General features: G+C 37.9%; 1 protein-coding gene across 1 annotated transcript; it reads left to right on the top strand.

Moving 5' to 3' along the window:
* Positions 1-3,944: 3,944 nt before the first annotated feature.
* Positions 3,945-20,837, top strand: FANCB (FA complementation group B; the record flags this gene model as incomplete). The annotated part of the gene is made up of 8 exons (XM_072956702.1): positions 3,945-4,901; positions 9,478-9,630; positions 10,392-10,484; positions 15,577-15,705; positions 17,980-18,146; positions 18,788-19,218; positions 19,339-19,576; positions 20,240-20,837. Coding segments are annotated over 8 exons (2,577 nt in total), but the record flags the coding sequence as incomplete, so codon positions are not given.
* Between the last annotated feature and the right edge of the window lie 41,336 nt (positions 20,838-62,173).

The raw sequence follows: 62,173 nt of genomic DNA, 5'->3' as shown, positions 1-62,173 counted from the left end.
TTAAGATATTAATAGCTTCTAATTTTAAACTCTGATGATGGTCCATTTAGAATAACTTATATTGAAAATGTGCCTATTTTTACAATGGTATTTAAAAATAAAAAGCAGTGACCTTTCATATAACAATGTTTTTCAGTCTCTTTGAGTCTAAGTCCATGAGAATAAGTTTTCTTTTTGCCTAGAGCTCATGCTAAAAGTATGTTGAATTAAGATTATAATAGGCCTTTGGATGCCATGCCCTACTTTATAGCAGTGGTTTGCAACCTTTTATCTCTCCATCATTTATATGTTCAATGTGCAATATTTAGTGTCTATGTTTCCAGGTGGTAACTAGTTCATGGATCATAGATCTGTTGGGGGCTGGTGGAGGGGGACGTGGGTGCATGCAAATCTTTTGAATGAGGGGACAGTTACCTGATCAAGCTTGTGTTTTAGAACAATAACTGAGGTAGCATAAATAGATGGATATATTAGAGGGGAGAGAGACTAGAGTAAGGAAGGCTGATTAAAGGGCTTTTTACCACGATCTAAGTGAGAGATGAAAGCCTGAACTGGTGGCAATTGGGACAGAGAGTTGGGAGAAAGAAGTTTTTTTTTTTTTTTACTTTTAATTTTTTTTTTAGAAGGGGATGGATAGTGAGGTTTTTATATATATATACACACACATACATGTGTGTGTGTGTGTGTGTGTGTGTGTGTGTGTGTATTTTTTTTTAACAGAGGTACTGGGGATTGAGCCTGGGACCTCATGCGTGCTAAGCATGCGCTCTACCACTGAGCTATACCCTCCCCCTGAAAGAAACTTCTAACGTAAGGAACTTGGTGATAGCGTTAGAAGAGCAGCATGTAAGAGGCCTGATTTTCCAAACTCATAACTTTATCAAGGTGCAGCAGTACATACTCTAAAGTTTAATAAGGGAGTGATTCTACTGATCTTTTAGCAATCAGATCCTCCTTAGTCCTGTCACACTTGGTGTGACATTGTGTTGATTACACATTAGTTGTGACGTTTCGTGTTAAAATCCCAAAACCCTTTTCTGGACACAAGTTATTTTTGGTTGGTTTTAGTATTAAGAAATCTGAAAACCTTTAAGTGAGTAGGTAGTGAAAGACAATGAGTTCTTAGATCTTTACCTGAGGGTGTGTAATTTTAACGCTAAGAAAAGAATATATCATTTAATGCTAAAAAGGGACAGTTTTTAGAAGTCTTCTAAGAGGTCTGAGATGTCTGTGGGAAATTTGAAATAAAGAAAATATTATTCATACGTTTTGATGTAGTATAACCAATACGTTTATTTCCTTTAAAGTAAAAGGTCATTTTATGAGTGAAAGCCACATGTTTGATTTCCCTATTTTCTTTACTGGTGAAGTTGAAACTAGGTTGGGATACCTGTTGTCCCAGATCTTTGCATGCATTGTCTACCAATATACTACTAAGCCAGTTGACTTCTGTTGGTTCATATTAGGATAGAATATCTCCAGTTACTTCAGTCCTACTTCTTGAAATTCTCAAAAACAGGATCATCAGTTTAATTAAAAAAAAACAAATTCCATAGAGGAATGTATTTATCTGTTGCTCCATAACAAATTACTCCCAAATTCAGCAGCATAGAACAACAAACATTTATCATCTTAAAATTTCTGAGGACCGGGAATTTGGGAGCAGCTTAGCTGGGTGGTTCTGGCTCAGGAAGGCTGGACTGGAGCTGGAAGATGTGATCCCAAGAAGGCCCACTCACGTGGCTCTTGGCAAAAGGCCTCAGTCCCTTGCTGGCTGTTGGCAGGAAGCCACAGTTCCTTGCCGTGTGTACATCTCCATGGGGCTGCCTGTGTGTCTTAATGATACGGTGGGTGGTTTTTTTTCCAGTGCAAGTGATCCAAGGAAGAAGTCAACAAGGAAGCCACCATACTCTGTGACCCAATCTTCTGCTGTAATCTCTTGGCTAGAAGTGAGTCATAATGACCAGGCCTCACTCAGGAAGAGAATTAAGTGCCACTTCTTGATGGAAGGAGTTTCAAAGGATTAGTGAGCGTATTTTAAACCTACAAGTGATGTATTTGGAGGTTAGACAATAAGGTACAGCATCTCCCATTTCCACGTAGATGCTGAATAGTCTGTTTTTAAGTAGAATTGCCTCTAACTCAAGTTATTTCAATAAAATGCAAGCTACATTAAGTTAAATTTATAGATTATGGTTCAGTGATACTTTTCTCTAGTTGGACAATTGGTAGATTTTTATAATAAAAGAATAAACCCTAAGCCTTTTGAGTTTGCTTCTCATTCAAAAAAGAAAAACAGTATATCTTACTTGCAAATGACCTAGTTTTCACTTGTTTCTGAAATGGTTGAGTTCCTGGTGTAAATGAGCCACAAATAGGAGAAAAGAGAGAATATGAGAGTTACACATAGTGACGAGAGACCTTTTAGCCTTCACAAACTAAGTATGTGCCTATTCCGACGTTTCTACGGTTAGATGCTGTGTAAGCCAGAGCTGGCCGTGCTGCTGCTCTTGATGGTAACAGTCTGAGCCAGCCTGTATTAGCACTGTGTGTGTGCCAGGTTCTACTTCAAGTGGGTTATAGTAGTTAATTCCAATACCTTGTAAGGTAGATACTGTTACTGCACCCCATGACAGAGATGTGAGTGTGAGGGGTTAAGTACCTTGCTGTAAAGCACACATCTAGTAAAAGGCAGGCCCGACATTCGGGAGGTGCTCTGAGCGTGCACAGTTCTCAGCACCTGCTAAGCAGTCAGTAACTGGTAAAGGAGTGACTGAGCGTATATAGCCACTGAGTAAAGCGAGGGCCACATCTTTGTCTTACATGTTGAGGGGGCATTCCTTTGCTCTGTATTCTACTTTACTAATTCTCTCAAGTTGCCTTTCTTATAACCAGTGTTCAAAGGGAGCGCACACCAGGACAGTGTGCTGGTTCAGAGTGTAGACTGAGGAGTCAGAGGGCCCCTCTTCCAAATCTAGTGCCATTGCTGATTAGCTTTGTAACCTTGGAAATTTTTCTGACCCTAGTTTAAAATATGGTTTTTTCGTTTAAAAGATGGGATGGTAAGAATGCACACTTTAAAAGAATAGCTGTGAGCATCAAATGAGATAATGCATGTTTTGTTCCTGGGATATAATAAGCATGAATAATTGACAGCTATTATTTAATTCTTGTGCTCATTGTAATATTACTAATCCTCTATTTTTGTTCCTATTTTGAATACGGATAGTGACTTTCTTAGGATGTAAACCTGCTTTGTTTTTGCAAAGGAAGATTTGAGATTTATTTCTGTTATTCCTGTGGAGATTTTTTAAAGCCATGTTACAGCAGCTCCTGTTTTTCTTTCTGGGCTTTCATTTTTGCTATAGAGTCTGTACGAACTCCTTTCTCAGGGAAGTGGAACCCACATGCCTGGGCTGTGGGACCATCTATTTGGAATCCTTGACTGGCTGAGTTGTCGTTGTAAAGGGGTTAAGGCTGAGAGGGGGACAGCCAGTTGGAGGCAACAGGTTAGAAAAGGGGAAAACCAGATTAGGTCGGTAGATTTGGCAGACAGAATTGGAACCTTTAAGCCAGAAAGAACACCTGCAGTCACTTTTCGTAGAGCACCTCCAGCTTATCATAGATGCCATTGATACAGTCACTTATCTTTTGTGGTATGGTTATTTGCATTCTTTGCAAACTGTGTTTTTTTAAGAGTTGTACAGAAATAATATTTGGGACACCGTTTGCGATAGTGTGACATTGTTAAGCTAGCGTAAAAAGCTTAAGAATGTTAATACAAGTTTATCGTTACCTGTGTGATAGTTCTCCAACAAAAACACGTGTTTTCTTTTCCGCCCTGCCTATTTGATTGCAGTTTCTCTCATTTCATTTTTAGGTTTAAAAGCATCAACTGGAATTGATTGGCACTCGAAAATTGGACCCATACAAATCAGACTTAATACTGTGGATTGGCTAGCAAACAAGCGATGTCGTTTAACGAACAGGAAAGGCTCTTATGCTACAATGGGGAAGTGCTTATTTTTCGTTTGTCTGAAGGAAATTCTGTAGATAAAGGGCCTGCGAAAATACCCATGTTACATGTCAGAAGAATGGTATTTGACAGAGAAACAGGAGTATTTGTTCAGAAGTCCACTGGATTCTTCAGCATAAAGGAGGAATACTCTCACTTAAAAATGATGTGTTGCGATTGTGTTTCAGATTTCAGAACCGGAATTAATCTACCTTATATCATGATACAGTGCAATAAAGAAAATAACATTTTCAAGTATTTCCTACTATTTCTTCACAGTACCAATAAATTTGAAAAGTGTTTGAGTTTTAGACTAGGCTATGAGTTGAAGGACAGCGTAAGGGTCCTTAATGGCCCTTTAGTTTTATGGAGACATGTCCAGACATTCTTTTATATCTCTTCCCAAACTGGCAGAGTTATTACTGTGTCTATGAACTTTTCCTCTATTGAGTGGGCGGGGGAGATTGAAAATGTAGGCATGGTTTTATTAGGACAAAAGAGATGTTATTTATCTGAGGAAGGATGCACCCAAAAGCCTTCAACATCAGATTATGCAACTTGGAATACCCACTTTTGCGTATACTCCCTCGAAAGGGAAGAAGTAATAAGTGATACGTACATTATCCCTCCTGTTTATAGAAGTGTGATAACTTGCGTGCACGCCTGTGCAACTGAGATTGTCAACAACCAATTAAGAATGTCTCTGATTGCCCTTACTCGAAAGAATCAACTAATTTCATTCCAAAATGGGACTCCTCAAGGTGTGTGCCAGCTTCCATTTGGAGAACCTTGTGCAGTTCACCTGATGGATTCAGGTGGAGACCTCTTTTTCGTCGTATCCTTTCGGTCCGATGATGCTTGTGCTGTTTGGGAAAAGAACTTTCAGGTATCGTACTGATTGTCATAATCGTTCAATTGGTGTAGTCTTAGACCTGCTAAGCATCCCTGTGCTTCATAGGATTCGTCGTGGAGCCTTATTATCCAAATCGATTTTTAGTGCTGCGTTTAAAAGAAAATCATACGTTACATCATTCTTTTTTCTCAAAATTATCTGAATACTATTTGATGAAGGTTTTGCCTTACCATTTTGAGTCATAAAACCCTTGAGTTTTTTTGAAATACATAAATATATAACTACAGTTATTATATATTTACTTGTCTTTTACTGTAACTATTTCTAATTTTTATTAGCGTGATGGTAGTTAGATGTGTATTTTTACTTAGAATAAGATAAGCCTTCCGAGAAAACTCAAATGAGTTTTTCAACTTTTTAAAAGTAGGTAATTTTCTTTTTAAACTTAAAATGAAATCTAGAGGAATTCTTGAAAACTGTCATTGTCCCTTTAGAGACAAATAATTGTTCTCTTGAGAAAAGTGATGTGTTAATTTTTCTGAAAACTGTTGCTTAGAGAATTTCATTACGTTGTATTTTGAAACTCAAGAGTTGTCCTTTAAGCAGGCATTCACATTTTATCTACATATAGTCGTATCTTTTAATGTAAGGTTTGGAACCAAAATAGTCACTGGTGATAAGCGTTCAGTAACACATAAAAAGGTACAGAAAATGAAAAGGAAATTGGAAGACTGTAACTGAGTGTCTCCAATAATATTTCCCCAACCCTGATGGTTTGTTAACATTGCGTCCTCCTGGCTTAAGATGTCTATCAGTACCATCAGTTATGTGATGTGAAGTGTTGATAATTCATGATCTTCCAAAAGTAGTTTTTTAGTACATTATATAACTTTTTAAGTTCTTGTATTACTTTGGGAAAAAAACAGATACTGCTTTACTTTGTGTGTTCCCTGGCCATTTAGCTCACTTAGAAGCTCAATTCAGATTTCTATCACTATATTATCACCTTGACGTGGAGTATTGATAAATGTTTTAGAAAGCTCGAAAGGCAGGCATTTTTTTATGTGAATTATGTTTGTGTGTGGAAATGTTAGGTTGAAATTGTGTTTTATCAGTCTTTGCCTTGTAAATTACCTTTATGTTACCAGGGATTATGTAACCATATTTGATCTCTATAACTCATAGAGGACTTAAATTCTCAAAAGGAAAATAATTTGAAAACTATCCTATTTTTTTTAGCAAGTAATCTTTTAAAAAGCACGTTACACTTTTACTTCAAGGTTTTTTGGGAAAGCAATATTTTCTGTCTTTTTCTCCTCCTTTCTTTTGAAGAAATGGTGGAGGGGGAAGCATCTCATAGAGCCTGTAATCCTTATTGGGGTCAGGGTAATGGAAAGGACACACTTAACCTGGGTTTCAAATCCCAACTGAGCAACATGCTAGTGTTACCTTAAGGAATGAATTTACTTTTGGTGAACTCATTTTCTGTGTGTATGAAATTGGGGTCATCCTGCTGAGAAGGGAGAATTAAATAAAGTGACACTGTGAAGTGACTAGCCCAGTGCCTGGCACACAGGAGAAGCTAAGTAAGCGGTAGCTATTATTGTACTGGACCAGGGCTAAGGCCATCATCAGTGAGTGGTGCCCATCCAAGATCCCCTCAGAACAGTAATTTCATGCCTCATTCATTCAGTGGAATGTAGTCCTCACTCACTTGAAATGGGTCCGCTACTTGGACCCTGTAGAGCTCTGCCACTAACACATCCCCCAGAGCAGGAGACCATGTCACTCCCTGTAAATGGGCCTGTAGCTGGTGGCCTCCCTGCCTTGAAATTGTGTTCCAGGGTTCTTTCTCTACAGTGGACCACCGTCCTTTGCATAAGTTACTTACCTGAGTTTCTACTGACATACACCTTAAGCTACCTCTTTGGGGATTCTGTACTTCTAAGCTGTCCTCAGTGCCTGGTATTGAATGCTCTGGAATTGCACCCTGCTACCTACAAGTTAAGTGCTTCTGAATTGTCTTAGTAACCTTGCCACTCTGGGAGTTCTACAGCTCCTGCCCCTGACTTGGTGTTGCATTTATACACACGTACTTTAAAGACATTAGATACAGCTTAGGGTGAAATATTCAATTGCTTTAGAAACAGGAATAAAGGCTAAGAATCTACAAATAAAAGGGGAGAGGGAAATAACCATGTCAGAATACCTGGATAAAGGGAAATAACTGCATTCGAGCAAATATACTGTATTTTTAGCAGTTAAGATAAAGAAATAAATACAGGAGGTTTTACAAGTGAATGGAACACACTATCAAAGGGGAAAATTACTTCTAACATCGTGCAGTGAGAGGAATTTACTGTTTGTGGTACTTTAAGAGGTTTTGAATAATTAATAAAATGAATATATTATTGAATAATAAAATGGTGCCTTTGAGCAGTTTTGCCCCAGAATGGGAGAAAACCACAGAAGCCCTCTTCCTTCGGGTTAGCTATGAACTCATCCCTCCATCCTTCTACGACGTCATTCCAAACAGGAGTGAAGGCAGCTAACAATAGTAGGCGAAATCCAAACAAGCACAGATTAGAATAAATAATGAAAATCAAGGTTAGTGGGTTCTCAGATCAGCCCTTCATCAAGGCCCTCCGTGTACTGTTTAACCCAGTGATAGGACTTGAAACATAGCTGAGTATAAGGAAACACACAATTAGCTTTTCTCTTAGGCTTTCGCTTTTGAGTAGAAGTTGTCTCTGCAAGTTTTGACAAGAATCTGTGCAGCATGGATTTCAAAATCAAGATCATTGTCAGGTATATCTGAAATAGATACTGGTGTGTTGTAGATAGAAAGAGGCTCACATGTTCTAAATGTGTGATGTCTGAGACAGTCACTAGCCCCATGCAGTTATTCGACATTTGAAATGTGTGTGGCTAGTCTGCTTTTGTTTTTTTATTGAAGTATAGTTGATTTACAATGTTGTGTTAATTTCTGGTGTACAACATAGTAACTCAGTGTTTTATATATATATATATACACACACACACATATACATATATATATTCCTTTTCATATTCTTTTCATTATAGGCTATTATAGGATATTGAATATAGTTCCCTGTGCTATACAGTAGGACCTTGTTGTTTATTTTATATATCGTAGTTTTTATCTACAAATCCTAAACCCCCAATTTATCCTTCCCCACCCCCTTTCCCCTCTGGTGACCATAAGTGTGTGTAGCTAGTCTGAATTAGAATGTGCTAGCCATGTCAAATACACACCAGATTTCAAAGGCTTAGTAAAAGATGGGAGTGAAATATCTTATTAATTTTTGTTGGTTATATTGAGTTGAAATGATAATATTTTATATAGATTAACTAGCATAAAATCAGTTTCACTTTTTTTTTAATGCTACTAGAGAATCTTCTTGTTATTGGCTACTGGAAAGTTTAACATTATATATGTGCCTTGCACTTGTGGCTCACCTCTAATTTCTTTTGGACAGTGCTATTCTAGAGCTATATGTTGTGAGTGTGTGTGTGTGCCTCAGTGCATAGCCCTATGGTGTTTGTGTGCTGAGCACATTCCTACCAATATTTCTTCACAAAGTTTATCATACTCAGCAATACTCAGGGGTGAGTGGTGAGAGGAAGGGAGGATATGGATTTACAAATAAGCTTTCTTCCTGCATAAGTCACTGCTTTGGAATTAACCTTATAGGGGAATGTCTGGCATTTGATCACATAGACTTGAAGAGTCTCACATTCGTGCTTTAATGCAGGCTGCCGTCTATCATCTAGAGGATGGTATACCTGTGCTCCTAGGGGTCTGAGTGGGAGTTTCAGCTTTTCTGCCTGATGGAGAAAGGGTATCTGCTCCCCATGGTGTTAGTTTTCTAGGGGACTAGTCTGGAAGCTTTCAGCTTTATGGACCTTTAAGAAGTTGTCTCCTGTTTTAAACGTGGGGTCTTGCGTTCTGATATAAGCTTATCAAGTCATTCCATTAGGTAGGACGGTTCTGGGTGCCCCACTGTTTTAAAATCGCTCCCCTTCTGTGCCCTTGATAATGGCTATGTTCTCTCCTATAAGAGTTTAGGGTATAACTTAATTTCCTATGGACTCTTAAAGGTTATTCTGCTTTAAGAGCTCTTAAAGTGTTTGCCAGTACCTTCTGACTATCTAAAGTAACTGAATACCTTGTGTAATTGGTTTGATCATAAACATACATCCACTAAGGATTATGGGAATGAGGGTCATCCTTAAATTAACACGTTAGAGAAAGAATCTTCACTAGAGCTAGTCATAAGAAGTGTTAGAATTTATAAATTACAATAAAATTTTAATAAAGGAATCAGGAACATGACAATCCCTGGACAAATGTTGATAAAATATTAAACTTAATTACCTTGCTATTTATAAATTTATGACTCCTTATGTTTTCTGATCCCCTAATATCTGTATTTTATTTTAGTTTTTAGTGTTTGCAGTAGCATTTTCATTACTTGTTTGTAAGACTGAAGATGACAAATTAGAACTACATGCAACAAAAGGATTTAGCTTATTTTACATCTGACTTTTTTTCTTTCTTTATTCCTTCTTTACCACTCTCTTTCAGGTTGCTGCTAAGTGGGAGAAAATTAGCTCAGTACTGATAGATGACTTTCTTGGAGTTGGAACTGAACAAGTACTGCTACTTTTCAAGGACTCCTTGAATTCGGATTGCCTGAGTTCTTTTAAAATAACGAACCTTGACAACTTAAACTATTCAGTAAGTTCTGTGTACTTTTTATACATTACTTTAAGAACATTTTAGAAAATTTGAGCACTTCAAAGCTTTTGACCTACCCTTTAAATATTTTTGATTTCATACTTAAAAGTAAACTTGTTGAACTTTGAAAATACATACAGTGAATCTTCTAAATAATACAACTCTCCTTCCAACAAATGTTTTACAAATTGACTCCTTTTGATATAAATTTGGAACATAACATATCTGGTGTTCACTCAAGTGACAATAATACTGTAAATTATCTTTGCTTCCAAAAGGCAAATTTTATACAAGTACACATAATATTAGATTAATTAAGGAATAAAATGAAGTGAAACTGCTTTATTAAAAAAAGTAACAGTTCATGATATTTTAAGATCTTGAGCATAAGGGAAATACTACCCTGTAAGTTTCATATCTATATAAAATATCTCTGAGCCTCAGGGCTTTTCTTTCGTTATTAAAATGAGTATAATTCTTATTTTCTCTAGTTACGGAATTTTATAAAAACCTAGTAAGCTGATACTTTTTGAATCAGTATGCACACTTTAGGTGGGTGGTAATAGTGGTAATAATAGTTTCTATTTTCCTGTTTACAAGAAGATGATGGGGAAAATATGTATCTTTTATATAACAGTGTGTATTGTGGCACACCGCCTTTTGGATAAACTTGTATTGTTTTTTGTATTATATTTTCTTAATCTTAAGAAATTTCAGTTTATTTCTAAATTTCAGTTATAATGTATTGTTTTATTTATTAGAGTGAAACTTTGGATCGGAATGAAGATGATTTACTTGACGACAAGCAAGCGAATTGTTATTTGGTGATTCCACCTCTGGAAAGAAGATTGGAAGTATGTGTCTATGTTTGCTTTTTGCTTTTGCCTTTTTGGATTAGTGCTATTCTAAATGAAGGATTGAACATTTAAAGAGCTTAAAGTATAAACAACTCACTGATTGAGGGGGAGAAAAGTGGTACAGGTATCCCCCGCTTTTTGGAAGTTTGCTTTACTGCCACTTTGCTTTCTGCCACTTAGCTTTTACGAAAGATCTGCATTAGTACCTGTTCTTGCTAACCGAAAGAAACCGGAGGAGGAGTTTTGCTTTTAGGAAAAAAGGCAAAAAGTGATTTGCTTTGCAAGGAGCTGTTAGAGAGGCAGCGCGCATCCCGAGCAGCGAGAGTGGTCCCACCCAGCTCCTTCCTGGGAACTACACTCAGCATCTCAGCATCCAGCCGCCATAGCTTTGACTTGTGTCTGTGAGCACCTGTGCCTTATCTCCATTTATTCTGTGCATCCCTTAGCACGAGTGTCCTAAGGTAATTGCTTTTTCGCTTTACATCATTTCATAATGGCTTACAAAAGGTTTCATAGGCGTTTTCTACTTTCAGATAGTGGGGGAACTTGTATTTCAAAGGATCTATTAAATTTTTTGGTACCTCTGTAAAAACTATTATGACATTTCTTATAAATATACCATCTGAAAATGATTCCTTTTTGTAGTAAGATTGTATAAATTTAGTAAGCCTCATAAGATAGCATATAAGAAGCTGACTTTTGACTCCTAGTTTTTAAGATCAGTATACCATTACTCTTGTAAAGGAGCAGCAAATATGATGAAGTGTGACATGTTCCAAAGATTAACAGTTTACTTTCAAGTTTTCCATGCAAAGCTCTCTTTTAAAGTTTTTGATTTTTTCCAAATGTATGAAGGTAATGAGCATTCCCTGTCAAATACTCAGACTGTGCAAAGAAATATTAAAAAGAAACTAATAATTACCTGTGATTCCACTACTGAGATATAACCTGTTTTAACACTTTGCCTTACATATTCTTGTAGATGTTTTTAATGAATATATGCACGTTTACATGGAAATGTGATTATAAGATGCATGTTCTCATGTAACCTGCCTTTTTTCATTCATAAACATTTTCGCATATATTGAAAAGTTCAGAGAATAGTGCAGTGCTTATCTCTAGTCCCCGCATAGATTCAGCTGTTCTTACTTTTTGAAAAATCGTATTTGCTGCATCTGTTTGTGCTGTTGTGTGTGTGTGTGTATTTGCATGTATATGTACATTTCTGCAGAACCGTTTGAAAGTTGCGAATATTGTAATACTTCACTCCTCAGTATTTTAGCAGGAGTCTCCTAAAAAATAGGGACATTCTCTTGTGTAACCCTGACACCATTATTGTACTTGGAAATTTAGTGTAATAATCTCTTAATCTTATTTACTATTCAGTCCATATTCAGATGGCTTCAATTGCCACAGAATGTTTTATATAGCTACCTTTTTAAGGATCCAATCAGAGTTTACACTTACACTTGATTATTATATGTTTCATTGTTTTTTAAATCTAAAATAATGCCTTCTCTCCCTTTTTAAAAAAGTGACGCTAATGGATTTGTCAGTTTCCTTGTGTTGTCATTCATCTTTTTCCTCTATCCCTGGCAAACATTTTTTGTAAAGGGCCAAATAGTAAATATTTATGATTTGCAGGCCCTTTAGAAGTTTTTTTTGCAAGTATTTTAATATTAAAGTGAATTCACTAAATGCTTATTGAAGGCATAGTAGATGTGAATGTGAACAATAGGTAAATAAAACATCGTAATGGATATAGAACTATAATGGATAAGGTTGATTACATTAAAACTGTGGTGCTCTGAACAAAGTAAAATAAATAAAAAATAAATTATGTAAAAAGAAATTGTAACATGTGACAAAGGATTAATTTTCTTAATATAAATATGCATTCTAAAACAGTATTGTTGAATATGTAAAGTGAGCCGACCACCTCAGAAGGGAACTTGTTATAACTATTAAAATATGAATTGCACGTATCTTTTTACTCTTGCAATTTCACTTCTAGAAATCTGTTCTAAGGATATATTCATACATGTAAGCAAAACTAATTTTACAGGAATGTTTATGTAGTATTTATAAATAAAGTTCAGTCAAAATCTTAATTTCCATCATTAGGAGCATGGTAAATAAATTATGATATAAATGAGCCACAGAATAATATGCAGCTGTCAAAAAGAATAAGGCAACTCTTTATACTGATTTTTAAATGATGCTAAAACGAATTTATGAAAGCATGACTTTCAGAAATTCCACTTCTGGTAATATGTCACTTAATGTATTTGAATCAACTCTCCTGATAAAAGCAACTTAAAATAAGGGTTGAAATAGGTTTCAAAAATCTTCAAAGCTTCAAAAAGCTGAGAATATAAGAATAAATTAGCAGGCCAAACCCTAAAGGCCGGAACCCAGAGAGAGCAGCACAACACGATGCTGCTCTTGCCCTAGGAGCATTTGTACTTAACCCGAAGCAGGAGTGCCCTAACCTGGCAGAAACTACATCAAGTCCTCTTTCAAAACACAGGCTTATCCTAGGCCTCTTCTAGATCTCAGAAGTAATTTTTTAAAAAAATGAGCCACCCACAGAATAAGCACATAAAGAAACAAAGCATCATGATTAATTTTTCACACACAAAAAAATAACCAAATATCATAAAACTAGAAGCACATTGAAATTAAAAGGAAAAACTCAACAGATGAGTTTAACAGTTGATTTAAAGAGATGTGAAACAAATAAGCGAACCAGACTGTTAGAAAAATCATCCAGAAGGTAGCACAGAGACAAAGAAGGAAAACATGAAAGAAACTGAGGGCAGGCACGGAATAAGGGATAGTGGAGTGTCCATTTTGTTTCAAATATCCACGTTACCACTAGCTCTCAGTGTGGATACAAACGTTTCTAAGCATTGAAAGGCCTTTTAGAGCTGAACAAATCTACCCTCTCCCCGATTTTGCAAATACGGAAACAAATGGAGAGCCAGAAATGTTAGGTGACTTGCAGAGCTAAAACTAGAGTTCGGCTCACTGGTCTTTCCCCTGTGAAGTTTATTCTCCAGCTGCTTATTGGAGGGGATGAGGAGAAACTGGGACCCTGGAGAAACTCGGGCCTAGGTACAGGGATGTTCACAGCAGCATTGTTTGTAATACTCCCCAACTGGGCGTAACCCAGATGTGTAGCAATGAGATACTGGACAGGGCAACTGGTCGAGTGAGCTGATGAAATATTATAGAGCAATGAAACAAGCGAGCTGTAGCTACTCACAACAGATGGATGACTTGAAACCCAAGTCCATACGGAACAGTTCCATTCATGAAAGGTTCAGAAGCAACATGTACACACACAAACTGAACATATTCTTTAGGAGTTGATATAATGATGGTAACATTATGAGGACAAGCAAGGAAGTCATCTTAAAAGGCCAGGGTGGCATTGCCTGCAGTGGGGACAAGTTGGTGATTGGGGAGGACCCACATGCCCCCCTGAGGGGCTGCTTTTTTGACCCGAATGTGGTTACATGGGTGTGGACTTCACTGTTCGTCTGTACACTTGTTTTTTTTGTCTTGTGCATTCTTCTGCATGTATGCGAGAGATCACAGTAAGAACTAGAAAGCAAGTTTCGGTGACAGGCAGTGCAGTATGCGCCTATATTTGATTTGGGGTGGGTTTTATTTGTTTATGGGGAGGAGAATGAAAGCATTCCTTAACATATACATGGAAAAGTTCTGGAAAGGTAAATAATCTTATGGCTGTGCAAATGGGATTGAGGGTCTAGGAAGGGAAGGTGAGATGTCCTTTTATGTTGTTTAAATGGTTTATCATGGGCATATTTTCATAGTTTTATAACGAAACTTATAATAGCATAAAATATTGAAGTAGTCTAGTGACTCGGCGTTTATTCCTGGAGTTGAAGGAAGCAAGGAAGAGAGAACACGGGTAATTTCATGGCCTCGTTGTCAGTCTGTCCACAGCCCTGTCTTCCACTCCCTGCCCCTCCAGCAGCCTCAGGTTTGGCCCTCCTCCTCAGACAGGTCCATCTCCCATCCCCTCAGTCCTGAATCACTCAGCCAGTGAGTGATGAAGTGTGAATGATGTGGTGCCCACAGAACTAGGTCAAATGTGAAGTTTTAAAGTATTAGCTAGATGCTTTACATACCTTGTGCAACGAGGTAAGATTGAACTCAGTCTTCACTCTCCAACTGATAATTAATTGATAAAAAGAAAAAGAATGTACCTGCCTTAAAATGTAATTTAAAAGAAAGACAAAATACAGGATGCATTTTGTTTATTCAGTCTCAAAAAACATGTTATATTAAAAGCTGAATTAATACTTAAACAGTCTCAGATATCCATGTGAAGTGAAATGGCTTCTAGTAGCTCAATGATGCAACTCCTTTTAAATTTTCAGGAGCAAAATATATTTCATGAATGTTTCATCCTTTGTACTGAAATTTGTTTACCTGGTACAATAAAAGGAGCCATTTGCCCTTTGCCCAGTTCAGAGCCAGTTCCCCCCCACCCCAGTAATTAAGAGTTGACCCCAGCCCTGAGTTTATTAGCACAAAATAAACTTGTGACAATTTTGGATCTGTTATGTGTTATCTTTAAAATTTTACTATAAAGGTTATATGAACAAAGGATTTCAAGGAGTATCAAATCAAAAGTGAGCATTTCTATTCATAATGGTACCTTCTGCTTTTTGAAGCAGAGATTATTTCAACAAGAAAATCAGTTTTCTTGTTGGGGCAGGAGTGCTGATAGGCCTTGATTTTTATTCATATTGATTAGTCATTCATATTCATATTGATTCATTACTTAACTCAGTAGGGAAACAGATGCAAATACATTGGCATTCTCTCAATTTGATCCATAAACTATTGTAATTATTTGCTGTGTTATTTTCCTTTGTACTTAGAGACTTAAAATTTATAATTAAAATAGTTTTGCTCTGAGGAGTAGTCTTTGCTTTTCTACAGAAAATGAATTAATGAGCAAATTTGGAGAAAATACTTAGTGAATTAATGGTATATTGGTTTTCATTTGAAATTTATGTCTCTGGTGGTGATTCTTCTTTATCCTTTACAGGTTGGTTTCATTTCTATTCACGAATTTCAGCAGCATCTCTTGCTTAAGGAAAAAATTATTTCAAAATCTTACAAAGCTTTAATGAACCTGTTTCAAGGGAAAGATGATAGTGCGTCAAGTGCAGACGAGGTAAAATTAATCATGTGACCATTTCATCATTTTATGAATTGGAAATCTACAAGATACTGAAGTGATACTTAAATTGGAATGTTGGAATATATTAGACAATCCTGCTCAATGGAGCAAGAAGCAGAGTGGCAGGGATTATAATGGTGGGCTTCTATGACATTGAAAACTATTTGGTTAAAAAGCCAGTGTTTTACCAGTTTGCAGTTATTCTTATTCTGTGGGATATTAAAATCTCAGTTATCAGTAACCTTGGGGAACAAGTCCTTTTTGTTTAAAAAAGATTTAACTATTAAACTTTTTTATTTGTGTGGTTTAGATAGAAATTACTCATGGGTGGATTCCAGTTAATCCATGGACAACATGGGGGTGAGGGGTGCCAACCCTCCATGCAGTTGAAAATCCATGAATAACTTTATACTTAGCCCTCTGTATCTCCAGTTCCCCATCCGCAGATTCAACGAACTGTGGATCGTGTAGTACTGAAATATTTACTCTTGAAAAAATCCACATATAAGTGGACCATACAATTTAAAGTTGTGTTGTTCAAGGGGTGACTATGTTTTCTGACTTCTTAAACAGAATATGTTGAATATTATTTAACCTTGTTTTAATGGTGCCATAATTTCATCACTAATATAATAATTGTTCTTTTAGTCTGCTGCATGGTTCATTTCTAAGGATATTTATTACTCTAGTTAATGTCCCTAAGTTGCTGTGCTTTTTTAGTACTTATATATGCTTTTTATAATTTTACTCTTGTTTTGTTTGGTGGTTTACCATCATAAGAACCTCTTCAGGTACCTTGCAGTTCCTTATGCCAGTAAGGTAATGTAGAAAGTTAGCAAAAACATCTTTGACTTCATAACAAACAGTATTTATGCATGTTAGTTCCATATAGAAAAAGACAGCATACCAAAATTCAAATAAATCAGGAAAAGCTGGACATAGAGAAATTTGATGTTGTATTTTATTCCCTCAAGTCACTGACTTTAAGATTTACCATTCTTGTAATAGTCTATGCCTTGTGTCTGTATTTCAGTCTTAGCAATATGAGGATTTCACCCCAAAGTATGATTTCGTTAATGTAAGACAAGAGCACATCATGTTGCATTCCTGTATTACTGTTCTAATCTCCTGGGAAACGTCATGCAAGTCATTGTTGAAAGTCATTATTTAAAGTCTTCCCATTTCTCTTCCCTACTTGACCCCAGCGATTTTACCAGTATTAGAAAAGGGGAAGAAATGTTAGAACTTACTGCATTGAAACCACTATGTGCAAGGCACCATTTTAGGCCCTTTACATTCTTAACTTTAAAAGCAATTCTGGCAGCTAATAAAAATTTCTGCAGGTTTTAGGTGAATAGCTGGCCTCAAATCTCACAGCTACTGGCAGAAGCATCAGATTCCTAGGAACTTGTTGAGTTCACTATAATACAAGTACTCATATTTTTTTTCAGTAATTACCACGTAGAGGAGGAGTATAGACAAATGGTTAATATAGATCATGGGCTCTGGAACCAATTGGCTTTGGTTCAGATCCCAGGTCTGCCTGTTGCTCACTGGGCGTCTGAGGTTGAGGTACTTAACCTCCCTGTGCCTCAGTTTTCCTTACCTGGAAAATGTAGAAAATAATACTACTGACCTAGGGTATTAGGGTTATTGAGATGGTTAAACAAATGGATATGTGAATGGCATTTAGAACAATGCCTGACATATAGTAAACATTTAATAAGTGTCGTGTATTATTAATATCACTATTTCTCCTATTTTCATTTGTATTATAAATCCATGTGTGTGGAAATGAATGAGTATGGCCTGGACTTAAAGAAAAAAAATTTAGCTGTAATCAGCAGTCCAAAGATAGTTTAATCAATGTTATTCATACAAAAATTTACAGTTATTAAGTTTAGTTTAAGTCACTGACAAAGACTGGATTGTTTTCAGCACGCCTTGGGCAGATATTGTCAGATTATTTCTCAAAGTGGACTTGACTTCAGGTTTCCATCCCCGCTGGCTCTGTGTTGGATACTCAGAGCCTTCTTTACAATCAGGTGGTGCTTCATGATCTGAGTCGTAGTTAATTATATGTTTTATAAATTTTATCTTAGTGAATTATGTATAATCTATTGTATATATTGTAGATGTTAATGTATTTTAAAATATGTCTGCCATAATGCCTAGCCTAAAGCTGCTTTACGTTATGTTTTTAGTCTTGCTACATTTGGAAGGTTTTTTTTTTTTGTAATCAGTTATTTAAACATATTTTTCTATAAGGAATGTCTTGTTACTCTTTGTGGTAAAGAAGAACATCCTGCCAATACCTTTGATGAAGAGTTATCAGGCAATTTTCAAGATCCAGAACAGCTAGTAGAGAAGATATGGTATCGTGTAATAGAAGATAGCTTGGTTGTTGGAGTGAAAACCACATCTTCTTTGAAGCTGTAAGTAAATTCTAACATGCTAACGTCATCTTGATGCCCTGGAATAGCACTGGCCAACAGAAATATAATGCATGCCCCATAAGTAACCTTCACTGTTCTGCTAGCCATATTAGATATAAACAGAAACACATGAAATTAGTTTAAATAATATATCCAAGACAATATTATTGTTGATGGGTAAATGATACTCTGTATTAAAATGCAGATTTCATTCACATCATTTGGAGGAGTATAAAATACAATTTTTTCTTTAGAGGTATTTCATTCTAAATGATTACCCAAGTAACTCTTTTAAAAAATGAGTACTTTTTCCCTTGTTTAAGAGGAAAAGAGAAAAATCTACCTCAAAAATAAAATACAAGCATTATTTTTTACCTTTCCTTTTTCTTACAAATTACTTTCCTAAAGTCCAGCATATTTGCAATGTTTTTGCTTTCCTGTTTCAAGAGAAGTGCTATTACAGGATCTTTAAAAATGTGTTTGGTTTTTACACTTAATTTTCTGATATACTATACATTTGAAATGATAATTCCTAGGAAAGGAGAGAATAAAAATTTTGTGTTGTGTTTGTATGACCTTTAATCATCTGTTTGATTTTAAGGAATGAGCTTGTAAACTAAACTGAGCTGTATTTTTTACAGGTCCTCAAGTCTTGTGACTTTATCGCTGTCAATGGATCAAGCCCATAACTCCAGCTTTCCGCTTATTAAGTGTCAAAATAGGGTGATCACATTGAGTAGGAGTTCTTCCCCAGTGCCATATGAAATAGGATCAGAGGTAAAAAGAATCAAGTTGAGTGTTGGTAGTGAGGAAGAGGAAGGGAAAGAGGAAAGCGTTGTTTGTGAACAACCCTTGGAGAAAGAGTGTATACAAATGATTACTGCTGTAACATCTCTGTCACCACTTTTAGCGTTCAGTAATTTCTGTTGCATTGTGCTGCTACAAATTAAAGAGAGAGAGAATGGTAATTATTCTGAAGCTCGTTGCGTTCAGTGTGGCAGAATTTGTTTCAGTCTAGAAGATCTTTCAAGTGGGAAATACCTGCTGACGTTTCCAAAGAAGAAACTTCTAGGTAATTTTTGTAGGTCCTTTTTAATCATATACCTAATTGAATCAGAAAATTTTAAGAACTCCCTTGAAGTGGTAATGGCCAGGGTTTGATGACAGTGCTTGTGACGTGTTTTTGTTGTAGAACACACGGAAGATCTCTTCGCACTTCTCGCTGCATCGCGCGAAACTTGTTTTCAAATCACATCACCCAGCTATGCTCTGACTTCAGTGAAGGTGTGGCTCTTAGAACACATGGAATGTGAAGTAATCAAAGAATTTCCAGAAATTTACTTTTGTAAAAGGCCAGGAAGTTTCTATGGGACACTTTTCAACTGGAAACAAAGAACACCATTTGAAGGGACTTTAGTAGTCTATTCCAGGTAATGCATATCAAGCTGGAATTGGTCCACGGAAGTGTGTGTGTATAGGGGGGTGGTCCAACAGGGATCCCTGCAGTAGTGTTGTGTACCATTGTGGGACATGTCTAGGTCATCACCTGGTACAGCACGAGTGGACAGGTGGTCTCATTTAGGAGCTGAAGCTGTTTTAATTTTCTGTTTGTTTTTGGCCTAATAATTATTTTAAGTTTTCCTCTCACCTCTCCCCCACAATGAAATTTTAAAAATACAGTTTTGATCTTACTACTCTGAGAAAATGTAATCAGGAAGCAACCTGATGAATATTAACTGAGTTGATTGAGCATATGTATATAGTTGTTCCTCTGTATCTACAGAGGACTGATTCCAGGATCCTGGTGGACGCCAAAATCCACAGATGCTCAAGTCCCTTCTATAAAATGGCATAGTACAGTCTGCCCTCCATATCTGTGGATTCCACATCTGCAGATCCACCCAAACATGGGGCCGACTGTATTTAGTTGCTACAGTCTGAATTGTATTGGTGCCCACATGCATGCATTACTGGTTCTGTTCATCACTGGAGGGTTTATAAATGAATATTGATTGATTTCTATGGTATGTTGTATATGACTGTTTTGTGCTCTTCTGAGTTTTCTAATAGTGTGTTTGATTTTTTCATTCCAGGAATCAAACAGTTTTGTTCCAGTGCCTTCATAATCTCAGCAGAGTTCTACCTATAAACAGTTTCTTCAAAAATCTAAAATTAGGAAGTGAGGATTTTCTAATTGATCATTTGGCATTAGCTTTGGAGAAGGAATTGGTTACCCTTGGTTCTCTTTCTTCTGCCATAGTTAAGGTTGAAAGCAGCTCGGTGCAGAGGTGTGAAGCAAGCCAAGAAAAGAGTAGTGGTGATGTGGCTGCTTTATCAGAGGAAAGCATCCATCTCTACAGAAAAGAACTTCAGAGAGAAAAGAAGGAAACGTTGGGGACGAACCTAAAAGTGAGTGGTGCCCTTTATAGAGAAATAACTTTGAAATTAGCTGAGGTTCAGCTGAAATCAGACCTTGCTGCCCAGAAACTGACTGATGTATAATTACAATCTCAATTTGATTACATTTTAGAATATTTTTCCCTGTCAGAAGGTTTTGGTTCTACTTGTTTTCATTTTACATTATATGCCTCCTCTGTAAAAATAAAGATTGAGGCTTATTGTAGAATATTTGGTTTTGAAGATGCACACAATAGCATGCCTTAGAGCAGCACTTCTCAACTGGACTTATTTTGCCTCCCAGGGGCTTATGGCTATGTCCAGGGATATTTTTGGTTGTCAGAAGTAGTGGAGAGTGGGGAGGGCGGGAGAGGGGTGCTATTCCAATCTCGTGGGTGAGACAAGGATGCTGCCGAACTTCCTGCCTTGCACAGGACAGCTCTACAGCAAAGAATGATCCAGCCTCAAATGTGAGTAATGCTGAGGTGGAGAAATCCTGCCTCCAAGTTACCACTTAAGTGAAGAGACAAGTGATGTAACAGTATTTTGTTCTAAATCTTCAAAAAAGTTAAATAGCCCTTTTATTATATTCTGCTTAATAAAACCTAGCATATAAAAATCAGCTTCAAACAGACAAACAAGGTTGTCAGGATTCAGAAGTTTCTGTAAACATCAGGCCCCTATGGACATTTAAATGGCTGAGTCTCTAGGTGAGACCATTAAGATGAAAATGTTGGAAACCCTTGTTAAAGTAAATTTTATTAGAAAGCTTCTCTGAAATTGTGTAAGTTGATAGGAATGTGAAAATTTTAGGGCATTTCTCTGAAAAGCATCTCTTTCAAAAGGCTAAGCATACTTCATAGACCACTATATTTAAAAAATTGAAAACGCCTTTAAGCCATCTGAAATTCCAATGCTAGGCAAAGCTAAAATATTAAATTATAACTAAAATAACTTAAAGAATATGGTACTCCTTAGGGACTGAGAAATTGAAAAATAAATGAAAATTCATTTCAGTTAGGTGATTTTTAAGGGGTCCAATGAGGCATTTCAAAGGGATAAAAATTCAGTCTATTCTCTTTCCTTTTTGGAGAAATAAGAATCTGGAGTAATAAGAGAATGTCAGGAGAAAGGAAAAGACACAAAAAGATATGAGCCAAAAGGAATGTTACCGATCCTTTTTGCTCTAAAATGCTTAAGTACTTGAGATGAAAGTTTCTATCTCAGTTGAAAGAAGTAAAGATGATTATAGGAAGTGGCATTTTATGCTTGCAGTAATGAAGTACTAATCCCCCCTCTGTGCCTTAGAAGTCCTTGTCCCTAATGATCTGGGGATGCAAATGGGTTTTAGAGAATATCCGTTATTATTGCCTCGTCTTGGTTTTTATGGTTGTCGTATAATATGCTACCTCCTTTTTTAGTAATCCATTGCAAATTGAGAGAGAACGCTATAGCTCTATTTCTATGAAATGTCATTGGAAAATATTTCAGACTTTCTGGAAATGGAAATGTGATAAAGTCAGTATTAATTGTGGAAATCTGGATCCAGTATGTGTCAGTAGATATAGTGCAACTGCCCATGACATGTTCTGAAAGAACAACCAACTCAAAAATATAGGAACTAAATTGTAAAATGGAGGCAGTCAAAAGACTAAACAGAATTTAATTGTAATAGTCTATCTGTATGAAAGCTAGGATAGTTTTTAAAAAATGCATGTTGCTTATTTTTTATTTATAAGAGCACTAAAGGGTATTAATCTATACGTACCAAATGCCCGCTTTACAAGTGAGCTTTGTACTCCAGCAAAACTTTCCTACTGAACTACAGGCTAGAAAAGCCAGAGTTTAAGGAAGTGATGTAGTTGCCGTGCCTTCCTGATTCAGTTGCGTTTCCCTCTGAAATCCCATTCCTCTGACCGCTTCATCGCGAATCTGGCGCTCCCGTCAAGAACCTGTCCTCCCAAATCCACATGGCTGAAGTGGAAATCAATTTTGTTTTGGAGCAGAGCCCTCCACAGTTTTCAGACACGAAACTCTGCGTTGGCCTCCTGATCCCTTAATTTAGGAATATGTGCAAGCCAGCTTCGGCTGCACGTTATTCAGTTTGGTGACCAGGTTGAGGAAAGGGGGAAGAAATGTAACATGTATTGACTATCAACTCCATACCAGTGAGTAGGCTTGAAAGTAGGCGTGCGCGCGTGTGCACGCACACACACACACACACACATCCGTATCTACACAGATGTATGGTTTAATCCTTCATAGCAGCCCATTAGTGTTGTCCCCAGTATGAAAAAAAGATGCTAAACCAAATTAAGCGAGTACATGCAAGCAACTGGATCCTATACACTTGTTACAGATTTTTTCAAAATCAGCAGACCCGTTAAGAATTCTAATAATATATTAGTGAATCTTTTACTGTCCTAGTAACTTCTCTTTATACCACATAGCATTGACTGCTCAGTTTTTTATCAGTCTCAGAAAGGAAAAGATCAAATTAACTTACTTCTTTGCCTGCCCTTCCCAATAAAAGCAAAGCTTTCTTACCTTTTATTCCCCCCTAAAACTTGGCAATGCCAGATATTGAAAGGTATCCTTTCTCTTGCATTCAAATTATGAAAAAATTACTTTCCATCCTCAGAATTGAGTGAAAGCTTGTTCTTGGGCAATCCCGTCTGGGGAACTATAGGCTTTTACTGCTAAAGAAGAGAATATGATGTCATAGAAAGAATGCTGATCCATAAACCATGTGTTTAATTCAGTCCTTCAAAGATTTGTCCTGTTTTCACTTTCTGAGTTTCCTGGATCTGTTACATGAAGTGCTTACTGCCTCAGCAAGCCTGTCAAACTCTGTCCTATCAAATCTTGCTATGTTGAGTATCTTCACAGTGCTCACAGTGTGGCCACTTTCTAGAACCTTATTTCAGTAATCCTGTCTTGCCTTTCTGTTCAGTAGGGTAGCCGGCACTGTTCAGGTAGTGAATGTTCATAAGGGCAGAAGGTCAGACACCTCTCTGGCCCTCCCTATGCAGGTTTTTCCTGGGCTACACTTGGGAGCATCTGCACGGGACAGAAGTACCCGTATGCCTCGCTACAGGGCAACACAACACTCCTCAGTTCAGCTAGGAAAATAATTCTTCAGCATCTTTAACTTCATCTTGAATTATCCATTTCCCCACAGCAGCAGTCCCTTTCCCAGGTAGAAGTCATGTTATGGCCAGTAAAGCATAGTCTTAGTGGCCAGCTGAAGAAAGCACTTCACTCTAGATACCAAGTCCGTCAGGAGTGGGAGAGAAGTGTGATGCACTCTGTTGATTACCTGTTCTGCATCACTTTCCTCCTTTTCTCATACCAGAACTCTCATTTTGCTCAAGAAACTTCCTTTCCACCGTTCACGTGATTGCGCAAGTGGACTCTGTCTCCAGTTGCAGAGGTGAGTCCTGACTAGTCTAAGCCAGTTAGTACGAGACATTTCTATGGCAGCTGGTACTCTGGGATGGGTACAAACTTAAACTGGGCCTAGTTGGGCCGAGTCCTTCCCTTTAGTCTGACTAGGAGGAGGCTCTTCCTATCCTGCTAGAAGTAGGTGGCCATAACTTAAAAAGTTGAGAGTTATAATCACAGGAAGTTCGGCTTTAGAATGAATTTGCCACTGTAGACTGCAAAATTGTTTTATTGTGCTGCTGACTCAAACCTGAATTTCACCCCTTCCTGGGACTGCCTCTTATTTCAAAAAAAATTCCTTGTAACAGAAATCAAGGTTTCTATTACTTGCAGCTGAAATAATTTCTCACTGTTAGAAATGGAATATAGAATCCCAGAGAACAAAACTGCTCAGACGTGCAGTCCCAGGACAGGAGCAGTTTACTATAGAAACAGAGTGCTTGTACCTGCTAAAAGAAGATGAGGGGAACTGACTCACTCTGCTGTACACCTGAAACTAACACAACATTGTAAATCAACTATATTCAATAGAAAGCTGTTAGTTTTGGGGGGGGAAAAAAAGGAAGAGCCTCCCCCCAACCCCGATTCATTTCTGGACAGTGGCTCATTAGGCCACTTTCCTGTGTTTTTTATTCTTTTAAGTTTACAACTCAAATTAGTTCATACCTGATAGTGGTTTATATCTGAGATAAGATATATTTTTAAAAAGTCTTCATCTTTTCTTTATTCCTTAGCTTTCCTCTGGTATTACACTTGGTTAATTATGCCTTCCTCATTCGCTTAGTGGTACATGTCAGATTATTTAACCTATTTCTTCATATTTCCTGTTTTAGAATATAGAATTATAAATGTAAGGGCCATATCTATTGTATTTCTTAGCGGAAGAATTCAGACTTGCAGTTCTCTTCTGACAACTTTTCTCATATTCTCAACTATATCTTCTCCAATAGGAAGAGAGAAAGAAATCTTTACCAATTTTGATTGCTCTAGGAGTCTTTGTGCTAAGAAAAATGAATTTGATATTATGGGACTGTTTTGGAAATAGGGCAGTATTGCTATATCAAAAGAGATGCAGGGCCTTATCAATTAAAAGTTTGTATCCTTTTCAAACACAACAAATATGTGCCAGAACTTGAGTGGTTACCTTTTAATATATACTAGGGAGCAAAAGCTAAGCTGTCCAGACTTCACTCTAACTTCATAAAAAAAAATCAAGATGATGGAAATACTCAGTGTAGTCTTTGTAAGCCTGATGAGATATTTTAAGGTGTAGAATGACTAAGTTATTTGGTTATGTCAGGTGTGATAATAAAATCCTCTTAATAAGTTATCCAAACAGGAAATGGATATACACTAACACTTGAAAGATGCTGGTAAAAGGAGTAAAAACATTGGGAGTGGGAGTAGCACTTAGCATCTGAAGGGAGACAGGACCAAGTATGTTCTTGATAGTCTGCAAAATCTTCAGAGCAAGTGTACGTGTGGTGCATGTGCTGGGCCCACCAAGACAAGGTGGGGCTGTGTGTGCAGACTGGTCTGGTGTTTCCTGAAGCCAGTGCCACCTGGAAGGGGAAAGAAGGAGCCTAGAATTATAAATAGTAGGAAGAATAATTAGACAAAATTTAGGAAAAGCGTTGAAGAAAACGGTAATCCACACTCGCATACCAGTTTTCTGTAATGTGACATGGTGGGAAATAGCAATAGTGAACATTTATGGATTATTTTGTGCCAGACATTGATATGAATGCTTAGCCTGTAAGATGCTTACAACCCTATAAAACTCTGTTTTCCAAGACATTGCCACTAGTCATGTTTGGCTATTTAAATTTACATTTAAGTGAATTAAAATTAAATTAAAACTTCAGTTAGCTGCACTAGCCACATTTCAGATGCTCAGTAGCCACATATGGCTAGTGGCTACGATTTGGGCAGTACAAAATAGGACATTTTCAAAATCTCAGCAAGTTCTGTTACACAGTGCTGCTGTAAGATATGTACTTTTAATGATCTCTTATTTACAGACCAAGAAACTGAGAGCCACACATGTTAAATCATATTCCCAAGGTCATATAGTTAGTAAGGAACAGAGCCAAGATTCAAATCCAGTGTAGCTCCAGGACCTTTGCTCTTCCACTGCTATGCCATTTGACTTAAAAAGTCAGTTTGATAAAACAGTGCTGTGTCTTCTGATAATTTAATATTAACAAAATACACTTATTTTAAAAATTTGCAAAAAATGTACAATTGAATAGAAGTATAAATTTATTAATATTGAGATATCAGAGGAAATGTGGGCCATCATCTTTTTTCAATATTATTTATTGAAGTACAGTTGACATACAATATTATATGTTACTGGTGTACAATATAGTGATTCACAGTTTTTAAAGATTATACTCCATTTATAGTTATAAAATACTGGCTATATTCCCTGTGTTGTACAATATATCCTTATAGCTTATTTTATACTTAATAATTTGTACTTCTTAATCCCCTACCCCTATATTGCCCCTCACCCTTTCCCTCTCCCTACTGATAGCCACTAGTTCTCTGTTGTCTCTGAGTCTGCTTCTTTTGTGTTATATACTAGTTTGTTGCATTTTTCAGATTCCACGTTATAAGTAAAATATAGTATTTGTCTTTCTCTGACTTATTTCACTTAGCATAATACCCTCCAAGTCCACCATGTTGCTGCAAATGGCAAAATTTCATTCTTTTTACGGCTGAGTAATATTCCATGGTACACACACACACACACACACACACACACACACACCCCATGTCTTCTTTATCCATTCAGCTGTTGATGGACAGTTAGATTGTTTCCATGTCTTGGCAATGGTAAATATTGCTACTATGAAAATTGGGGTGCATGTATCCTTTTGAATTAGTGGTTTTGGTTGTTTCAGATACATACCCAAGAGTGGAATTGCTGGGTCATATAGTAGTTCTATTTTTAGTTTTTTTAGAAACCTCCATACTGTCTTCCATAGTGGCTGCACCAACTTACATTCCCACCAAGTGTACAATGGTTCCTTTTTCTCCATATCCTCACCAACATTTGTTATTTGTAGATTTTTTTGATTATAGCCATCTGGCAGGTGTGAGGGAATATCTCGTGGTTTTGATTTGCATTTCTCTGATAATTAGCTATATTGAGCATCTTTTCATGAGCCTGTTAGCCATCTGCATGTCCTCTTTGGAGAAATGTCTATTCAGGTCTTCTGCTCATTTTTTATGAACTTTCTTTTTAATGATTTGTATCAGCTGTTTATATATTTTGGTTATTAACCTCTTTTCATTCATATTATTTGCAGATATTTTATCCTATTCAGTAGATTGTCTTTTCATTTTGTCAATGTTTCCTTTGCTGTGAGCCATGTTATGTTAAATCCTGTAATGGGCAAGTCCTTAGAGTTGACTGATGGCCCCACCTGACTTTTATCTCTTGACTACTGCTTCTAACTGTATCTAGATAACCTGAGTCTCTCTTCCCTGTCTCCTTTCAGTTGTCTTTGTTAGAACCATCACTGTCCAGAATTATTGCATTTACCATTGATCATTCATATTTTGGGATTTCTTAAAAGAAAGTGTCATTTCTTTAAATAACCATTGAGTAACTTCTCTTTGAGACATCTCTAGGAGGTCTTGAAATTCTCTGAAGTATTTGTCATTGACCGGGAATCACTGCAGTAGAGCTTACAATTCCAGGAAACATTAGACTAGAAAACTTGCATCTTTATTCCAGATGAGTACATCACTTGAGAAGAAAAGGGGTGGAATTCAGTTTTCTTTTTTTACCCTGTGTGTGTGTGAATCCTTCCAAATGATGTGCCTGTAGAAAACATTTCATCTGTTTGAAAATTCAGCGGTGTATGAAGTGGACGTGAATACAGAGATCTTTCATCCAGTCGTGTGTTTGCTGACATTTCATTGAATACACTGTCATGCCCAGGCTTATAAGTAGGTGCTAGGGATATAAAGATAAATATGACTTTTTGCAGCTTTCAGAGAGCTTGCAGCCTTAATGGGAGAGACAGTAGCACAGAGTTATATGCTACACTGAGATAATTCATAGAAGTATTCCTGGGATTTCATGGGAATACCCTTATGGGGCACTATACCCGTTAGGGACACCGTCTGAGAGCAGGAGTTGGTGATTTTGCATAACAGGACTCTTTAAGGATCTGATAGATTTTAAGGGTATTCATGTTGGGGTGGTTGTGGATTACAGTGGTATTATAACATACTGGAATTTTGCCTGATGATTCAGGGATCATCCACCAGACCTGTTGCTGCCCCATGAAGAAAGGCCTAGAGAGATATGTATACACAAAGAAAGATGTTCAAACCAGATCACTTGGGACAGTAAAAAGGGGTCTAAAATGTTTAAATCATGCAATTTTGAAATATTCATTGATCGAAAAATTGGTTTTACTATATTGGTGGACCCATAAAATAATTATATTCAGAACCCTTTTAGAAATAACATTTGTTCTCAGAATTAAAATACCATATCTGTGTATGTTAAAGCAAAGAATTTTAAATTGATTTTCTGAATTATTTTACCTATTGTGGTAAATGTATAATATTAAGTTTACCATCTTAATCATTTTTAAGTGTACAGTTCAGTAGTGGTAAGTATATTCACACTGTTGTGCAATAGACCTCTAGAACTTTTCATCTTGTGAAAGTGAAACTCTTTACACATTAGACATGAATACGCCCTCTACCTCTGCCTAGCTCTTGCTTTACACTAATAATTCTCAGCCATGTTTGTTGATAAGAATCAACTGAGGACTTGTTAAAGGGGTTTGCTTATCTTAAGCTGCACCCCAAAGATTCTGATCCAGTTGGTCTGGTTTCTGCCTTGGGCCTTGGCATCAGTTTAAAAATTACCCAGAGGATTTTGATGTACAAGCCAGAGCCAGTGCTTTACAACAAGCAGCAAATCAACTTGACCATTTCAGGGGGCACAGCTTCACAGATTCTTCTTTGTAAAGGAAATCTCCCCTCATGTTTTTCTACCCATATTCAGTCTTAATATGGCCTATGGTCATTTGAATATCGTGTGTTGATTGGCTTAGATTATGAGAGGGAGACTTCACTGCTTACTACTACTGAAATGTTTTCCTGTAGGCATTTGTTATGGGTTGAATTGTGCTCCCCTCCACCCACACCCCCACCAAAGATATGCTGAGGTCCTAAACTTTAGTATCTCAGAATGTGACTTTGTTTGGAAATAGGGCTGTTACAGATGTGATTAGTTAGGTTGAGATGAGGTCATACTGGAGTGGGGTAGGCTCCTAATCCAGTGTGACTGGTGTCCTTATAAGAAGCTGTGAAGATAGCAACAGGGAGAAAGCAGTGTGACAATGTAGGCAGAGATTGGACTTACATAGCTGCAAGCCAAGGGATGCCAAAGATTGCCAGCAAGTCACCAGAAGCTAGGAAGAGGCAAGGAAGGATTCCCCTACAGATTCCAGAGGGAGGATGCCCTTTGCGTACATCTCGATTTCAGACTTGTCACCTCCAGAGCTATGAACCAGATTTCTGTAGTTTTAAACCACTCAGTTTGTGGCCTTTTATTTCAGTGGCCCTAGGAAACTAATATAACACTTATTACCCAGTTATCCGTTACGTTAGTTTTAAAAGTTATAAAATCAAGGATCTTTAGGAAGAAGAAGAGTAGGTCATTATGAAGGAAAATGGAAAAAAAAACCCAGCATGATGTTTGCTTAGGACTGTAAGCAGATGGTTCTTAGTGTTAAAGTATAAGATTCCATCATTATAAGATTCTGTCATTATCTTTCCATTGTTTCAGTGTTCATTCAGTGGCTTCCCTTTACTTTTAGAGTAAAGATCAAAATCCATGTGTGATGTGTTAAGATACAGTGTCATCTGATCTACCTAGTGATCTACCTAGTGAGTCTACGTGTCCTTGTGGGCACTAGTCACTGACATCCCATCAGTTCTTCAAGCATAGCCTTTTGCTTCCCGTATCAAATTCTGCATGTACTGTTCCTATTATCTGTGCTGCTGTCTCTTCATTCCTAGTCTCCCATTCATGCAGTTTCATGCTCATTCATCCTTCAAATCTCATTTCTTAATTCAATTCCTCATGGAAACCTCTGACCCTCGAAGACCAGGTCAAGTTCCCCTGGTACATACTTTAGTAGTACTCTATACTTCTTTTCAGTGGCTGTAATTATAATTTAATAGCTAACTAATTATAGGCAGGTACTATAGTTAACTCCAATTTGAAATCAGGGCTGTTGAGTCCAAAATGTAACCCCCTCCCCCCCAGTACTCTTAACTTCTTTATGGGCAGGGCCCATTTTCTGTCTTGATCACCTTTGTATCCCATCAGGCATAGTACTTTGCACATAATTTGTGCTTAACTGATATTAGTGTACATTTTTTTTAAAAAGAAAAAAATGAATGAAATGTAGTTTTAAGAAATTTAAGTAAAGAGCCAACCTCAGTGTGTTTGTGTGTTTGAGGTAGGGGAGGTTTTCCATATCATGTATCATATTAGGTTGCTTGTACTTAATTCTTCTATCACTGGTTCCCAGCCTTTGATCATGTGAGTGGGTGTAGTTTTCACAACTGGGGAGACCAGCATAGATTTGATAACTTTTTGTCATGTAAGGATGTTAAACAATGGCACCCATGCCACCATCATTTCATAAAACAGAATATATGGATGCTAAATGTGTAATCATAGAATACAAATAATTTAAACTGAATAAATTTGGTCTCATTAATAAATCACTACGTTGTCTTTATTTTTCTCAGTCTTATTGTACAACACAGCAATGGAAACTTATGGACTGACACTAGTCAGTGGATCAATGTTTAGGAATCATAGATGGGAAGTTTTGTTGGAATTTATGTTGGCAGGTGGCCACCCTGATACTGAAACCAGACAAGGATATTACAAAAAAAGAAAATTATAAGCCAGTATCACTTATGAATATAGATTCAAAAATCCTCAACAAATTACTAGCAAATTGACTCTGACAATGCATTAAAAGGATCATACACTGTGATCAAGTTGTATTTATCCCAGGCATGCAGGGAATTTTCAATATATGCAAATCAATCAATGTGATACACCACATTAACAAATTGAAGAATAAAAACCATATGATACTCTCAATAGACACAGAAAAAGCTTTTGATAAAATTCAACACCCATTCATGATCAAAGCTCTCCAGAAAGTGGGCAGAGAGAGAACATACCTCAACATAACAAAGGCCAAATATGACAAACCCGCAGCTAACATCATACTCAATGGTGAAAAGCTGAAAGCATTTCCTCTAAAATTGAGGACAAGGATGCCCACCCTTACCACTTTTCTTCAACATGGTATTGGAAGTCCTAGCCAGAGCAGACAGGAAAAAGAAGTAAAAGGAATCCACATTCGAAAGGAAGAAGTAAAACTGTCACTGTTTGCAGATGACCTGATACTATACATAGAAAACCCTGAAGAAGCAACCAGAAAATTACTAGAACTCATCAATGAATATGGTAAAGTAGTGGGATCCAAAATTAATATACAGAAGTCAGTTGCATTTCTATACGCTAACAATGAAATAGCAGAAAGGGAAATTAAGGAAATGATACCATCTACCATCATGCCAAAAAGAATAAAATACCTGGGAATAAACCTGCCCAAGGAGGCAAAATACCTGTATGCCAAAAACTATAAGACACTGATGAGGGAAATTGAAGATGACAAACAAATGGAAAGATATATTGTGTTCTTGGATTGGAAGAATCAGTATTGTTAAAATGGCCATACTGCCCAAGGCAATTTACAGATTCAATGCAGTCTCTATCAAGATACCAATGACATTCTTCACAGAGCTGGAATAAAAAAAGTTAAAATTTGTATGGAAACACAAAAGACCTCAAATAGACAAAACAATCCTAAAAAAGAAGGATGGAGCTGTGGGAATCATGCTCCCTGACTTCAGGCTATGCTACAAAGCTACAGTAATGAAAACAATATGGTACTGGCACAGAAACAGACACATAGATCAATGGAACAGGATAGAAAGTCCAGAAATAAACCCACATGCATATGGTCAATTAATCTATGACAAAGGAGGCAAGAATATACAATGGAGAAAAGACAATCTCTTCAATAAGTGGTGCTGGGAAAACTGGACAGCTACCTGTAAAAGACTGAAATTAGAACATTCTCTAAAACCCTGTATAAAAATAAACTCAAAAATGGATTAAAGACCTAAATGTAAGACCAGATACTATAAAACTAGAGGAAAACATAGGCAAAACATTTGTGGATATATATTACAGCAATATATTTTTTGAACCAGCTCCTGGAGTATTGGAATTAAAAGCAAAAATAAACAAATGGGATCTAACTAAACTTAAAAGCTTTTTCACAGCTACGGATACCATCAACAAAACGAAAAGACAACTTACAGAATGGGAGAAAATATTTGCAAATGATGTGACTGATAAGGGACTAATTTCCAAAATATATGAACAGCTCCTACACCTTAATATAAAAGAAACAAGCAACCGAATCCAAAAATGGACAGAAGACCTAAACAAGCAATTCTCCAATGAAGAAATACAAGTGGCCAATAAGCACATGAAAAAGTGCTCAGCATCGCTAATTGTCAGAGAAATGCAGATCAAAACTACAGTGAGATATCACTTCACACCAGCCAGAATGGCCATCATTGAAAAGTCCACAAACAATGTATCCTGGACAGGGTATGGAGAAAAGGGAAACCTCCTACACCATTTGTGGGAATGTAGAATGGTGCAGCCACTATGGAGGACAGTATAGAGGTTCCTTAAAAAACTGAAAATAGACTTACCACATGATCCAGCAATCCCACTCCTGGGCATATATCCAGAGAAAAATAAAATTCAAAAAGACACATGCACCCCAATGTTCATATCAGCACTATTTACGATAGCCAAGACATGGAAACAGCCTAAGTGTCCATCAACAGATGACTGGACAAAGGAGCTGTGGTGTAGTTATACAATGGAACACTGCTCAGCCATAAAAAGGAAGAAAATAACGCCATTTGCAGCAATATGGATGAACCTGAAGACTGTCATTCAAAGTGAAGTGGGCTGGAAAGAGAAAGAACAATGCTATATGGCATCATTTATATAAAGAATCTAAAAAAAATAATAATGACACAAATGAACTAATTATTATGTTGATTTCTTGAATATGTGTAAGCACATTTGACTGTCCTTTATGATTGGATTACTACATTCTGTTGTTTCTTATTTTGTAGTTGGCTTTATTCCTTTGATAACTATGTAAGTTTAAAAAGCTGAAGATCTAATCCATTCTTAGATACAAAAATTGGTACATATATGAAAACTAAAAAAAGTGCAGTATACTGTTTATATGTATTTATGTGCAATATAATGTGTATGTGCAGTCAAAGTAATAATTCTACATAATAAAACGAAGGAAAAAAAGGAAACAAAAATTAGATGAAAACAAGGGATAAATTCCATGTTAACTTAGAGTTGAAAAGACTTATCAATCTATTTCACAAAATCCAGAAGCCATAAAATTCAGTTACATAAGAAGAACAAAAATTTATTAAAAAAGAAGTCAAAAGATAACACTGGAAAAACATTATTTGTGGTATAACTCAAAATAAGTTCTAATTTCTACTATGCAGAAAAAATATCTTGAAAATGGTAAATGGAAAGTATCAATAGAAAGAAGGACAAAGAAACAAACAAAATTAATGGAAAAAATGCAAATAAACATTTAACAACGTGCAACTTCACACAATAAGCAAAAAAAGAAAAGAAAAAGCCCACCAAAGAAACAAAAACCTGCATTGATAAAACTGGACTTTCATGTAATAGTGAAATGAAATATGTTGCCACTGGCCCTCTCTCCCACCGAAGAAAACTGAATACACTACGAAAATCACATTTTAAAGGATTCAGAGAGCTGTGGAAACAAGGACTGGATGGTCTAAAATTACAGAAAAGGGGAAACTGTTCCCAGGTAACTTGATAATTGCCAGCCCTTTGTTTATCTGAGGACAGGCTGTAGATTAGGCTTGTTTCAGACAAAGGGCTTCTGCTGAGGGCAGAGACTTCAGCAGCCTTTTAGCAGTTGCTTGGTGCTGTAGTGACAAATGTAATAGTAAGGGGCTGTAAAAGCACACAGTTTTCACCTTGGGATATTTTCATAGTTCTATGGCTACACAAGAAATGGAGGAGCTAGCACAAAATCTTCTAAAACACAGACTGAAATATCTTTCTATTGTGCAGTGCTGCCAGGGAGGAGCTCTATGTCAAACACAGCGAGTTTCCTCTTAAAGACATTTGCCAAGTTTTGAGGCTGAATGAAGTAGGAGGCTAAAGAAAGCTGAAAGCTTCTGAAGGTCAGAACTGTCTGTTAGCTTCTAGGGCTGAAGAGATTGTATTTCCAGAATCTAGGAGCAAGAACATACCAGAAGGAGACTGGGTCTTACTAAACATGCAGCAGATCCCAGATCAAGCTCAGTTTCTGATTGGATTGAGTTCATTAGCTACTCACCTTAGTTACTTAATGAAATTAAAGGGAAACCTTCTTTTCCATTGAACTTCTGTGGTTCTTCTAGACACACTATAGAGCACTGCAACTGAATAATTTCTAGATATGCAAAAAGGCAAGACTGTATGATATTTAAGAGGAAAAGAATAGGTGTAGATCCATAGATGTTGCCCATATTGAAGTTAGCTGATAAGAACTCTAAAAAATATATATTTAAAATAGAGGAAAATAACAAAATAGATGAAGGATAGAAAGTTTAAAACAACTGGAATCTTTAAACAATAATCAAGTGGAAAGTTTAGAACTGAAAAATGCAGTATGTGAAATATAAAGCCCAACCTATGAGTTTGACAGGAGAGGGGATATAGCAGAATGTAGGATTAGTGAACTGTGATATGGGTCATTAAAAAATAGGCTGAAGAAGAGAAAGAAAAGGCGGAAAAAAGATAAGAGTCAAGTAAGACATACTCAAATGGTTTACCATTCACGTAATTGGAATTTGGAGGAAAAGAAGAAAGAATGAGGCAAAAGCAATATTTGAAGAGATAATAGTTTAGAATCTGTTTAAAATTGATGATAGACGTCAACTAGTGGACACAAGCAAGTATGAAACCACACTTAGGTTCATCGTGGGATAACAGCTCATGAAGACAAACTCAATTACAAAATCAGAAAGGGGTTAGAGAAGAGCAATACATTGCCTTCAAAAGAGTGAGACGATAACTAATAGCCAATGTCTTAATCAGAAACAGTTGAAACCCAGAAAGCAATGGAATTTCAACTTTAAACTGCTTATAGAAAATAACTGAGCCTACAGTTCTATGTGAAGTGAGAATTTGCTTCAAAAATGAAGATAAAATACAGACATTTTCAGACAAAGACTACCAGCAGGCCTGCTCTAAAAAATATTAAAGAGATTTCTACAGGCAGGAAAAAAATGACACTATATGGAAACATGGAATATATACAAGATCTTGTGGTAGCTCACAATGAAAAAAAATGTGACAGTGAATATATGTATGTTCATGTGTAACTGAAAAATTGTGCTCTACACTGGAATTTGACACAACAAGAAAAGAAACTGCAGGAGGGAATGAAGAACATATGAAAAGTTATATAGTGAGTAAATATACATGAATCAGTATTGTACAAAACAATAGTGTTTTGAGTTTAAATAATTTTTAGAATTATAATGTATGACAACAGGTGAGTGACATTATCAAGATGGCAGAGCAGGATACTGAAGCCCCTGCCCCCCCACAAAGAACAGAATTAGCTATCCACAAATTAAAATAGCTCTGGGAGCACTTAGGAGTCCACTTAAGAAGCTTTAGCAACACAGTGGACCAAAAGCCTGAGAATAACTTCATTTTTAAAAAAGGGTAGAAAGAACAGTTTCATTTTGCCTGCATCATCTCAGTGCCAGGTTAACACTGCTCCATGCCAAGTGGGAGCTCCCTGGCCCAAGATAATTCCTTTGCTGGGAGAAGAAGAAAGGGGTGATTGACCAGCTTACCCAGACTTTCAGGGCATTTGCACCAAAGACCCACTTCATTTCAGCCCACCCGGAGGCTGGCATAGCTGAGACATCTGGAGATGGCTAGGAACAAGGAAGAGACACAGTGCACCCCCCGGCAGACCCAGAGGCACTATGTGCCCCCACATTTGGCACCTCACACCACTAGACCAAGGGCCACGGCATGCACCGGCACGCCCTGACCCCCAAGCTTCCCACTAAAATCTGGGACACAACTGAAGGTTTTTTTCTAACCATAATCAGTCCATAGAATATGGAAGAGGTTAATCCTTCTTCTAACGCCTAGACACATACACAAGGTTACATGGATCACAATGAGTTTGGGAAACATGACACCACCAAAGGAATACAATAAACTTTCAGTAACTGGTCCCAAAGAAGTGGAGATCCACAAATTGCCTGACAAAGAGTTCAAAATAATTGTTCTAAAGCTCAGAGAGCTACAAGAGAACATAGATTGACAATTTAACAAAATCAAGAAAAGGGTACCAGAACAAAATGAGTTAAGCAAACAGATAAAACATTAAAAAGGCCAAATTTTGGAGCTGAGGAATACAGTGATCAAAATTTTAAAGTTCCATAGAGAGCTTCAACAGCAAACTTGATCAAGAGAAGAGAGGATCAATGAACTAGAAGACAGGTCATTTGAAACTATCCAATCAGAGGAGAAAAAAAAATGAAAAGGAATGAAGCGAACCTACAGGACAACATCAAACCAAACAATATCCGCATTATAGAAATCTCAGGAGGAGAAGAGAGAAAGGAGCAGAAAGCTTATTTAAATAATGGCTGAAAACTTCCCAAATTTGGAGAAAGATAAGGACATCCAGGTACATGAAGGTTAAAGGTCCTCAATTAGGTTTAACCCAGCAAAGACTTCACTGAGACATATTGAAACTCAAAAAAGAAAGCCAAAGAGTGCATCTTTCCAGAGAAGCCAAGAGCAGCAAGAGAAAAACAGCTCATCACATACAAGAGAAACCACCCCCCACCCCCCACCATAGGCTATCGGTAGATTTCTCATCAGAAACCTTGTAAGCCAGGGAAGAGGGGGATGACATTCTCAAATTGCTAAAAGAAAAAAACTGTCAGCCAAGAATACTTTGCCCAGCAAAACTGAACTTTAGGAATCTTTGAAGGAGAGATCATCATATTCCCAGGCAAACAAAAGCTGAAGGAGTTCACCACGACTAGACATACCTTGTAAGAAATGCTAAAGCAAGTTCTTAAAGTTGAAAAGAAAGGGCAAAAAAAAGTAACATGAGATCCTATGAAAGTATAGAACTTACTGGTTAAAGTAAATACATAGCCAAATTCAGAAGACACTAATATTGTAATGGTGGACTTCAAATCATGTAACTTTAATGTATAGGTTAAATTACAAAAGTATTAAAAATAAATATAGCTACAATAATTTGTTGTTGGATACACAATATAAAAAGGTGTAAATTGGGACACCAAAATTCTAAATTGGAAAAGCAAGTGCATTGTTGGTGGGAATGAAAATTGGTACAGCCACTATGGAAGACAGTATGGAATTTTCTCAAAAAATTCAAAATAGAAGTTAAATTTAATTAAAAATTAAATAATTCATATCCAGCAATTCCCACTTCTGGGTACATATTCAAAGGATATAAAATCAGTATCTTGAAGAACATCTGCAATCCCATGTTCATTTCAGCATTATTCATAGCAGGCAAGATACAGATACAGCTTAAGTGTCCATTGATGGATGAGTGAATAAAGAAAATGTATATACATAAACGAATATTATTCAGCCTTAAAAAAGAAGGAAATCCTGCCATTTGTGATAACATGGATAACCTAGAGGACATTATGCTAAGTGACATAAGCCAGACAAAGACAAATGTCACATGATTTAAACTTATGTGTAAAATTTAAAAAAGAAAAAAAAGTTGAAATAGTATCAGAGAGTAGATTGTTGTGTACTAGAGGTTGGGGGAGGTGGAGGAAAAGGAGAGGTATCTGATCAGAGGGTACAAACTTTCAATTATAAGATGAATAAGTTCTGGGAACATAGTGTACAACGTAGTGACTAGTTAATATATATTTGAAATTTATGGAGAGTGGATCTCAAGTGCTCTCACCATAAAAAAGGAGATAATGGATATAATAATTAGATTGTGGTAATCATCTCACAATGTATCAAAATAGCACAGTGTGTACCTTAAAAATACGTAATTTTTTTTTGGTCAAAAATAAGGAAATAAAGGGGAGGAGGGTATAGCTCAAGTGGTAGACCACATACTTAGCATGCATGAAGTCCTGGGTTCAATCCCCAGTACCTCCTCTAAAAATAAATAAGTAAATCAAATTACCTCCTCCCCCAAAAATAAGCAAATAAAGTATTTTAAAATAATAATATAAAATGCATGATACCAATTACAAAGCAGTCTGGAGGGTAAATGGATTATTAAGAGTATTAGGTTATAAACATATCAGGAAAATGAAAAAAATATAGTTTATATTAGGCTGTAATAACCCCTAACAGTATGTTGTAATCAATAAGTTAAACACTACAAGTTAATAGATGTCTGGATGGCTTAGCAAGTCCACTACTAGGTACCTACTCAAAATAAAATTTAAATATATCCCTCAAAACTCCTGTACACCAGTGTTCATGTGGCTTTATTGGAATAAACCCTGAAGTAGACAATTCACATGTCCTTCAGTAGGAGAACTGGTAAGCAAATTATAGTATTGTATCCCTTCCATGGAATACTACTCAGAAATTAAAAGGAACAATGCCATGGATTAATCTCATAAACAATGGTGCATGGAACAAAAACATAAAAGAGTAAATACTTCATGCTTTCACTTACATGAAGTTTTAGAACAGACAAAATTAATCCCTGGCAGGGGAAGATGTTAACTGGAAAGGTGCATGGAAACTTTCTGGGATAATGAAAAAGTTCTGTATCTTGATTGGAGTGGTGGTTACATAAGTGTATACATTTGTTAAAAATCATCAAACTATAACTTTAAAATCTGTGCACCTTATTTTATGTAAATTTACCTTGATAAAAAAATTACTGATAAAACAACAATGTAAGGAAAGAGTAGCAAAATTTTTATTAATTAAAAAGAAGGCAAGTGAAAAGGGAAGAGGGAACATAAACCAGATGGGCCAAATAGGAAACAAATAGTAAGATGGTAGATATAAACCCTGTATCAGTAATTACATTTAATGTAAATGGATTGAATATTCCAGATAAAAGGAACAAGTTGTTAGTGTTATTTGTATATCTCTTAGTTTAGATTTGTCTGTCCTGCATACAAGAGATACACTTTAAGTAGTAAGATACGGAAGGGTAAAAAGTAGAAGGGTGGATAATGATAAAGCATGCCAACATTAACCCAAAGCAGGCTAGCATAGTGATATTAATCTGCAGATAGTAAGAACAGAATCAGTTTTTGGTTACATGTTGTCCAGAAACTAAAGAATATACTCGGGTGTAAAGTTAACACCAAATATAATGTCATCCCCATTTTCACAAAGAAAAACCACCATGGTTCATATGAGTAAGAAATCATTCTTTTCAGGTAAAAAGAGCAAGCAACATTTTGCAGTCATTAGAGGGAAGCAAACCTAGAAATATAGTTAATTAGATTCTTCAGAGTTTGTCGAACCAGGAAAGAGTAATTTCCCTCAACCACACACCTAGCTTCAGAAGGGTTCAGACCAAAAATTAACACCCAAACCCTGTGAATTACTTGCAATGAGTAGCAAGTCTTAAGGTAAAGTTTACCATTTCGTGAACTCTGCGTGGAATGGCTCATTGTGGGTTTAATTACTCTCAGCTAATCATGTATATTATTCTTATCTTAGAAAACAGTCTGGGTTCAAATCTGGGATCCACCACTTACTAGCTTGGAATATTTGTGCTAGTTAACTTAACGTCCACGGGCCTCACTTTCTGTCTGGAGCTCAGCGGAGCTGGAGAGAGCTGAGCTACCAGGTGTGGGAGTAGATGATTAAGACATCAAGCCAAAATAAAGGTAGCCATTCAAGTATTTACTCGCCTAGTGCTATAGTGTAAGTGAGAGCGGAGAGAGCAGGCCCCAGATAAGAAGGAGGCCTCTGAATGAGGGTGCCTGGGCTAGGAATGCAGGTACTTATAAGTATTAAGAGCATGGCCAACCAGGGACCCGAGTCCTGGACTGCAGCTCCCTTCAGAGAGTGGCGTTGGATTGGTTGTGCACTGTCTGCTGTGGTGGGCAGCTGTCCTCCTCCACCCCTCTAACGTGAGGCCTGCCAGGTAAAGCCTTTGTAATTGTCTGTGGTTGGGCCTGAAAAATCACACGTAGGTTTTTGGCCAGAAACTGGGCTTTCCTCAGTTTCCACTGTAGAATGGGAGATCATAAATGGCAGAATGCATATAAAATGTGCAGGAAAACACCTGGCAAGTGATAAACTCCCAATAAGTGTCTGTATTGTTATTTTGCTGTAGTTGTTGTTAATATTATCCCTGAGTTAAAACTCCTTACGTGTTGTGATGTGATATATAAGAAATATAATGTGTATATATATGTACGTATATATATGTATATATACACACACATATACAATTGACGCTGGAACAACACAGGTTTGAACTTACACGTGGATTTTTTTTCCATAATAGATATTACAGGATTACAAGATCCTCTTCTGGTTCAAGCCAAGTGTTGAGGAACAGGGATATGGAGGGCCGACTATAAGTTATCCTTGGATTTTTGACTTTGAAGAGGGCCAGCCTGTCCAATCCCTGCATTGTTCAAGGGTCAGCTGTATTAGGTCCTCATTTCAGGCACTGATCTCCTGAAACCCTTGGAATTTCCTATAATGAGAGTTACAAAATTGTGTTTTGTTATGTTAATGAGGTGACCATTGGGCTGCACCTAAAGATGAAGGCAGGTTGCCAGAGGGACCAGCCTTGTGCCTAGAGGTTTGGAATTTGCAATCTCACCCTCCAACCCCTCTGGGAGGGGAGGAGAGGGGCTTGAGATTAGATTCAATCACCAACTGTCAGTGATTTAATCACTCATGCCTAGGTCATGGACCCTCCATAAAGACCCCAAAGGACTGAGTTTGAGACCTTCCAGGTTGGTGAACATGTGGGAATTTGGAGAGAGTGGCGCTGGTAATCTAGTGAGTAAATAGGTTTCCTGAGTTCTGTGAGTTGTTTAAGCAAATTAATCGAACCCAAGGAGGGGTCGTAGGAAAGTCTGATATGTAGCCCTTTGGTCAGAGTTCAGATAGAAACCTGGCCTTGCACCTGGCATCTGAAGCAAGAGGGCGGGCTGTCTGGTACAAGCGAACCCTTAAGCTGTGGAGTCTGATGCTGTCTCTGGTTAGATAGGCATCAGAATTGAGCTGAATTGTAGGACACTAAGTTGGTGTCTATAGAACTGTTTGTTGGAGATGTGGGTAAATCCCCACCCCCCCTACACTGAAATTGGGTCCAAGAACCCAAAAGACTTATAAATGCTTACTTATAAGCAATTTCTATAAATAACTGCAATTAAGACTCTGATATCTGCCCCTCATATGTTACTGGTGAAAATAAAACAGGTGAAACTTTTCTGCAAAGCCATTTTGCAGTATGTATCAAAGACTTAGGTACTCAAAGTCTTTGAGCATTGGCACTGCTAGAAATTTACTGTAAGAAAGCAATCCAGTATGTGGAAAAAGATACATGCTCAGAGATGATCATTGCACCGTTTCAAACAATAAAAAATGTAATGTCTAGCAATAGGAAAAATGATTTCAGAATTTGTTTCATTCATATGATGGAATATTCTGCAACTCTTAAAAATCATGTTCACACATACATAAGCAATTCACCGAAATAATTTCCATTGACTGAACTGGCACAAATTTATTTATTTGTTTATTTATTTATTTATTTATCATTGAAGTATAGTCAATTTATAATGTTGTGTTAGTTTCTGGTGTACAGCAAAGAGATTCAGTTATACATATATATTATTTTTCATATTCTTTTCCATTGTAGTTTATTACAAGATACTGTATAGTTCCCTGGGCTATACAGCAGGACCTTGTTGTTTATCTGCTTTATATGTAGTAGTTTGTATCTGCTAATCCTAAACTCCTAATTGATCCCTTCCCCCTCCCCACTTTGGTAACCATAAGTTTGTTTTCTATGTCTGTGAGTCTGTTTCTGTTTTGTAAATAAGTTCATTTGTATCATATTTTACATTCCACATAGAAGTGATATGTTTGTCTTTGACTCACTTCACTTACTGTGATTATCTCTAGGGCCATCTTTGTTGCTGCTAATGGCATTATTTCATTCTTTTTTATTTATTTTTAATTTTTAAAAACATTTATTTATTTATTTATTTTAAATTCTATGATGTATTCTACTTAAATGGCTTTACATTTAAAAAAAATTTTTATTGAGTTATAATCATTTTACAATGCTGTGTCAAATTCCAGTGTAGAGCACAATTTTTCAGTTATACATGAGCATATATATATTCATTGTCACATTTTTTTCCTCTATGAACTACCATAAGATCTTGTATATATTTCCCTGTGCTATACAGTATAATTTTGTTTATCTATTCTACATTTTGAAATCCCAGTCTGTCCCTTCCCACCCCCCACCCCCTTGGCAACCACAAGTTTGTATTCTTTGTCTATGAGGCTGTTTCTGTTTTGTATTTATGTTTTGTTTTGTTTTGTTTTTTAGATTCCACATATGAGCGATCTCACATGGTATTTTTCTTTCTTTTCTGGCTTACTTCACTTAGAATGACATTCTCCAGGAACATCCATGTTGCTGCATATGGTGTTACGTTGTCGGTTTTTATGGCTGAGTAGTATTCCATTGTATAAATATACCACTTCTTCTTTATCCAGTCATCTGTTGATGGACATTTAGGCTGTCTCCACGTCTGGGCTATTGTGAATAGTGCTGCTATGAACATTGGGGTGCAGGTGTCATTTTGAAGTAGGGTTCCTTCTGGGTATGTGCCCAGGAGTGGGATTCCTGGGTCCTATGGTAAGTCTATTCCTAGTCTTTTGAGGACTCTCCATACTGTTTTCCACAGTGGCTGCCCCAAACTCTATTGCCACCAGCAGTGTAGGAGGGTTCCCTTTTCTCCACAGCCTCTCCAGCATTTGTCATTTGTGGATTTTTGAATGATGGCCATTCTGACTGGTGTGAGATGATACCTCATTGTAGTTTTGATTTGCATTTCTCTGATCATTAGTAATATTGAACATTTTTTCATGTGCCAGTTGATCATTTGTATTTCTTCCTTGGAAAATTGCCTGTTTATGTCTTTTGCCCGTTTTTGGATTGGGTTGTTTGTTTTTTTCTTATTAAGTCGTATGAGCTGCTTATATATTCTGGAGATCAAGCCTCTGTCAGTTTCATTTGCAAAAATTTTCTCCCATTCCATAGGTTGTCTTTTTGTTTTACTTATTGTTTCCTTTGCTGTGTAGAAGGTTGTAAGTTTCATTAGGTCCCATTTGTTTATTGCTTTTATTTCTATTGCTTGGGTAGACTGCCCTAGGAGAACATTTTTGAGATGTATGTCAGATAATGTTTTTCCTATATTTTCTTGTAGGAGGTTTATTGTATCTTGTCTAATGCTTAAGTCTTTGATCCATTTTGAGTTGATTTTTGTGTATGGTGTAAGGGAGTGTTCTAGTTTCATTGTTTTACATGCTGCTGTCCAGTTTTCCCAACACCATTTGCTGAAGAGACTGTCTTTATTCCATTGTATATTCTTGCCTCCTTTGTCGAAGATTAGTTGACCAAAAGTTTGTGGGTTCATTTCTGGGCTCTCTGTTCTGTTCCATTGGTCTATATATCTGTTTTTGTATCAATACCATGCTGTCTTGATGACTGTAGCTCTATAGTATTGTCTGAAGTCTGGGAGAGTTATTCCTCCAGCCTCTTTCTTTTTCTTCAGTAACGCTTTGGCAATTCTAGGTCTTCTGTGGTTCCATATAAATTTTACTATGATTTGTTCTAGTTCTGTGAAATATGTCCTGGGTAATTTGATAGGGATTGCATTAAATCTGTAGATTGCCTTGGGCAGTGTGACCATTTTAACAATCTTCCAATCCAGGAGCATGTGATATCTTTCCATTTTTTAAAGTCTTCTTTAATTTCCTTCATCAATGGTTTATAGTTTTCTGTGTATAATTCTTTCACCTCCTTGTTTAGATTTATTCCCAGATATTTTATTACTTTGGGTGCTATTTTAAAGGGGATTTTTTTCTTTAGTCTTTATTTTTTAATTGAATTATAGTCATTTTACAATGTTGTGTCAAATTCCAGTTATTTCATTCTTTTTTATGGTTGAGTAGTATTCCATTATATATCTAATATGTAATATTGATATACCCCATTTTCTTTATCCATTCATCTGTTGATGGACACTTAGGTTGCTTCCATGTCTTGGCTATTGTAGATAGTACCACTGTGAACATTGTTGTGCATGTATCTTTTCAAATTAGTTTTCTAGGTGTATATGCCCAGGAGTGGCATTGCTGGATTATATAATAACTATATTTTTAGTTTTTTAAGGAACCTCCGAAATGTTTTCCATAGAGGCTGCACCAATTTACCTTCCCACCAATAGTGTAAGAGGATTCCCTTTTCTCCATACCCTCTCCAGCATTTATTATGTATAGATTTTTTGATGATGGCCATTCTGATCCTTGTGAGGTGATACCTCATTGTCGTTTTGTTTTGCATTTCTCTAATAATTAGCGATGTTAAGCATCTTTTCATATGCCTGTTGGCTGTCTAAATGTCTTCTTTGAAGAAAAGTCTTTTTAGGTCTTTTGCCCAGTTTTTGATTGGGTTATTTGGATTTTTTGTTACTGAGTTATATGAGCTGTTTGTATATTCTGGAAATTAAGCCCTTGTGAGTCACATCATTTGCAAATATTTTCTCCCAGTCTGTAGGTTGTCTTTGTTTTGTTTATGGTTTCCTTTGCTATGCAAAATCTTGTAAGTTTGATTAGGTCCCATTTATTTATTTTTGCTTTTGTTTCTATTGCCTTGGGAGACTGACCCAAGAAAACATTGCTGCGATTTATGTCAGAGAATATTTTGTGAATTGGCACAAATTTAAATGTTCTATGACAATACCTTTTGCCATCAAGGACATGGAGAATTTGGTGATATCTAAACAAAGTTACAAATGCTTATGCTCTTTGATGAAGAGCTTCTAGGAATTTAACCCAAAATATATTTGCAAACATGTATATATGTGTATGGGTACATATCTGTGTGTATGTATTTACTTTGACATTGTTTGTAATGGCAAACAAATGAAAACTGGAAGGGAATGGTTAAATAAATCATATACGTCCATTCAGTGGTATTTTATGCACTCGTAAAAATGGAGGATGTGCTCTCTGCAGTGATATGGAGAGATCTCAACATATATTGTTCAGTCAGTAAAGCAAGATGCAGAACTGTGTACAGTAAATTACCTTTTGTGTTAGAAAGTGAAAAAAAAAACCATGAGTGTATTTTTCTGTGTGCTTGCATTTGCTTCTATGTGGAGAGATGCATCAGAAACTGGCAGGCTCAATAACGGGCCCTAAAGATATAGCCACTTCCTAACCTCTGGGACCTGTGACTGTTACCTTATATATGGCAAAAGATGTGATTGAGGAGATTATCCTGGGTGATGTGGGTGGGCTTTAAAGCCGTCACAGGTATCCCTATAGGAGAGAGACGGAGAGTGACTACAGATGCAGCAGAGGAGAAGGCAGGGAATAGAGTGATGTAGTCAAAGGTCAAAGGATGCTAGCAGCCACGAGAAGCTGGAAGGGGCAAGGAGCAGAGTCTCTTCTGGAGCCTCTGCAGAGAGCGTGGCGCAGCTGACACCTTGATTTCCTGACAGTGACACTAAATGGAGACTTCTGGCATCCAGAGTTTGACATAATAGATTTCTGTTAAGCCATCAAGTTTATGGTAATTTGTTACAGTAGCCGTAAGAAACTAATTCAGAAACTGATAATAATAATAACCTCTTATGGAGAATTAGGTGACTGGAACAGAAGTGAGAGTAAGATTTTTCACTGATGATCTTTTTATAGTGTTTATTTTGTCTAACAAGATGAATATATTTACGTTTAAAATGTTAACTGTTAGACATAGAAAACAAACTTATGGTTACCATGGGGGAAGGGGGTGGGTGGAGGGATAAATTGGGAGTTTGGGTTTAGCAGATACAAACTACTATATATAAAATAGATAAACAACAAAGTCCTACTGTATAGCACAGGGAACTACATTTAGTATCTTGTATTAAACTGTAATGGAAAAGAATATGAAAAATAATAAATATATATTATATATATATATATATATACACACACATATATATAAAGGAAAGAAAAATAATATATATGTATAACTCAGTCTCTGTGGCTGTACACCAGAAACTAATGCAACATTGTAAACTGACTATACTTCAATTAAAAAAAGTAAACTGTTAAAACATTTAACTCAAAGATTGCCCCTCTTCTCCGCTCAGGGCGGCCCCCAGTTCTGCAGACCAGCAGTGAGGGAGGGGACTAGACTGTATTCTGGGCCTCCACTCACTCTGCTGTCCCGGCTGGCTTCTGATGTCAAGATTCAAGGCAAAGAGCAATCCCCTCCAAGTGGCCTTAGCACAGTCTAGGTACCTGTGTCACAGCATGCTGACCCGACTGCAAGCTCTTTATCTCACGGCATGTTTCTGTGAGCTATTTGGACAGCTCTTGGAGGCCTTGGCACTGCCACATTCCATGACCAGGGTGAGAAACAACTTCCTCTGACTCCCCTTTAACTCCTACTCGTTGAATCTTGGGAAGCGGGTATGGAGTTCCCATATCCAACAGCTGAGATTACTGCCATCTATCTTTTGCAGTTATCTTTGTTAGGTATAAACTTCAAGAAGGTAAAATCTAGGTCGAGGTCTAACTGGATTTGTACCCTAACAAAGGCTGTTTATTACCACTGCGCTGCATTTACTGGTTCACTTACTTTTGATATTAAATTGTGTTAGGTTTTATTCATTTGTGTGACCTCCTATGGTCACATTTCTATTCCGTACCTTCTATGGACTAAATTCTTATGAAGTCCCTGCCCTCAGTGAGTTTCCCTTCTAATTAGGAAACCAAAAAAAGACAAAACAAATGAGATGGGCAATTACAGTACCCATGTGATGGATGTTACAATACAAAAAAGTTAGTTCTACAGTTGTGGGAGCATGTAAAACATGACTCTAACCTAGTCTCAGGGATCAGCAAAGACTTTTTCAATGAAGTGGCTTTAAACTGTGACATAAAGGAGAATTAGGAAACATACCAGTAAAGAAAGGAGGGAAGATAATTTCAGGCTGGGAAACAAGATCGGGAAAGGCTGGGAGATGAGAGGTAGAGGAGCAAGGTTGGAGAAAGAGAGGGAAAGGGAGAGAAACTGGTTAGTATTTGCCAGAAATGGAAAGCAAATCAGGAGGACAGGACTAGGAAAGAAGTAAAGGGATTGGTGAGCAGTGGGGGAGGCAGAGGAAGATGACATGCAAAGCTGGAGAAGTAAGAAGGGGCCAGATCATGAAGGTCTTGTAAAATCACAGTAGGAGTTCACTAGGAGGCCAGTGGGAAACATCTGACTTGTTTTGAACCAGGAGGTGACACGATCTGATTTGCATTTGGAAAGAGTGCTCTGGCTACTGTTTAGGAAATGGACTGGAATGAAATGATACTACGCAGGCAGCGTTAGGAAGCTGTCACAATTATCCAGGTGAAAGATGTGGCCTGAACAAGGTGGTGGCAAGGCAAATGGATGGAACTGAGAAATATCTTGGCATTCAAAATGGCAGAACTCTGTGATTGCTTGTGTAATAGATTGCCTGTTAAGGCAGATATTGAATGGAGTGCTCGTGGCGGATGGCTTCCTTGAAACTGATCTTCATCGTTCTGTGCAATCGACTGAACTCCTTTGGTTATGTAAAGACCAGAGGAGAAGGCACCCGTTGTTCAGTAAGGGGAAGGATATGGGAACTCCATACCTGCTTCCCAAGATTCAAAGTTAGGCAGTCCTGTAAACATAGGCCAGAAAGACCTCTTCTGACATCAGACAGGCAGTGGGATTCTGTAAATACAATGACTGAAGAAAGGGGGCTGGTGAACAGGGACCAAGACAGGGATCTTGGAGTTTATTGAGAAGGGCTGGTGTAGGCATAGTCTGTGGTTGGTCCTGGAGGCTTCTCTAGACCTAAGGTCCCATGCTTTTATGGTACATGATGTGGCACTCCTTGTAGCCTGAGATGGGCTCTTGATCCAGCAGCAGTCAGCTGTACAGAAGTTGTTTACAACAGCAAAACTGTGGAAGAACTCTGTTCAATAGCCATTGTCTAGTTGGGTCTTCACTTGGTATTTGTATGAAGAACCAAGACCATCCTTTCTACCCTGATCCCACCCCATTGATTAGGTAAGCCCTGGAGGTCATGGCCAATTATGAGATGTGGTACAGAGGGAGGAAATGGACTTGCTACTACCAGCAGGAATGGAGTCTTGAATATATAATTGTTTCTGTATTGAGCTCAGGGATGGTGAAACAGGTAGCACTGGTTCCAGTTGGGTATTAGGAGTGAAGGAGAAGGAGGAGTCAAGAATGTTTCTCACGATTTTGTTTTGAGATCTGGGTCAACAGTGACACCATTCCCAACCATGTGGAATTCGCTGCCCATCCCTGTGCTATACTTGGCTAGGCTTTTATATCTTTTTCCAGACCCCAGACAATAACTAACATTTGCATAGTAGTTTACCATTTTTTTAACTTTAGAAAGTCATTTTTATTTATTTTTTATTTTTTAAACATTTTTTATTGATTTATAATCATTTACAATGTTGTGTCAAATTCCAGTGTAGAGCACAATTTTTCAATTATACATGAATATATATATTCACTGTCACATTGTTTTTCGCTGTGAGCTACCATAAGATCTTGTATATATTTCCCTGTGCTATACAGTATAATCTTGTTTATCTATTCTACAATTTTGAAATCCCAGTCTATCAGTAGTTTACCATTTATCAGGAGCTTTCACACATATTATCATATGTGATGCTTTTCAATGCCCTGTGATGTCCACTAGGCTGTCTGCTATTTCTCTTTATTATGATAAAGAAATTGAAGCTCAGAGAGGTGGAATGAGTTACTCAAGGTAATACAGCTAATAAGAATTCCAGCTCTGGATCCAGTTCTTATAATTCAGTCATCTGCTTGTTCATTTATATATCCATTCTTGATTTCTTACACAAATATTGGGTGCTTCCTAGACCAGTTACTGGGGTAATCTCCAGAGATACAAAGGTATGCATGCTATTCCTTCCCTGAAGGACTGGCATGGACAGATGTGTTCACACATCAAAAAAATGCAAGTAGATTTCTCCAAAAGAGTAGATGTTGTGTAAGGGCGCCGGGAAGTCCACGTGAATGATGTGTGAGAAATGTCAAGTGGAGGAGGAAGAGAGACACCCCAGGCAACTGCTTTATGTTACTGCATGTTCCATGGTTCTCTGATGTATCACTGAGAGAGTGAAGTTAATGAGACTGACTTTTATGAAATTTTATGAAAAATTTGGAGGGAAAGAAGTAAGGACTGAATTGAGGGACAGCATTGTTTTATGCAAATGGTGAGATTTAATGAATAAATTCTTCCTTTAAAGGTCTTTTTTTGAAGTCAGCTATGTAGTGAAAGGAATTATGTTTCTAAGATGGGCAGTGTTCTCTATTGTGTTTCACAGTTTGAAGCCAGAATACTAAACATTCCTCCAAATTACAAAGCAGGGGAAATTGAAGTTTCATAACTAACAAATGTAAAATTGCAATTGTTCACCAGGATAGTATAAAAGTCTGTACTAGAGCAGGTGAAAATATGGTGGTCCCTTTGATTATTAATGGAAAATATTGTGACATTTCTATGGAAAGAGAAGTTTACAAAGTCGGACTTTTTTATCCTAATTCAGTCTGATCACTATTCCTTTCCACAGTTAAGTGGTATAACATATCATCAGTTCATATTGAACTGAATGTCCTCCGAATTTTCTTGAGTCATAATTTATGTCTTTTCTATACTTCCGCACCCATCTTTTTACAGCAACTAATAGATGGGGGACTGACACCAACTTCCCTCCCCAAAGCCCTGTTACCTCCGGCACCATCACTACTGTAGAGGAGATTTTCCCATCATCCTGACTCTACGCAGTCCCACCTTTTCTTTTCCCTTTAAGATCTGATTCTAATTACTTTGTTAGTGGTGGTAAAAGTAAGATCTTCCTTGAAGGGCATTTTTAGAAGTGGTGGATGAAACTTCAAGAAAAAGAATGCAGTTTAGACTGGCCTGTCTCCAAGGCCAGAACCCCGCCAGTGACTACTACTCCATTGTGGTGTAGGACAGAGACCCTGCTGCAGGCTGAGGCTGTCTGGGGTTCAGGCCTGGCTGTGACACTCGCAGTGCACTCCTCCAGGATGGCCCACCTCGCTTGTATCTGGCATGCGAACACCTAGGCCTTTGTCTCAATAGATGTTGGGCGAGTGGATGAAGCCGTGGAGCAAACCCCTCTCCCTCTCTCTCTCCTTCTCACCTCCCTCTCTGCGCCTCCCCTTCCCCTCCCCTCCTCTCTTCTCCTCTTCTCCTTTTTAATAATAGACCCTTTGCATTCCCAAGTGTTCCACCTCAAGAATCCACGAACTGAAAACCACTGTGGAAAATAATTTTCCCTATTAAATGCATGTAGAAGAGAGAAGAGGGAAAAAAGTGCACAAAACAAAACCCCAAACAAAACACAAAACAAGCAGACAAAACCCAGATCCCTCTGAGGCCTTCAGATGGTGGCCCTTCTTCCGTGTCCATCTAGTCTTCAGTCTTGTCAGTTCCTCCATCCAACAAACAGCCTCTCGGACTATCATCTCCCCCTCATTCCTCCTCCTACCTCTAGTTCTGGTCCTCGTTACTTCACACTTTACTTACTACGACAAACTGTCCACTGGTCTTCCTGACTTTGCTGTTTTTTGTTTGTTTTCTCTAGTCTGTTGCAGATTAGTGGCCCTAGACATCTCGATATCTCCTTTCTTCTTGGCGGGTGGTACAGAGTGGCCCCAGTGAATGTACTGGCTCATATGTGGACTTCCTCCAGGAGCTCTGTGTCAACCATCCAAGGGATGTATGTCACCCAGCAACCCTGCTTCCCACTCCTGAAAGCCACTTATAGACCTGCGTGGCCCAACGCAGAGCCACTAGCCATATGTATAATTGAACCTTAGAAATTTGCCCTGTAGGCCTGAGCAATCCAACTTTTAATTCATTTAATTTTAATTGTTTGGCTTTTAAATTTAAAAACTGAGGCAGTTTTGTCAGGGTAGCTGTGAATCTTAACAGAAAATGATTTTTGATGTTTGATTCAGTTGTGGGAAACCTTTTATGTATATGTATTTGGAGCATCTTGGGTAACTGAATTCATCTTTTCAGTTGTAAATTTGACAGTGTCTAAATGCAGATCAAATATTGCTGATGAATTTAGCATCCAAATTGAGATCTGTTGTATGAAATGCACATTAGATTTCTGAGACTTAGTATGAGTAATACAATGTAAACTATCACATTAATAATTTTTGTATATTGAGTACATATTGAAATAATAACATTTTAGATATATTGCGTTAGATAAAATATATTTTAAAAGTGAATTTAATCTGTTGCTTTTTTGCTTTCTTTTAATGGGGCTACTAGAAAATTTTAAATTGTGTATCATGTATTATATTTCTATCAGATAGAGCTGTTGTAGAACCATTGAGCCATTTTCCATGTTCTCCCTTCAACTTAGATTTTCCAGGGCTGGCTAAATTTTTAGTATTTCCTATAAGTGCCCCTCTATCTGTATAAATAACTCATAATTGTTAGATAACCTGTTCGAATGAATGGTTTAAAAAATGTGATCCAGGCTTCAACCCCCTTCTAGTGTTTTCTAACATTGTTCTTTGCATTTGGAACATCCTTGTTTTCTTTTCCAAAGTCTGCATATCCTCTCGGTGCAGCTCAGATGACCTGTCCCACCCTACCCCTCTGCCGTCTGTGACCGCATGCCGTGGGTTGATGTTTCCTATCTCTTGATTCCCAGAGCACCCAGAGGCAGTTTCCACATACTCAGACTCATTGCCACATTCCACACCACTCTGCATTGTTCTGACTTCTAGCATATAAATCTTACCTTCCCTTCTAGAAAGTTCAGCCACTTGAGTTAAGCATTAAGCTTTCTCCTTCATCTGACACATCTCCCAGGTTTAAGCTACTTTTTGAGCAACAAAAAGGCCAGTAAGGACCACTGCAGGAAAATTCCGTATATTTGACTTGTACCCTTGTTGAGTTGCCAAATATTAAACTGTGCAATTTTAATTAATTAAAGAAAAATATTTATATTTTTGAAGATGTGCTGGAGTGGAAAAAGAATTTGCCACGGAGTCAGCAAGCGTTTAGTTCCAATCCTGCCTCTCTGGACACCTGACTTTGGACAAGTACACTTCACCTTTCTGGAACTTTCTTCATCTATAAAATAGATTAGGTAAGCTCTAAGGTATATTGCAAATCACGTATTTTGTAAGTCCATGATGGAAATCTTTCTGAAATGTCTTACATACTACTCTGGATTTTTAAAATAGAACAGGCTGAACAGAAATTAGCATTTTTAAAAATGTCAGAGTCATCATTAGGGATGTCGATTATTATGCACTGACAGTGTAATGCAGCTAAGGGGTTATTGTGATGTGTCTGACTGCTTACTCTCCAGAGCATGTGGTTTTTATTTTTTAATTAATGTCTGCCCTTTAATTTCCTCATTTAATGTCAGACTGTCACCTGTCACTTACTGCTGACGCCAGTCCTGCCTGTATTAATACCTTCCCTGTACTCATCCCACATAATTTGGGCTTCTTAACCTAGGATGATGTGGGGAAACCCAGTAATGGTAAGCTTGTTTGACTTATGTCTGAAATAGGTCATTTCATCCCTCAGCAACCATTGACTGGGTGTCTGTCCCTTTGTGTGAGGTGCAAGTGGTGCGGGGGCTGAAGAGGAAATAATTTAGAAACCATCTGAATAACCTGAGGTAATTTTTTTTTACATTTTTTATTGATTCATAATCATTTTACAGTGTTGTGTCAAATTCCAGTGTTCAGCATGTTCAGCACAATTTTTCAGTCATTCATGGACATATACACACTCATTGTCACATTTTTTTCTCTGTGATTTATCATAACATTTTGTGTATATTTCCCTGTGCTATACAGTGTAATCTTGTTTATCTATTCTACAATTTTGAAATCCCAGTCTATCCCTTCCCACCCTCTACCCCCCCCCCGTAACCACAAGTCTGTATTCTCTGTCCATGAGTCTATTTCTGTCCTGTATTTATGCTTTGTTTTTGTTTGTTTTTGTTTTTTAGATTCCACATATGAGCGATCTCATGGTATTTTTCTTTCTCTTTCTGGCTTACTTCACTTAGAATGACATTCTCTAGGAGCATCCATGTTGCTGCAAATGGCATTATGTTGTCAGTTTTTATGGCTGAGTAGTATTCCATTGTATAAATATACCACATCTTCTTTATCCAGTCACCTGTTGATGGACATTTAGGTTGTTTCCATGTTTTGGCTATTGTAAATAGTGCTGCTATGAACATTGGGGTGCAGGTGTCATCCTGAAGTAGATTTCCTTCTGGGTACAAGGCCAGGAGTGGGATTCCTGGGTCATATGGTAAGTCTATTCCTAGTCTTTTGAGGAATCTCCACACTGTTTTCCATAGTGGCTGCACCAAACTGCATTCCCACCAGCAGTGTAGGAGGGTTCCCCTTTCTCCACAGCCTCTCCAGCATTTGTCATTTTTGGATTTTTGAATGACGGCCATTCTGACTGGTGTGAGTGATACCTCACTGTAGTTTTGATTTGCATTTCTCTGATAATTAGTGATATTGAACATTTTTTCATGTGCTTTTTGATCATTTGTATGTCTTCCTTGGAGAGATGCTTGTTTAGGTCTTCTGCCCATTTTTGGATTGGGTTGTTTATTTTTTTCTTATTGAGTTGTATAAGCTGCTTATATATTTTGGAGATCAAGCCTTTGTTGGTTTCACTTGCAAAAATTTTCTCCCATTCTGTAGGTTTTCTTCTTGTTTTATTTCTGGTTTCCTTTGCTGTGCAGAAGCTTGTAAGTTTCATTAGGTCCCATTTGTTTATTCTTGCTTTTATTTCTTCTAGGAGAAAATTTTTGAAATGTATGTCAGATAATGTTTTGCCTATGTTTTCCTCTAGGAGGTTTATTGTATCTTGTCTTATGTTTAAGTCTTTAATCCATTTTGAGTTGATTTTTGTATATGGTGTAAGGGTGTGTTCTAGCTTCATTGTTTTACATGCTGCTGTCCAGTTTTCCCAACACCATTTGCTGAAGAGACTGTCTTTATTCCATTGTATATTCTTGCCTCCTTTGTCGAAGATGAGTTGACCAAAAGTTTGTGGGTTCATTTCTGGGCTCTCTATTCTGTTCCATTGGTCTATATGTCTGTTTTGGTACCAATAACATGCTGTCTTGATGACTGTAGCTCTATAGTATTGTCTGAAGTCTGGGAGAGTTATTCCTCCAGCCTCTTTCTTTCTCTTCAGGAATGCTTTAGCAATTCTAGGTCTTTGATGGTTCCATATAAATTTTATTATGATTTGTTCTAGTTCTGTGAAATATGTCCTGGGTAATTGGATAGGGATTGCATTAAATCTGTAGATTGCCTTGGGCAGTGTGACCATTTTAACAATATTGATTCTTCCAATCCAAGAGCATGGAATATCTTTCCATTTTTTAAAGTCTTCTTTAATTTCTTTCATCAATGGTTTATAGTTTTCTGTGTATAATTCTTTCGCCTCCTTGTTTAGATTTATTCCCAGATATTTTATTACTTTGGGTGCTATTTTAAAGGGGATTGTTTCTTTACTTTCTTTTTCTGTTGATTTATTGTTAGTGTAAAGAAAGGCAACTGATTTTTGAACATTAATTTTGTAACCTGCTACCTTGCTGAATTCTTCGATCAGCTCTAGTAGCTTTTTTGTGGACCTTTTAGGGTTTTCTATATATAGTAACATGTCGTCAGCATATAATGACACTTTTACCTCTTCTTTTCCAATTTGGATCCCTTTTATTTCTTTCTCTTGCCTGATTGCTGTGGCTAGGACTTCCAGGACTATATTGAATAGGAGTGATGATAGTGGGCATCCTTGTCTTGTCCCAGATTTTAGTGGGAAGCTTTTGAGTTTTTCACCGTTGAGAACTATGCTGGCTATAGGTTTGTCATATATAGCTTTTATTATGTTGAGATATGTTCCCTCTATACCCACTTTGGCGAGAGTTTTTATCATAAATGGGTGTTGAATTTTATCAAATGCTTTTTCTGCATCGATTGAGATGATCATGTGGTTTTTGTCCTTTCTCTTGTTGATGCTGAGGGAACTTAACAATGGGAAAAGTGTCTGAGCTTCAGCGCAAGGATTCTGTAGGCCTTTTTCTCCACCTCTCAGTTTCCAGCTCCTTTCCTGATGGCCGACTTTCCCAGACAAGTCACCTACAGGTAATAGAGGGCTTAAATAATAACAATGGTGAATCAACATTGTGAGGAACTCTCGCAGGAATATGCTAAGAGACAAGGAGAACAGAACAGACAGGCCAGAAATAGACTGTGTATATATAGGAACTGGATGTATACAGAAGTAGTTTCCCAAAACAGAGATGGGGGGGAGGGTATAGCTCAGTGGTAGAGTAGGTGCTTAGCATGCACAAGGTCCTGGGTTCAGTACCCAGTACCTCCATTAAAAAATTTAAAAATAAATAAACCTAATTACCTGCTCTCCTGCCCCTGAAAAAAACCAACAGAGAGAAAGGAATGGGTTATTTTATGTCTCATTTAATTCTTACAGTAAGCTTGTGAGCCAAGTAACACTATTCTCCCCCTGTTACGGATAAGGTAAAGAAAGGGTCAGAGACTTGCCCAAAGTCTCTGTGGTAGATCTGGGAGCAAGTGTATTGTCTTTGGTCTATTTCTCGCCTTCCTCTGTCCTGGGTTAGATCATGTGTTAGATGATCTAAACACTTCTGACAGTCAAAGGAAGCAAATAGAAAAGTGGTTCTCAAACCGAAATAATTTTACCCCCTCCCGCAGAGGCATTTGACAATGTCTGGAGACATTTTTGTTTCTCCGAGCTGAAGTGGGAGAGATGCTGTAGTTTGAGACCAGGGATGCTGCTACATATCCTGTAACACAGGGCAGCTCCCAAGAATGACCCAGCAGAGGCTCAGAAACCCCACACTGTGTAAAAGAAAGCTCTTAGCCCTTGGCTAGTCCTGTGGATTGGATTAAACTAAATAATGTATCTGAAGTCTATGTTTTTATTCTTTTTTTCTCCTGGTCACACCATGCTGAAGCAAGGAACCAGTGGAAAGAAGATGAGAAAGAGCTTCTGCTGCTTGAAATACCTGGAAACATTTTCATTTTATCTATAGGAATACAAGTAAAAATCTAAAGATCTGCTACATAGCTATAGTAGACATTACTAATATTTGCCAGCAAGATTTCTTATCCTCCGTTTTAGGGTGAGGGTGACGGTGGTGAGCACATGCTTCTTGAATTTAGGTGTATTCCTGTGAGTGAAATCTGAATTATGGATGGAAGCAAGTTCATGGTTTTCCATGCTCTCATCCTAGACCTCAGCAGCCATGGCAGTGTCTGTTGGTGTGGAGAAAGCGCAGCATCTAAGCACCGTGGAAAACTGCTCCAGTATGTGGAGAACAGTGGTCCTGCCCAGGCTCCCAGATCTGTTGAAGACTTTGTATGAGTAAGGACTAATCTTTTATTGTGCTATACTAGTGAGAATTTTGGAATGATTGTTGTAGCATATTCTAACTTATCCTGACTAATACATCCAAGTTAATTGGCAAGTACTAGAGGAATTTTTGAACCCCCAAATTTCTGGGGTGTTGCTTCTGCCATGGGAATCAGGATATATGAATATTCCACTACATATTCATTCACACCGCTTCCTCAAATTCTGATTAGCATTGAGGTCCTAGAGAGATGCTAGTCTCTGTAAAACTCCAATGACTCTACAGTAAGCACCAAATGTTCTCACATATAATTGCTGGCTCTCTATGTGAAGAAATATTTTTTTAAGACTTTGAAAATACGTTTTATGTCAGAAATGATTTCTATTGACATTAAAATATGTCCTAAATTGTGGCAGCTCAAGCTTGATAACTTTTACCTGCTTAGTATATAAATTCTGTTCTATAAGATATAATGTAAATTTTATTTAGTTTCCTGAATTTCGAGATCAGAGATTGTGAAAATTCTAGGACAATACTAATCAACCTCTCCCTCTTCCCTTCCACACACTTCATGCTCTCTTGCTTCCTAATTTGACTCAAACCCCTGGCATAATTTCTCTGACCTGTTGGAAACAATTCCCTTTTTTTGTAAGTTAAGGATCCAGAGACTGAAAACCAATCTTTTCTTTCTAAGTTATCATCAGTACTCCTGTAATGTTACTTTATGTCTCAAATCCAGTGTGATTTCTACCCACCCCCTTCTAAGTATTTAACTTATATCTAACATATTTATTATTGCATTTTTTTTACTTACTCAAAAGTATTTATTTACTTCATAGCAATCCTATAACTTTATTGCATGAGCTGTGACTGTAACCCAAGGGTCAGTGGTCTGGAAATCCTCAGTTCTTTTCGCCTTGGGGTATTTTGTCTCCTTTTCCTCTGATGTCATATAACCCACTCTGAGGTGCACTCCCTCAGGTGGTAGAAAATCTCCCATGCTGACCAACGTCCAGGCTGTACCATGCATCTGACTTTCTCATGATCAGTCCGCCCTGTGGCCTGCTCCCCTTTCGCCCCCTGCTCTCTAGTGGCTGCTGTTGTCTCTCTACACCAGCAGTGGCCTCTGCGTGTGTCTATCACTTCTTCATGAGGCACTGCTCTGTGCTGGGACAGAGGGCTGTTGTCACAGATTTTGATGGAAGGTTCAGGGTAACAGAGAGGGACCGCAACGCAGACTAGGCACGACGAGCCGTGTAAGATTGGCTCATGGGCACTCCAGTTCTCCACACTCCCTTGGCCACCCTCATTACCAAGAATTGCTCAGTGGGTGTCTTTCTTTTCCAGCTGCAGTTGTCACCAGGACACTGGGCTCTTTCATTTTCATGCTTTCCTAACATCTCCCCTTCCCTGTTTCTCAGGGCTCTCACTCCACCTCCATCAGACTCTCGTCGCCCAACTTCTCTGAGGCCCATAATTCCCTTGCTCCAGTATGGACTACACTTTGACTTTTCTCGTCTTTAACTCAACCCTTGTCTTGCTTTTTTATTTTGTAAATTTCAGCTAGACATTCTGCCAAACAAAGGCCATCTCCTCTGGGTAGATGCCCTTTGAAAACATATACTTTCAGATTCTTGTTTTCTTTAATCTAGTGCATGTGTTAGAAATGGGAGTTCCTAATTTCTAGAACAAGGAGGAAGCAATATGAGGTATCAAGGCCCTTGAGGAGCATAAGGAGTAGACAGCTTCATGGGAAGGAGACGTGGCATGTCAGAGCACAGGAGAGTTGTTGAGTTGTAGCCAGCGGGCTTGGAGTGGTCAGAATGGGCCATATAATGAAGGCTCTTGGGAAGTATTATGAGGGCAGAAAGAAGCTTTTGAAAGACATAAAGGAGCAGAATGTCATGTCCAAAACTACATTCTAGAAAGATCACTCTAGGTTGGGTCACAGGGCCACAGAGTGGAGTGAGAGAGAGCAGTAATAAGACTTTCATGCCAGGAAGAAATATAGAATGTGTGGGCTGAGGTGGGTAATGGAGTGAAATGGATTTGAGAGCTATTGAGAGGGTGGCATTGAAGGGGCTTGGCAGCTGTTTGGGCAGATGAGTCAGTGCGAGGATGAACCTGGCTTGAGCAGTGTAGGGGTGATGGTGTGTTCGCCGAGGTAAGGGAATGAGGAAGGAGGAGTACTTTGAGGTGGGGCCGGAGGAAACCATGGGTGCAGTTATGCCCATGGTTAGTCTGAGGTACCAGTGGTACCCTCTTGAAGATGCTGAGTAGGAAGCTGTAGATCCCCAGACGCCGGCACCCACGGATTTGGGATACTTGGTTTTGATTGTTCCTCAGGGTCGTGACATTGCGGCAGCACAAGTGTAAATCAGGAGGTGAACAGTGGGTGTTTCAGAGTGAATCGTGTAGCCTGCGAGTGAGATCCACACATCTACCTTTTTGAGGATCAGGAGAATTCAGGAAGGATGGGTTCAGAGACAAAAGTGAGAAGTGGTAGCTAGTAGGCCGAGAAGGAGGAGACAGTAGGTAGAATTTAAGCCTGTGGAGTTGGAGTGGTTGGAGTGACACCGAAAAGCCACTAAAAGTCAGGACTGGAGCTTGCATGGTACCAGGACTGCACTGTTGATGAAGGAAGCAGAAGTCGAGTCCATTTGGACAAACTACAGCCTTTGATTTTTTGATTTCTTAGCTCTGTGAAGCAGCTTGGAGCCAAGAAGCTGGCCCTAACATTTTGAGTTTGCTCTGCTTTCTTCAAGCACCACCCCCCACAACTGGCAGGGACTCGTAGTTCTTTAACAATCTGCAGAGGGATTGAGGCGAGTAGTGAACTTGGAAAAGAGGGTAAAATCTAACCCGTATCAGCAGGGTTATATCTGTTATCTCTGTATGCCTGGGGATGAAGAACAGCATGGTATTGGAAGCCAGAAACGTGCTAAATTTTCACTTCTGACACTTTAATTTTTCTTGTTTTAACTTCATTGATACTACATGGTGTCCCTCCGTTCCCCACCCTACTGCTCCCGCAAAAAAGCTTGGCAAGAGTTTCTTCTCCTCCCTAACACTCCCGTGCTACACCCCACCCCTGCCCCTGCCCCAGGTACATACACCCAAAGTCCTACTAAGTAATTTGACTCAGACATTTCAAAATACAATTTCTTCATTGGTGAAGAAATACATGGCGATTATTTTAAAATACTGGGTGGGGAAAGGAATTCCTGAAGTCTTAAAGGTAGCAGATTCAACTGCAGTCTGGTTCTGCAGTTACATTTTCTGGCACCAAGTTTATTGCTGAAATCCAAGTAGCGTCTCTGCTTTGCCCCAGCACTGCATATGCCTGTGGTTGATTGACAGACAGGTCTCGAAATCCCTGGGTGATCTGCACACCTTGTCCCTAGGAATAAACATCACTCCCTTTGGGAGAGCTCAAGGCTGAGTGATTCATAACCACATCCTTTTGATGTCTACAAAACAGTAGCTTTCTTGGAGTCAGAGGCAAATTCGTGACTAATTCTTTGCCACCAATGCAGATGTCTTGGCTCTCAAAATGAAGCTTGGTTTTCACACAGTGGAATGAAGAGAATTTATTCAAGTCTCAGCACTACCTAGATCTGAAGATACCAGCATCGGTGCCCTAATTTTTCCAGAATTTCTTGTATTTGGCGCATACTGAATCTTTTCTCCTTCTGAAATACCTTTCCAAGGACCATAGTAGAAACCACGGCCTGGTGACTTTAAAGGAAAGGGTTAATTGACTGAAGGCCTATACGTTTCTTGGGTTGTTTGCATTTCAGCTTAGAAAACAAAAGAAAGAGGGTACCACATTCAGTTATCTAGTATCCTAATGCGTTTAGATGTTCTACAGTCACATTAATTCAGTGTAGCCCAAACTGCATTTTTTCTCTCCCCAGTGTTGCTTCTCCTCCCGCAGTTCCTGTCCTAATGGATGGTACCACCACCCATGCAGACACCCAGTTGAGAAGGATGGGAGTAACCCAGGACTCCTCTTGCTTCTTTACCAGTCTCCAGATTCTCTTGATTCTATCTCTTCAACCTCTTATTTCTGTTTTCTCCTCTGCTTTCCCACCACTTTAATTAAGGTCCCCACCATATCTTACCGGATCTATGGTCATAGTGTTCTGTCAAACTTTCCTGCCTCCGAAAGCTTACCACCCCTGATGTCAGCAGTTGGCCTTGTTGTCCTTACAAAATGACCCTTGTGTGTTGCAAATCTGGTTGCTTTATTCCAGCTTGAGACCCCTCAGTTGTTTCCCGTGACTACAGGATAGTGTCTGAAGTCTCTAGTATAGCCGCCTCTGACCTGGTCTCTACCTTTCCTCCTGACTCTCTAGGCCAACATTCTGCCCTGTGACCCAATGTTTCAGCCACATGGTATGATGCCATGCCATCCTATGACATACCAAGCTCCATGGACTTGCTGTTCCTTTCACGTACCCAGCATATTCCGTTCTCTCTGTCTGGAGTGGCCTTCCTCCTCTCCTCTGCCTAGGAAACTCCTCGTTACCTTTTAAGAACATCTTACCCTTGGTAGCAGCTGCCTAGTTTTTCTTAACCTCACCCTCACCAGGGCATTTACAGCGTTACCTTACAATGATACTATCTGAAATGTCCTTCTTTGCTATCAATCTAGGAGCATCTTAAGGAGGAGCCATGATCCATTTATCTTTGACCCTAGTGCCTAAATAGCCACAAGAAGGGAGGAAGATGAGTCAGGTGGCCTCAGTCACAAGGTTTCAAGGAAACCACAGGGCTCTTGAAGGAGAATAAGCCCTAGAGCTCTTGTTGTGGTCCATTTTGCCCTTTTGTTTGTATTTCCCAGGGACTGGAGTCTTCAGAATTCTTTTTTTTTCCCTAGCAGCCACCAGTGCTATTGGCCTGGGGACATGGTGTTAATAAAAAGAAGTGGAGGAGGGATGGATGTGTTAATGGGGCAAGGGGCTAGCAGTCATTTTAAACTGAAAGGAATTGGGAAATCATGATTATGCCTAGAGCTATATTTTTCAAACTTTCAGAAACATAATCCCCCCCAGAAGGATATACGGCTTTGTTATGCTCTCATACACATAAACACATGCACATACATATGTGGAAAAACAAGTGAAGAAAAACGTTCACGAAATGGTTACCTTTCCTATATGTCAGGCATTCT

Source organism: Vicugna pacos, chromosome X (genome assembly GCF_048564905.1).
Source record: "Vicugna pacos chromosome X, VicPac4, whole genome shotgun sequence".
NCBI classification, from domain to species: Eukaryota; Metazoa; Chordata; class Mammalia; order Artiodactyla; family Camelidae; genus Vicugna; species Vicugna pacos.
Note: the sequence above shows the minus strand (reverse complement) of the source record. Positions and strands in the feature narration are given on the sequence as shown.